The sequence below is a fragment of the Dermacentor variabilis genome, chromosome 2 (assembly GCF_050947875.1).
Source record: "Dermacentor variabilis isolate Ectoservices chromosome 2, ASM5094787v1, whole genome shotgun sequence".
In the NCBI taxonomy this organism is placed as follows: Eukaryota; Metazoa; Arthropoda; class Arachnida; order Ixodida; family Ixodidae; genus Dermacentor; species Dermacentor variabilis.
The window spans coordinates 223546120-223618208 of record NC_134569.1 but is presented as its reverse complement, the minus strand read 5'-3'; the positions used below and the strand labels follow the sequence as shown (position 1 = coordinate 223618208).

Here is a 72089-nt window from a genome sequence, read left to right as displayed (position 1 = left end):
TGTGCCCTAAAGGAGCAGTTCTTAACAAAACTAGGTTGTTTGGCTTGAAACGACCGAAGATACTTAAAAACTGAAATAGTGAAGGAGCACTATCTTTTGTGGAACTGACGGTCTTCAACTCCGTTCTGCATCGTGGGCTTCCTTCCGACTAGCACTAAACTCCCTGCACCACTTTCGGACCAGTTGAAGGGACATACACTTGTCGCCATACACCTCTGTCAACCGATGACGAATATCGACGGGTGGATTCCCTTTGGCGTGCGAAAAGCGAATTACGGGACGAATCTCGCACTTGGCTCGATCAAGAACGGGAACCTCCAATCAAACCTCCACAAACGGCTGCTGAGCGAAGAACGAGCCGCGCAGCGAAGCGCGGCCGGGGGGAATCGAGACGGGGGGAACAGCCGCGCACAGCTCTGCTGCAGGATTTCGCCTCGCGCGTTCCCGTGTAGCGGGCGCTCTTTGGGAACCCTATTTGTGGTTCAACCCTCGTATTATTTATGTGAGAATCCCAACTTAGATTAGTTGAAAATGTTACACGAAGGGTCTTGCGTTCATGAACAATGCCGACTTTCTGTTCTGCACACGTAATATCTTGTTTAATATTGAGTGTCCTGTTTCTAGCTCTGAAAGTTGACACTTTCGTTTTCCCGAGGACAATTCTAAGTTTAAATGAGCCTGAAAACGAGAAGCTACAACAGTAACAACCGTCTCTCCAATTGTCTATCTTGTCTCGTCTTGTTCTCTTTATAGCTATGAAGATGTATGTACAACAAGCCTCGCAACCCGTTTCACTTAAAAAGTCACACGATGCTTACCGATATCTGCTCACCGTCCGCACTACATACGTATCTGCTTTGTATACAGCGAAGTTGCGACTGTGCCTATAGAAGCGGTCAGAAACATTATATGAGTGTTTTGATGGTGTCCCGAAAGAACTACGTCATCCACTAAGTTCATATATAAAGTAAATGCGTGGTGCTGCACCCTAGAGGTTAAATAGAAAGGGATAAATTCTTTTTTTCTACCTGGTCAGAGGCTTTATGCGAAGCACTTAGAGAGTTTTCCTGCTGCCCTGAGAGAGCCGGACCATTTGCAAAGCTTTTATTTGCATGAAGAAAGCTATCTTCCAACCAAACGAGCTTAAGACGGCAAATTTTACCGGATCAATACATGATTGACGTGCGACTTTGTGTTGCTGTATTTAGGATGAAACTTTAAACAGGTTATTTGCTTTATGATTACGTCAGAAATAATAAACCAAAAGTAGCACTTAATTGCGTCAGGAACAACCATATTTAATTCTTATAATCAGCCTACAGTTCACATTCACAGAGCAAAAGCACCTAAAATGTGCGCGGACTCCCAATTAAGCTGGGCAAGAGGCGGTGACATATTATTATTATTATTATTATTATTATTATTATTATTATTATTATTATTATTACTATTATTATTTATTTATTTATTTATTTATTTATTTAGAAAGACCTCACAGGCCTACGAAGAGGCATAAGGTGAGGGGGGCATATGGTACAGTTTATCACAAGATACAATCGGTAAAAAGATATCGACACATAAATGGATCCAAACATTGGCACAAACTGGTAGGAATAGCAGGCGTATGCATCTTCGAACCAAATTTTGCAGTGCGGCAGCGGCACGCAAGAGTGCCAGAAACTGCTTTGGAAGTCGTCAAAGCCATACTAAGATAAAATAGGATCCAAGTTACGGTTGCCGATTAAAAAAAGTTGAAATATGTCGGTTATATACAAGATTTTAAATTGTACAACATTTTGACGTGACACGCGGAAGAGAAACACACACAACGGAGCGCTTCTGTGCGTCCCTTGAAAATCTTGTGAAATCGAAGATCTAGGGCCATATAACCTAAAACTATTCCAATCTGTTTTTGCTCCAATTTCCTGACGCTAAATATAGGCAACTTATGACGCAAGCACCGGGCGATAACCCAGAGCTTGTTTGAAAAGCCCAATCAAAAACGTTTCTCGTTTATAGGATGTGACTTTATTTTGCTTTCAAAGCAAATAGCATTGCTTACATTGAGAAGTTTTTCTTATCTTATTGGCTGAAAAGAGGCGAGCAGCACGCTCAAGCGGAGAGAGTTTTGATGGGGCCGAGCCAGCGCAGTGAAAGTAGATAACCCTATGAGGAGGGTGGTGCCAGCGTCTGCGATTGGTTCACTTCCCTTTGCTTAGCTTGCAATGGCTGGTCGAAAATTGAGGCGGCGTGCCACCGAAGGTTATAAATGCTGGTAAAACGGATCCTTAGCAAAGCAGAGTTGGCAGAACGATGTCATATGCGTTCCGAAAGGTCTCAATAACCTTATACTTACCCGCAAAATCGTTTATTATACGCAAATGCATGCTCCTAGGCAGCTCCGAGTTACTAGTGACACAGCGATCGGCGGGCAGCCATCTTCTATTCCTTTTGGAACGGCGTAGTCTCCGGCTATGCAGAAAAAACTTTCACTTTTTTTCGGCATATTAATGCATCTTTAACGCGTGCACGTCACTTTGACGTGGTGAGTTTTTGTGGTTTTGTGACGTCGCATGACAGACAAGTAAAGTGAGTATAACCGAAAAACGTTTGACCAATAGCAATTCGTCAAACAACGCCCTTTTTCGCTAATGGTGAAAGAAGTGTCGAATCAGAAATCATTATTTTTCATTTGTTCAGTTCACTGAGGCGTAATCAGTGAGCACATATTATATCAAATGGGGCGTTGTCGCGGTTTTTGTGACGTCGCGTGACAAACAAGCGCAGTGGTGGTGGTTCGAAATTTTTTTGACCAATCGCGGAGATTTGATGGCAAAATTTGTATAGAAAGTTTGTAATAGCTTTACGTTAAAGCGCCCCTAGTATAGTATGCCAACACGCCCAGTCTTCAACTTCAGCAGGTTATTAACAGCGTTTGCAGTATAATAATTATAGAAGTAGCCCAGAGTTTTAAAATGGCATTTTATGGAACGCGTAGGAAGTTTGCTGCATGTTCCCTAAGAAGTTGTCGTGCCACAAAAATATCCTTTTAGGAAACAAGGGGCATCAAGTTGGTGGCTTGTGGGCAATCTTTTCAGAATATCAATTTATTATATGTCTTGGAAAATTTTCTTCAGCAAGCGTTCGAAACCGCCATACGACCGCTCAACGCTATTCCCCAGTCTCCAGAGAGAACCGCGTTTACACTCAGTGTAAGTGGGTCATGTGTTAAGGGGAACCTGATGTTTATGGCTTATACCTTTGTGAATGATTACTCAACCTTCAGTTTCTGCCTATGATTTAAATGAAGCTCATGGTAGGCTTCGCCGGTGTCCTCGGAGTACTAAACAAGCCAGGTTTATTATAGTTTGTGAAAATAGGATGCATGGTATGGGTGATGTGTAGGCAAAGTCCTTATTACGTGGGTTGATTATGGCATTTGCAGTGCACTGCATATCGAAATGTTCCGGACGATTGTTAGCGCGTTTCGTTTTGCATTTTTAAAATTCATGCCCGTGCAAAATGAAGCGGTTTGCAGCAGTTCTAACCCAAGCTAACTTGTCTCTCGAAATAGTCCATGCCTTTCTGCGGAAACCGGGGCATGGGAATGTACTTTTTTTTCTTTGAGCCCGTTTTAACCTGAAGGAATCGGTTCATAAAGCTTCACACCGGTTCTAACCGACATGTGTTTCGCTCCGAAGGTGAACCAGAACTGGATCGGAAAGCGTGAACCCGAACCAAACCGGAAAACTTCTAGTTCGAGATTGTGGCTCCGACCTCTGCCGCCGTCTCACAAAGGTACTCAGATCTGCCAAATCACCAGCTGTCTGAGTTGCCAACGGGAGCAGGCACATCCACACGGCAGTTATTGGGATGTGTACTGCTCGCAATACCATTGTTGATCACCTTACGTCTCACCACTTCGCTGTAATCGACCGCTGCTGACTCGGGATCTCATTCTCGGAATTGGCTTTAATGCGTAAGCGTTTTTGGGGAGGTCCCCAGCCTTGTCACGTAAAAAGTGTAACTCCTTGTATCTGCACAAAAATGCGTAATTTACAAAGCTAACACATTTCATCATTATGATAGTGAAAATGTAGATAATTGGTAGCTTTTAAGCGATGAGGAACAATTTAAAGGAAGAACAAAATGAAAAGAGAATACCCATAGGATACGTCGAGCTCCTTAGAAAATTCATGGGGACGCATATAGTGCGGGTTGGCCAAGTGAAGTCTGCGAGTGGATCAACTTGAAATTTGGAGTTGACTGAACTTGACATTTGGAGATGGGACAAATAAAATTTAGGTATAGGCCACATTCAAGTTTGTGCGTGGACCAACATAAGTTTGTGGGTGGGTGAATTTGAAATTTGCAAATGGACCAACTTTAAATATGTAGGGGGGCAACTTGAAATGCAGTATGGGCCAACATAAATTAGGGAGTGAGCCAACTTAAAGTTTGGGGGTGGCCCAGCTTGAAATTTGGAAATGGGCCAACATAAATTTTGGGGTGGGCCAACTTTAAGTTTGAGGGTGGCACAGCCTAAATTAGGTCGTGCGCCAACTTGAGTCTGAGGGTGGGCAAACTTGAAATTTCAACGTCGGTGAACTGAAATTTGCGGGTGGGCCAACTTTAAATTTGAAGGCAACACAAGTTGAATTTACGGTTGAGCAGATCCTAAATTTGAAGATGCACCAAGTTGAAATCTGGGGATGGCACGACCTAATTTAGGAGTGCGCCAACTTAAATTTGCGACGGGGCCAACTTGAAATTTGGACCTCGGCTAACTGAAATTTGGGGGTGGCCGACTTGAAATTTCTTGGAGGGCAACATAAATTTGTGGGTGAGCCAAAGTGAAATTTGGGGTTGGGTGAATTTTGGGGGCAAGCCAACTCGAAATTGGGGGTTCGCCGACTTAGAATTTGCATGTGGGCCAACCTAAATTCAAGGCTGGGTGAACAAGTTTCGGAGTAGGGGTGGCCCCACGGAAATTTGGTGGTGGGCCAACTTGAAATATGGGGTTGGCCCAATTGAAACGTGGGGTTGGGCCAATTTGACATTTCGGCTGGAACTACTTAAATTTGGGGGTGGGCCAACTTGGCGCTTTTGAGTTTCCCAAAGTTTATTTGAACGATGATGAGCGCCGTTCGAGCTATCAACACCTCGCGGCCAAGAGAGCGCGTTTACAATAGGCCTTACCGAGGCGCAGTCAGAACACAGGCGAGAGCTTGCGTGGACAAAGAACGCGCGCAAAACACGCGCTTGCGAGAGCGGCAGGGACGGTGACATGGCACGCGGTGATGCGCTATGCCCTCACGCAACGCCTCACGCGCTACTGCGGTAACTTGTGCTCCCTTTTGACCGCTCTGCCGCATCGAGGTGCGCTCGCGCCTTGTGCCGGCTCAAGGGGTACGATTGCATAGAAGGGGCCGGATGCCGCAAGAAAATCCGACAATTGTCTAACAAAGCATAAGCGTTATTTGCCACTGCAAGGCCCTGGGCAGATGCACATAAGCTAGGAAGGGCAAGTAAGCAATTCTAAGGAATAACGAAGTCACAGGCACGCCAACCAATGCTCACGCTTTCGCAGAGAATTATCAGAATTTCTGTAGCTTTTTGACGCTGCACTCTGCGCTTAGTGACTCTGCATTCGATTTTCGGCGGAACTGCCCCATGGTTGCTGCACGCAAGGTCCCTTAGCAGCGCTCCCTTCAGTGCAGCCCATTATTTCGGCTTCCGTGTGAAGCAGCAACTTTCGCCCCCGTGGTGCCCTTATTTGCTCTTCCACACGGCGACTGCGTTACATATCCGGTTCTTTTGACGTTCTTTTTATTTTATTTATTTCAGAATACTGCAGGTCGTTGCTTGGCCCAAGCGGATGCGTATTTTGACTTGCCGTGTCACGTTGCCCGGTACGATCGTTACATTTCGAAACACCCACCCGTGGCTTGCTGTTCTCAACTTCGAGTCATGGACGCAAGTTCTTCGGTTGGGTATTTCACTGGCTACGCTGTCCTCCTTTGCGGAAATGTATTGTCTCCGCGAAAGCCACTGCTCCTCTGCCTTTACACAGCAGGTGCAGCCCATTGTAAGAGCCTTTATGTAGGTGCATCTTCGGAACGTAATTTCTTCAGCTTTAGCCTGGTGACGAGTAGTTTTGACCGTTTTGGCGACACATTTTGTAACCTCTTTTTGCGGAAAATCGTTCTTTGGAAACTTCAGGCGTTTTAGTGTATCCACCAATCTAGCCTTCTACGTCGGGACGCCGTCATGGCCATTTCCTTAACAGGCATTGGGGGGGGGGGGGGGCAGAACATTTATGCATACATAAACTTAATGATCTATCATGACATCAATGTCATGAGATATTTCTCACGGCATGCATGCCATAAATGGTACGAATTACATGAAGGCGTAGTGATATCATGAGAAGCCAACTAACACTGACACCAAGGACAATATAGGGAAAATTAGTGTTAACCGAGGGGCCCGATTTTTATTTGTTATATCATGAGAAGCCACAAACACTGACACCAAGGACAACACAAGGCAAATTAAACCCCCTTTCTTCTCGTTTATGAAGGCGTAGTGGTACTTTCTTTATTTAAATTATATCATAAGATGGACGTATTCATAATGTGAGATGGATGACATGAAATAAATGTCATGTCGTGAATCGCGTACACTTCATTCATATGTCATGTGCTTCATGACATGAATTACAATACATGCATGCTTATGTCATGTGATGACATCAATGATAGCACATGCTTGTCATGGCATGCACCCATGACATGATATAGTGCCGTGATGGTCGTTTATTAAACTAAATATTTATCTGGATAATAATGACATGACATGCGCGCATGAGCTGACAAGAATGACATGACATAAATAGCATAGCCTCGGCACACGTCTGGTTACATTAACCTCGGCACAACCGGCATACGTCCGGTTACGTTATTGCCGTGAATTGCATGACATGTCACGTACGCCATGCCGTGACTAATGACAAGAAATGTACGAGCATGTTATATAATTATTGTCATATGTCGTGCACGCATGAGTCGCCGCTCAAATTCAGATAAATATCTAGTTAAAGAAACCACCAGGACGCCATCATCTCATGTGGTTTATGTCATTCACTACGATAACATCTTGACATGCATTTCGTGCAATTCATGTTTTGCATATCATCTCATTTCGTTCATGTGAATATTTTGATACACAATATTTAAAAAATGAACTTGACATGAACCACAATCATGTTATGCATGTCATCACATGAATTTCATAAATGAGATCACATTAATGAATTGGATGACGTGACATGTACTGGTTTAGGTGGATCTAGTCTGGTTATGCGTGTCATAACGTGCGAATTTGAGATTAACAAATTATCATAGTATCCAAACCAATCCAAAACACGATTCACATGTGCATCGTGATATGCATGACAGGAATGACATAAATTCATGACATGCGTGCATGCGTGCTTGCATGCATATCATGACATTTTTTTGCGCTTGATTTGCCACGTGGCATAACGTGATACTGGAGCTAAATAAAAGCATGCAGGGCCGTTTCATAGAGATACTGCAACAATGAGTTATAAAATGTCCATAGTCCATTTATCGTAGTTTTCAGCTTCATCGCTGTTCAATGTTACACTTCTGAGCACGCTTTGGTGGATTGTCTTTGTACCTGGGCACTCCAAAGTAAATAGTGGTGATCCACTGCAGACGCAGGAGCGCAACACTTCGGACACTGGACAATGTCTTCGTATGGTTGACCCAAAGCCCAAGTAATGGCTGGTGCCCCGGCCCGAAGTCTCTGGAGAGAGACTTCTTCCACGCAAGAAAGATTGTGGGCAAGGGAGGAGACAAGTGGGGTGATGAGGGCCCACGCTTAAAGCCGGTAGCTGATGGATTTTTGGGCAATAAAAGAGAGGGTGGGTCAGAGGCAAGGGAACGAGGAGTTACGGCTGTCGAGAAAGTGTGCGCAATACGGTGCACAAGTTCATTCTTGTGGTCATGATCATGTGCCTGCACCCACTCGACAGCAATCATAACGCGTGTAAAATTATTAATTTTGTTTATCTGCTCACAAATACGCATGGTTTTCCTTACTTGTTTGATATTCTTAACCGTGCGACACCCGCCATAGTTGCTTAGTGGCTATGGTGCGTAGTGCTTAGCGGGCTGTTAAGCACGAGGTCGCGGGATCAAATCCCGGCCACGGCGGCCGCATTTTCAGAGGAAAGGGCGAAATGCGAAAATACCCTAGTAATTACATTTATGTGCGAGCTAAGGAACCCCAGGCAGTCGAAATTTCCAATGTCTTCCACTACGGCGTGCCTCATAATCAATTCGTGGTTATGGCACGTAAAACCTCCGAATTTATATATGTTTTTAAATTCACCGAGGCTACCAGTATAGTGGTAGGCTTCGTTGATGATAGGCAAGTTGACAAGAGCTTCTACCGCATCGTATATAGCCTGAAGCTGAAGTAATAAGGGGTCTGAGAAGTCCGTTGCATAGCTGCAAGTGGCTTGGATCTCAGGGTGTGTAGGACTTTAAAAGCCTATTGGCCTCCTTTTGAGCTAACCAGCGCGTCAGTTTATACCACACAGCGTCCGTAGGTACGGTCGTCTGAGTTCTTGCAATCGGTTAAACACGCAGACAAAGCTTTGCCGTCTTGTTATTGGTTAGCGATGTATACTTCCATGATGGAAGATTGTCCACGTGCCTAGTCATGTTACAATCCACATATAGATAGAAATGGAGCGCCGCAACTGTTGGTATATGGCCTCTTTCTAGCTTTCTTGCTTGCTGCCGCCGCTTAACGAGGTCAGAAATGGTGTTAAGCTGCGCGTTCTATTGAAGCGTTGTTATAAGTTACCCGCCGTGGTTGCTCAGTGGCTATGGTGTTGTGGCGCTGAGCACGAGGTCGCGGGATCAAATCCCGGCCACAGCGGCCGCATTTCTATGGGGGCGAAATGCGAAAACACCCGGGTGCTTAGATTTAGGTGCACGTTAAAGAACCCCAGGTGGTCCAAATTTCCGGAGTCCTCCACTACGGCGTGCCTCATAATCAGAAAGTGGTTTTGGCACGGAAAACCCCATTATTTAAGTTTTTTTTTGGTTATAAGTGCTAGACGAGGGAGGGCCGTGATTGATCTCATGGCACTTCTGTTGGTAACCTCAAGTTCCACGGTTGAGCCGTCAATCGTAGGAACTCCGTTTGATATATAACGCGAGGCTGCAGTATGGAGCGCACGAGGCAACGGGCCACGTTAGTGCGAGCTCAACCGAGTCCGTGCCGCAATTCTGTAAATCAGGTGAACTGTTTCCGCTGATGTCTTGCTTATCTTCATGAGCCATTTCACGCTAGACCCTGACTGGTGAACTTTCAAGTCAAGAACCCACAGTTATTCAGTGTGATGGTAACAACAATGAGCCAATCTTCAGATGGAAGTTGCTATCGCAAACTGACTTTCTTTCCGGTTTGTTGGCAACGAGTGCCTAGCGAGCTTTCAGTGTCGATATCTGGAACCCAGCGGACTACACTTATTCTTGTAATGCATGAAAACTCCTCTGCTCTGCAGTTGTTTAGATTGTATCTCAAGGTCTCTGTGAGCGAACCACCGTCTGACGTCGTCATTTATAGTGGTTAATTATAATGGTGCTAGAATGCAGCCTTCTGGAACCCCACGCTTAGATGCAAAGGAATCGAATTCCTGCCCGTCTAAACGCATAGAAAACTTTCGACTAGTTTGGAACGATTGTACTAATTTCTTCATTAGAAGAAGCAAACCACAGGTGTCCATTCTTCGTATAATGGTCTCGAGATTTACATTTTCGCACGCTTTGGCTATGCCACTAGCTACCACAGTGCGCAACAAATGACTGTAAGGTGAGACGTGCAGGACTTCATCGGCCAATATAGCTAAAACAGATGCTGAGCCAGTGGAACAAGTTCTTTACGAACTTGTGCCGACGGCTATATTATCGTGTCCGTGAGCCCGTGAAGCTAGTTGCATTGACTTTCCAGCTTCGAAATCTGATTTTTGCCTATCTTTCTCGCGCACCATCAGCACTCCAGCCAGTTCAGGCGTAAGAAGACCCCGGCATCTCGGGCAGCAAAACATGGAGTGGTGGTTGCGTCCGTTCGCACAGTGATTCAAAAACAACTTTACGAGGAGCGTCAATTTCCGAGCGCCGAACAGCACCGCGCCCCGTGCTAGTCCCTCCCGAAGCTCGTACCGGAATTTGACGGTCCTTCTCGTCGTTGGTATAGGCCACCTACAAACTTTCAGACCTGTGCTTTCATGGTCTAAATAGTGTCTGAGTACGACAACGCTACATTGTATTCGACTAAGGCAACGCCACGGCTCGGCCAGACCTGGAGCTGCACATTTCCACTCGTCCGAATAGCTATAAGAGGACAATGGCTTCAGGTTGCACTACAGTATCGCCGTAATGTCCCCCGTTTGTGTCCTCCATGTGATACCACGTGCTGCTGTCAATGAGCACCTAATTTCTGCGTTTTTGACGATCTCTTTCACTTGTTCACATTGGTCGTTCTTAGAAATCATTCTAGCGTCGGTTCTGGGCTCGTCGTCTTACTGTTGTCGTCACACACAAACTCTCGAGTTTATCGACTAGGTTGACGGGCGGCTGAGGCCAGTGGGGCTGTGATTTACAAAGCATATATGGTCAACCGCGTACCCCTTTTTCATAAGCCAAACACTGACACGGCATAGCGAGCTGCCTGCAAAATGACTGGCATGAAGATTATGTTGATTCTTCTGTTTAGTGCTGCTTTGTATTCATGCGAGAAATGTGCATTGGTAACAAAATCTCTATATACGTGTTTTTCTTGCCTAAAGTCGTTCAACTTTATTCTGACAACTTGCAGGGTTTGCTTTTTTATTTACAACCATGTTTTTTAGATGATGTGTCGTCACTTATCGATTTAGGCCCACCGACTTCTGCAGAAAACCTATCTAACGCTACCAGTACTCTTTATATAAAATAAATGCTGTCACGGTTTTCCTGTCTTGTTTAAAGTATGCTAATGGATGGATGGTAAGACGTCGTGTACGTACGATGCTAAGGGCTTTAAATATATAGGAAGATTTGCCGCTGATATACGTATTCACCTCAGCACCCCAAAATCGGTGTCTGGAATAAAGAACTGGTCTCACGGCTCTTCCGCGGTCTGCATGTCCGGTATGCACATTGAGGGCGCTCATTTTTACTGTACATCAATAGCGCCACTATTACGAGAGTTTTGTCGCGTTACACATTGTCGATGCCAATGTTTGTAATTGTCGATGCGATTTCAAGTAGCAGTATTTCACACAGTTTCGTGAGTTGTGACTATGCAATGCAGCAAACGAACTCGTGATTTCCATCTTCTCGAGCCTGTTTTGTTGGTGCTGCTCTTTGTTGATATTATTACTTAGAGCGGGAACGAATCAACAGACGCCAACTAGCTACCTTACTTTGCTGGTACGTTGGCGGTGATGACTGGTTTGGGCGATAGCGTGCGAGATGCACATAAAGGATGTGTCGGAATGCGCTAATGATGTAGCAGCGGAACGGAGATCCCGAAGTTCCACGTCTGAACGCTGGGCCATAGTAATTTCTTTGAGGTCATGTGTGGCCGTGGATATTGCGTCGAAACGGGAGAAGGCATCCGCGGATGCATCGACTGGGCCCTCAATGTATTGCATGCCCACGGTGAACTTGAATATGAAATTAAGGTGCCGTATCTCTCGTGCGGTATAAGTATTCTGATTACCGCGAAAACCGAACGTGAAAGGCTTGTGATCGGTGAGGACGTGAAGGCTTGTTCATTCCAGGAGGTGTAGGAAAAATCCAAAGCCCGAGTATACCGCAAGCATCTGGAGACCGAACGTGCTGTGGCGCGTTTCTGCACGCTTAAGCTCATGGGAGAAAAACCCGAGCGGGCACCAGGAGTTGCGCTGGAGCTGTTGTGAAACGGCGCCGACAGCTGGACTATATCGATCGGTGATAAAGCGTATTGGTGCAACATGTAGAGGGTGCACCAGCAGGGTGGCATCTGCAAATCCGTTTTCGGAAGCTTGGAAGGACTTTTCGACGTTGAACGAGCAAAACAGTGGAGCGGACGGAGCTTTAGGGGTATTGGGAAGCTCTGCCATTGGTATAATAACTCGGGCGATGTTGGGAATAAATCGGCGGTGGAAGTTCAGCAGGCCAAGGAACTCACGGAGTTTTCGCAGTGACCTTGGCCAAGAAAAGTCGCGCAAGGCTTGAGCTTTCTTTTCCACCGGTCGGATTTATTCGGGAGTCACGCGGTGCCCGGGGAACTCATCGTCGTGGACGCAAAAAATACGCTTCGCACGGACATCTACGTCCCTTGATTTGGAAAAACTGGCTCCAACATTAATGTTTGCTGAAGTTACATTGCCTGAATGAGTTCAAGTGTTTTGTAACTTGCCCTTGACAGCCCCTGGTCCTGATGTAATCACCGTTTACATGACGAAAATATTATTCTATCCATCTCCTTCTGTCCCTATGAATGTTATAATCTATTCATTAAACGACGCCTGGATACTATGTGACTCGAAAGTAGCTAAAGTAATCCCGATAACTAGGAAACAAGGAGTAGGTTATAACATACAAAATATCAGACCTATTTCTCTACCTCTAATGCGGTCAAGCTCACAGAGAGAGTAGTACATTCAGAATTACTATCTGGATGGCGGATAATTTAATATTAAGTTCAAAGCAAATAGGCTTCAATGTTGATTGCTCAATTTGGTGTGCCTATGATGATTTAGAAAGCCGCACAGAACTTGCTCGTAAAAGGACACAATATTCTGTTTTAGTGACATTAGATATAGCTGAAGCGCATGACACAGCTAAACATTCAATTTTACTGGATATTCTAGAGCCATAATTTCCAAAATTATAATATTGCGAGATTGGCAGAGTTTATGAGATAAAGATAATTGTATTGCTTAAAAGATGGTTGTTCCTCACGTAAATTCAGACAGACTGGCAGTGTTCCCAAGGAGCAGTCCTGTCTTTATTATATATAATATGACAATGAGCACCATCCCACTTGTCTGGACGTGCAAGTTCATGCCTATGCCGATGACACACCATTATTCGTGGCTGACGGTGACATTTGCGCTCTATGCCAAAATTTGCAAAGATAGATGACTATGCTTGAGGCATGGCTTCAGACAATCTCAATTTCAGTAAATGTAAGTAAAACGCAATCTTAGTGTTCCCGCTCACGGATCCGATTTCCATTTCTATACCTTATAAAAAAGAACCAATTTCCCAGGTTGTATATAAAATATTTCGGAGTCACCTATCTTATAAAACTAAACTGGAGTCTACACATCAAAAATGTATCACACAAGGCACAACCTCCTTTAGGTCTACTGCGCAGGCTGAGTAACCGACAATATGGGCCACGTAGGAATGCTTTGCTAATAATTTACCAAATGCATTTGCACCCAATATTCCAGTTTGCATGTATGTTGTTCTCAGGCGGTCCTGGTTATAAAGCAAAGCCCCTGGTTCTTTGGAGAGTGAAGCTCTGCGCCTGTGTCTAGGACTCTCAGGTTTGTGGCCATGTACCTGTGTTATCTATGAAGAAGCGGGCCTACCAACATTGCCCTGCCGATTTCGCATCCTAGAGAAAAAAACCTTTGTCAAACTTTACAGCTTTCCACTTACCCGATTTGAATGCGCCTTTATTACTGATCCAAATTCCTTCTTCTCTGATAATTGGCCTCATTTTCACTCTCCACAGATTGTGTTTGTAGAACAGCAATTCTATAGCCTAAGTGTGAACATTCGAGATGTGGTTCCATCAACTGAATCAAATCAGCATATTAAGGTAGAATTTGACGACATCTTCACCCGAACCACTAAGTTTCAATCAGTCACGTTCTTAAGTAACCGGTTGCAATATTACCTTGCACACGTACAAACGAATAACATAATAGCTATAGACGCTTTGGTGAACAACCAGCAGGCACGCGCAGGCATTTCCCGGCTTTCGCTTGGCCGGTAGTTATCTTTGAGACTGCCAAATTTCACTCGCGTTTTTGAAGCCGACCTTTTGGCAATGGTTTTAGAACTTCAGAAACTCCCTTCGAACGCAATAAGTGCGGTTATTATAAAAGATTCTCTTTCTTTCTGTACTTCGCTTACAGCTTCAGCCCATTCGCCAACTCTAAAGGCGCTTCTAACATTAGTTCCTCCACAGTCGAATTTTCTAAAACTATTTTGGGTTTCAGGTCACCAGGGAATACATCTAAATGAAATCACACATTCATTCGCGCGAGCATCCCTGAGTGGACGGATATCGGCTCTTCCAGTAATGGCGCACATAACAACGATTACATATCGGAAATATTCAATTCGTAGCGATCTCATTGAACCTATAACAACATGGACAGGGTTTCAAGAGCTAAAATTTCCGTGGAAGATATAGTGGTGTCCATAAAGAGAACCGTAAGTAGTGATCACCAGATTACGCTGCCGTGTCCCCCGTTTAATCCTATGTTTAAGCAGGACTGGTCTGACGTTATCACCTTTGTGTCCATACTGCCAAAAAACAGAATCACAGATTACCATTTTTTTAATGTCGCCGATATAATTTATTGCGAAAAAGACTTCTCAAAATTCCTCTTATTCAACTAGGGTAAATATTATCATCAGAAGTAACACTATCTTTCGGTGCGTCAATTATAGGCTTTAGCCACAGGCACGTGTTTGATGCCATTTGCGGTTGCATACAATTAACTAAACGAAGGAATCTTTAATGTTCTTTCTTTCGAGTTTTTCTGTATGTCTTTTTGTTTTCTTTTGTTTCTTTAATTTAATATGTAATACTTCAAAACAATAAGTATCAGTTTCAGCACACAATTCTTGGCCAATCCCCCATTGTGGGTGTGAGCCATAGTAAGAGGCCATCATCATCTTCAACTCTTCGTTAGGCAAGCAAGATTCGAATCTGCGAACAAGCTACAATTTTCAGAGTCGACGACCGCATTACAGCAGCAGGTATGGCAGTGCGGGGGCGCATCTTGTGAAACGACGCCTCATGAGATACGAACCGCGATATTTAGCTGTCATTCATCTCACGCGTTAATGGCTTCGAACAGCTTTTTTATCCGATTGTACGGCGCGGGGACACATTCAATCTTCTCCCAAAACAGTTGAAACGTGAGCTTTTCGCTGATAATTGAAGTTTTCTTGAAAATGTTTTTTTCCTAATGGTATATGCAACTGACGTGTTGCCCTGGCAGCGTTTCGAGGTTTCAAATGCGATGTCCTTGCTTCAAATGCGCCTGCTGCCAGAAAAAAAAACTTGACAAGATTGCGTGGTTCATTTAGGGGTGTCTATCCCGAATCGGCTCTAACACCCAGCTTTAGATTCCAAATAAAATTGGGAAAGCATGAAGTGAAAGAGAACGCGTGGTTTATCCAGCAACAGTACTCAGAGTTCATGCACTTGAGCTTCTTCTCGTCAATTGGGCATTAGTTGTTACCCTAAACCCGGCACACTTTGCTCTCTACGATGTCTTCGGCGGGCTTTTGCGCATTTGGTGAATTTTACGGGACACAGAGAAGTAAGCGTCACTAGTCTTGCGAGTAATTCTTCCCGTAGTAAAAAGCCGCGAAATGATACGCAAATATATGTTGTACCACGTTTAATAAACGTTTAATTAAAGGTGAATTTCATTATTTTAACTAAAAGCCCGAAAGTGTCTATTCGTGACAAAACCAGATCACGGACAAGAATAAATGAACTATTGAGTTAATCAGGGGCGCAATCTTTCCTTGGTGTCGTGTTTCAGGGCGCGCGGACGTGAACGCCAGCAACGACCAGAATGCCTGTGTCCAGCCGGAAGGCCTCTCGAGTAGTGGAAGCCCAAAAACCCAGCAAACTGCCGTCTCCGCAAGAGCACACGTCACCCAAGAAGGATGCGGTACCCTCGGAGGTCGAGCCTGTGAGAGCCTTTGTTTGCTCATTCTATACTCGTCATATGTTTGCAAACTGCTCTACTTTCAAGTTCCATTGAACAATGTCTTTACTGAAAACGTCCTGATGTAGCTACCGACTGGGAATGCGATAATGAAATCTCTCTAGTAGCCGCGACAATCAATAGTCTGATAACGTTGCGTTATCGCTTGATTACTGCACACACCAACACGATCAATAGAGCCGCGTTACGCAGTGTAAAAGACCGGCATAGCAAAGCCAAACAGGCAGCAGAGACCCGTACGTTGGTTTCACGTTGGCCATTGTCTTCTGTTACTCCCGTCGCGTCAGTGTGGCAAATTATTTGTTTGTCTGCCGCAATGCGATATAGAGGAAAGACTTATTGTCCGAGTCGGCTGGTGTGGTGTTAAGCGTTTGGGACCACAATGACCTGCTTAGCGAGGGCTTACTGGTAGAGCTTTAGCAGTCGCGGTGGTGTAGTGAGCCAATGCATATACGATCGAGGACGAGTGTGAACAAGGATGGCTGCAAGGATTTCAATAATTAAGGCTGAACCGCTGCCGCAGTGAGCTAAGAAATTCGCCGGAATATGTTTAGGCAAGCTTTTGGCATAGTTTGTCGAAAGCCAATATTTAGACCCAGCAACAGCAGGTAAGTCGCCAGCAAATGGACAAGTATAAGTCCTAAAAAATATTTTGCTAATGTCGCACGTTCTTAAAATTTTCAACGGATCAATCGGAACATTATATTACAACAGCGGAAAAGGAAAGAGTGGTTGACAATCATATAACACGATAACAGCACTATAACAGCCTTCTGATACACCGTAACATAATACAAGCCTCTAAGTATTTCTTAAACGTAAAAAAAAATGTATCTTATATGTCTTCACTGAATTTCTTAACCCACCTAACAACATTGCGAAATGATGTGTCTATTGAGAACTACAGTTTTAAGCTTGCTGTTGTGATCTGCAATACACCCTCTGCCTCAAGGGTGTTTTGAGCATCAAATTACCCTTTGACCTATGGAGTATAAGGGCGTCATGAACAATATTTTGTCTCTTACTTTACGGGTGTTATAGTAGGGTATGCTTGAGTAGGTGGGCGTCCACTTCGTTGTACATTTCGAAAGCCTGCCGTCTTGCGCTCAGACGCAATGGCTGTGCTGTGGAGACACCATAGGTATTGTTTCCATTTATACATCGTAACCACATTTAGAGAAAACACGCAATTACAATCACGTACTTTCCTGAAATGGTCATGGTTACCAAAGATACCGAAAGATCGAAGACTTGAAAGTCCAATAATTTTAGTCCTTTGTATAATTTTTGCGCCTTGAACTCATCCTCGTAGATGACGACGAACGTCTCGGCTATGTGATGGCAAAGATGAATCATTTACAAGGCCAAATGTTTGAGAGCACGGGAGCTTCGTTGTGCCTCCTTGTAGCTTGACTCCAATGTCCAAAGACAAACCATCACAGATCTTAGAACTGAGTTTTTCGCGCTGTTTAAACCTCAGTTCTGAGTATGAACCAACTAGCCCTCATCAAGATCTTACCATAACAGATCTAGTCCTTTATTGATGAGTGATCCCACAGGTCATCGGCTTCTTTTCTAGCTACAAAATAAATTGTCGCAGATTGATGTCAAGGCCGCTAAATAAAATTAAATTTTGGGGTTTTACGTGCCAAAACCAGTTTCTGATAATGAGGCACGCCGTACGTAGTGGAGGACTCCGGAAATTTCGGCCACCTGAGGTTCTTTAACGTGCACCTAAATCTAAGTGCACAGGTGTTTTCGCATTTCGCCCCCATCATGAGGCACGCCGTACGCAGTGGAGGACTCCGGAAATTTCGGCCACCTGAGGTTCTTTAACGTGCACCTAAATCTAAGTACACAGGTGTTTTCGCATTTCGCCCCCAAAAGTAATATTTAGGCGCCGTAATACGTTGATTACTACCACATCATAAATATACGAGAGACAGGTGATGAATGATAATAAAAAAACAACTCCACTGGACACTTCCTTTTTTGATCATGGCATGGGACCTCGGACTACAATTACTCATGTTGAGAAATAAACGTTTTCTTTTTCAGGGCAATTAATGCCTTACAAGTGCACCGATTCTTCCTACTATGTGACTCAGTTGAATAAGACTCCTTGTCTTGTGAGGGCAATTTCTTTCTAGACACAAGATTTGCAATAAAGTGACCTATGGACGTACGATTCGCGATGTATCGCAGGGCACACAACAGCAGCTACTGCGTTGATGGGTGCCCATCACTACGCTTATGCGCAAACCAATCTCCCGCGCTTGCGTTGTATTCAAGCTTGAACCTAAGTACTTCTCGCCGAGCAATAAATCTAATGTTGCAATTAGGCGCTCATGTTGATCAGCTTGTGGGTCATACTATGCGTTCCCAAGTGCACTCCTTTAAGAACAATAGTGAGCAACCAAGTATCCCATTAACACGCATTCAGCAAGTACCTTTATATGTTTAGTATTTTGCGATAACTGTAGCGACAGATGACGTAACTGGTGCAGTGAAGCACTCAGCTTATGTCCTAGTATCCTTTTAGAGCTGTCCTTTGTGCACTCAAGATAGTCACCCGCAGGAGCCAGTGTCGGAGGAAGAGTTTCTGACTGAGGGTCCAGGCGTCTGCCGCATCTGCGTCATCGTGGTCGGCATGACGGGCACGCTCGCCATACTCGTCGTCCTCAGTGTACTCGTGTTCCTGGCACCAAAGGACACCGTGCACACCACTCCCCCTCCTTCCCTGTGCACGACGTTCGCGTGCATTGAGCACGCCTACAACCTCAACAAGGCACGTGGCAGCAGGCACTGGCCTCGGTCATATCGTCCTCAGCCTTCGGCACTGTCAATTTCAACCAATAGTTTCGCACTTGAACTGTCCAATCCTCTGGAGGAGCACAATACTAATAATAAAGGGGCACTTAGTTATCTCTACGTGGATGAACGCGAAAGCACGGCGGCTGGGCCAATAAAAGCGCGGCAACATCTGGTGGTGGCACTGGCGCAGTTACGTGACTCGAGCGGCTATGGCTATATCAGTAGAAGCGCCACGATGGGCCAATATAGCGTTCGTCACAAGCTGCGCAATGTACAAGGCTGTGGGTTGGTGGGCCTTAATTTACTCTAGCCTTATTAACTAACCTAAATTGTCTTCGCCTTCATTAACACTAATGGTAGTGGGTTCGACTTCCACCAAAGATCATGGGTTCGGGTGTCCTAATTAACTCTAAATTATTTACATTTACCTTTATTAACATCAAAGGTCGTCATTTCGACTACCACCAAAGGTCGAAGGTTCGTAGCCTTTGGTACCATAGTGTGGTCACGCCGACAACGCCATATTTTCCGCCTCATGAGCCATTTAAAGCTTCCGCATTAATTTGCTGGCAAAACTTCGTCACATCCCGCAGATTGAACAAGCATGATTGGTAGTTAGGCTCATTTTATTAAACATCATCGTAGTAAACCTTATGTAGTCACGACCCGTGTCATGAGAAAGGAGTCTGCAAGCGAATAAAGGCTGAGTGGGGAGCACATATAGTCACAATTCCAGAAAAAACAGCTTGCCAGTATCGTTGAAAGGAAAAGTGTATGAGCACTGCACTCAATTAACACAGTAACCAACTCGAAACTAACTAACTCGAAAGGACACCAAGGACTGCGCTGGGAATGACAGAGCGGAAAATAATCGGCCTAAATTTTAAAAATAGGAATACGACTGTTTTGATTAGGAACGGTAATTATGAAATATAGTTAGGCGTGCAATGTAGTAATTTAAGCAGGTAATTTGACATATAATAACATAAGAGAATTAGTGCCTGCAATACAGCAAAGAAGTTGAGCCTCGCGAGGATTAGATGTGCTGATGAGAGTAGAAAGTCTGTACGTTGCGAATAGCTTCGGGGGATGCCGGAAATACGAAACTGCGGATCTCCGAAAAATAAGAGTAAAAGAAACGCTAACCTTGCCGTCTACATATTGTAGGCGGGCAGTAGAAGCTGGCTGCTTGCTGATTTCTTTGCGTCGTTTTGTTTTGTTTTTGCATCACACAGAATGTAGCGGATGCAGATTCATGGTTACTAAGATTATAATTCACACGAATCTAAGCACGGTAGAGTGGATGTATGCTGGAGCAGAAGCACCTCATTCCCCACGGTAGACCGCATGACAAGGCATCGAGTTATTTACAAAATTTCCTAGAGGGAGATTTGCCGCTGCGATCATTCATCTACAATGAGAATGATGCTTAGTACGTGCATTTGGCTATTATCCGTGCTTATAGCTTCAAACGTACTCGTTACTTATTACTATTAATCTAAAATCGCTCCTTTTGCCCACCGCTCATCGTTTTACATACACCACAAAGTAGCTAGTCTATGCGCACATTCGTACTTATTGTCAATTCTTACTAATGCGAAAGGTATAAATGGATCCTCAGGCGGAAAGTCCCACGTTGTACGAAAGACCAATAATGCACCCTGAAGGCTACTAACCCTCGACCTTTGGTGGCAGTGGAACCTACGACCTTGGGGCTTAACCAAGACGAAGTTAAGTCATAGTTAATTAAGATGTAGTTAATTGAGCCACTAGAACCCTAGCCACTAGAACTGTGGGAATCCAATCTACAACGATTGATGGGATTCGAACGCGCGACCTATCGGGTTAATAAGACGACTGTAATTAAAGAAGAGTTCATTACTGTGAATTAAGGCGAATGTAATTACGGAAGAGTTAAGCTTAAGTTAGACGCTCGAACCTATGAGCTTTGCTGTTAAATAAGGCGCAGATAATTAAGACACAGCACAACAAGTAGAGTTAATTCACGCAATAGAACCCATACCTTTTGATGGGAATCGAGCCCTGGACCTTTGGTGGGAGTCGACCGCAAGACCTTGCGTTGCGGCATAATGCCTGAGCATCGCACCGTGATTGCAAAGCTTTCGCATTCATCGACGTAGGGATAACAAAGTGGCCCTCAATTCCTTGAGAGCGCCGTTCTTAGGCGCCCGTTTCTGAGGCGAGCGTCGGCATCGTACCTCGTAAAGGCCGCTGTACATGGAGCGCTTTTGTCGGCTAATTTCGCACAGCAGAAGACGCCGCAGCGGCGTCACGCCCAACTTCCGCTGGCTGGGGATACATGGAGCGAAAAAGCGGCGGGTGCCGCCTCAGTGTGGCCAGACAAGGCGAGAGTGTTTTATTCAACATGAAATGCAGAAATAATGTTTAATGACCTTTCTTATTTCTTTACAAAGACAAAATACAAAAGAAAAACCCTAAATCTGTCTCTAAAGCTCATTCAGTTGCTTTTCATATTGTATCAGTATATTTTGTGCCTGCTTAGCAGAGAGATTGCGTTTGAAATAAGCGGTGTGTCCACGCTGTGAGTCACCCGCCGTGGTTGCTCAGTGGCTATGGTGCTAGGCTGCTGAGCACGAGGTCGCGGGATCGAATCCCGGCCACGGCGGCCGCATTTCGATGGGGGCGAAAATACCCGTGTACTTAGATTTAGGTGCACGTTAAAGAACCCCAGGTGGTCGAAATTTCCGGAGTCCTCCACTACGGCGTGCCTCATAATCAGAAAGTGGTTTTGGCACGTAAAACCATAATTTAATTTTTTACTTTTAGCGCTGTGAGTAATCGGAAAATATTGACGTAAAGACGTACATCCGTCGTTATAATCTTTATAATCCACCCTTCCACTATCGCACAATATGGGACGCTTCTGCATCGCGCAGATAAGCTTATCCTTAAATTCCACGTCAGCTGCCTTTCAATTCATGACCGTGTTGCTAACACAAAGCGCCAAGCCCGCGAACAGTGAAGCGCGTGCGCGAAAAGCACGTGCTTGCGAGGAAAACGGAAGTGGCGGAGTTGTCGACCAGTGAGCCATGATTGACTGCCCTTGCTAGCCGCTTCCGGCAGCGTCTGACGGCGCTTGTCAAACGTCTGGCGGGTCCTTATCGAGGTGGCGGACGTTTTTTTGACGCCGGGCGTCGAATGCAAGCCGCAGGGCGAAAACCGCAGGCTTGCCGCCGTAAATGCGCTCCATGTATCCCGGCCTTAACGGAGCGAACGAGCACAGCGAAATATCATAGAAAACGCGGTGCGCAGCAGTCGATAAAGGCCGGCGAGTGCGATGATAGCGGTAAGAAATCGGACGAGGATGGTGCAGCGCAACAATGATGCGGAGAACGGAAGAGGAGGGTATGGCGAAAGCGTGACCAGAAAAGCGTCATGGCGCGCAAGACGAACTATGGCTTCGATGGCTTCGAGACGGCACCTGAATAGCCCGCATCCTAAAGCCCCTTGATAATTTGAAAGTAGCAACACTCTCTTCCCTGTGGCGCTTTCCTCCTCGATTCTCCTCGCCCGCCGGCTGCGCGCGGCACGCTTTTTGTCCTGGGCTCCCGCGGACGGGCCGCAGCATTTTATGGAGGCGTGTTATTTTGGGCAAGTTGCGCGCCCCAGTGCTGTAGAAAATTTTGAGTAAGGCTGATAGCAGCATCGATAATGCTGAACGCAACGTCTATGAAGAGGCTGGTTTTTCTTAAAGCCGTATGAAAGGGGAAACGAGATGTAAAAGGAGCTTTGAGGTTAGTTCTATGCCCCAGACAATTTTTCTGCCACATGATGAGATGCTTTACTTTGTGCGTTTGATCTAGTATTGCTTGTGGCACATCCCTTTCTGTGTGGCTTACTAAGTGAGAGCCTTAGATCTCTGTTTTAAGGTCACGTTATGAGCTGCAGAAAACATCACGTGACCGAAGGAAGGCCGGAAGTGAACCGTAGCACGTGCCGCCGTGTATAAGAAATGATTATTCATTAGCAAAGTAACAATTCATCAGTGGTTGGATTAAAAATAAGTAAGGAGGATAAAGGTGTGAAGGAGAATTAAGGTGGATTTAAAGTCGATGAAGGTAGATTAGGGTGAATTACGGTGCATTAAGTTGCACTAGGGAGGATAACAATGGATTAAAGCGAATAACGAAGGATTAGGGGGATTAAGGAGGGTTAAGGAGGATTAGGGTGGATTAAGGTCGAATAAAGTCGATGGCGGTGGATTAGTGTGCATTAATGAGGATTATCGTGGATGATCAGGGTGGATAAAAGTGAATGAATAAGAATTCGAGGAAATGAGGTAGGATTAACGTGCGATGAATATTAGAGTGGATTAGGAGGCTTAAGGTGCATTAAAGACAATTAGAGGGGATTACGGTTGATGAAGGAGTATGAATGTCTTCTCCCTCCCGTTGTCAGTCTCGTTCGCCCCCGTCACGCTGTGGTCCTTCTCCGACCTACTCGCCGCACCCCCAACCGGAAAACTAGACAGTGCAGCTTCTGGAGGTGAAGCTGGAATGACGACATTAGCACGAAATCCTCGCTTCACATTACCCACGAACAAGAATCCTTTGGACGTGCTCGTCGACAATGTTCCTGTGTGCGCGTTGATTGACACCGGAGCGCATGTGTCCATTATGAGTGCTGCTCTTCGCCTTCGGCTCAAGAAAGTTCTGACGCCCGCCCCGAACCGAGTTGTACAAGACGCCGAAGGAGGGACTGTCGCTACTGTTGGCATGTGCTCTGCCCGACTCACCATTGCTGAGAGACACACCGTCGTTCTCTTCACCGTCATCGATCATTGCCCTCACGAACTCATTCTCGGTCTGGATTTCCTTGCCAATCATTCTGCCCTCATTGACTGTTTGGCCGGCTCACTTCGCCTTGACTTGCCTCTTCTTGCCTGCCCTATCGACCCGCCTCCAAGCCGTTTGAGCTGCATGGATTTTATTCACCTAGCGCCTCAATCTGTGACGCACATCGGCTTGTTGTCCTCACCAGCTGAACCTGACGATAATTACGTGGTCGCACCAATTCCGGCAGTTATACTTACACATGGTGTTACCGTGCCGCACACTGTGCTAAAATTACTGGCAACCGCACCTGCCTTCCCCTTGTCAATTTCGCGCTAACCACGCAAGTTCTACCTCTGGGGATTTCATTGGCTATAATTAGCGCTTTGCAGGATGATGAGATCGAGCCATTCACAGTGGAAGATCGTCACAACTCAGCCCATACCGTGACGTCATCGCACGGTACTGACGTCGACATTGAGAAGATGGTTTCCTCTGACCTTACACCTGCTCAAGCTGAAGCTCTTTGCCGCGTTCTTGAAGGCTATCGCGACATTTTTGACTTTGACAATCGACCCTTAGGTCAAACGTCCGCCGTGACCCATGGCATAAACACTGGCGATGCGAACCCTATTCACCGACGTCCATATCGTGTTTCTGCGGCAGAACGAGCTGTTATCTAACAGGAAGTCAAAAAGATGCTTGCAAAGGACATTATCGAGCCTTCCTGTAGTCCCTGGGCTTCTCCCGTCGTACTTCTCAAAAAGAAGGAAGGAACGTGGCGTTTTTGTGTAGATTATCGCCACCTGAACAAAATCACAAAAAAGGACGTGTACCCTTTGCCACATATTGATGAGGCTCTAGACTGCCTGTACGGAGCCCCCTATTTTTCTTCTATCGACTTACGGTGCGGCTACTGGCAGAATAACGTCGACGACATGGACAGAGAGAAGACTGTATTTGTTACCCCTGACGGCCTTTATCAGTTCAAGGTGATGCCTTTCGGTCTCTGTAACGCGCCCGCCACCTTCGAAAGAATGCTGGCCTCTTTGCTTGTTTTAGAGGTTCAAGTGGTCCACCTGTTCGTGCTATCCGGACGACCGTCATCGTTTATTCGCCCACATTTGACACGCATCTAGACCGTCTTTCAGCGATTGTTGACGTGTTCCGCCGTTCCTGTCTCCAGTTGAACTCGTCAAAATGTCACTTCGCTCGCCGCCAAATCACCGTCTTTGGACACCTCGTGGACGCCAGAGGCGTGAGACCTGATCCGGACAAAATTCGCGCCGTTAAGAACTTTCCTGTTCCGAAGTCTACAAAGGACGTTCGTAGTTTCGTAGGGCTATGCTCTTATTTCCGACGCTTTGTGAAGGATTTTGCGACCATCGCACGTCCCCTTACCGACCTCTTGCAGAAAGACGCCCCATTTTCTTGGGGACCTCACCATGCCGAATCGTTTTCGCAGCTCACTACTCTCCTTACCACGCCTCCAATTCTGGCCCACTTTGACCCGTCTGCCTCAACGGAAGTTCGAACTGATGCCAGTGGTCACGGCATACGATCAGTGCTAGCACAGCGCCAGCGTGGACATGATCGCGCTATAGCCTATGCCAGCCGACTTGTATCACCCGCCGAGCGCAATTATTCAATCACAGAGCGCGAGTGCCTCGCTCTTGTGTGGGCTGCTGCGAAGTTTCGTCCATACTTGTAGGGACGCCCCTTCTGTGTCATCACTGATCACCACGCGCTCTGTTGGCTTTCCTCGCTTAAGGACCCCACGGGACGACTCGCTCGCTGGGCGTTACGCCTGCAAGAATATACGTTCTCCGTGGTATATAAGACGGGACGCTTGCACCAGGATGCCGATTGTTTGTCCCACTACCCCGTCGACAAACAATTCATGCGGACGTCATCGCTTGCGTTTTCTCTGTGTCCCAGTTGCTTGAAATCGGCAACGAGCAACGCAGCGATCCTTCATTACGAGTCCTCATCGACCATCTGGAGTCAACGCCTGGCGACGCCTCTCTCCGCATGTTTCTCCTTAAGGAGGGGACATTAAAGGATAAGAGCAGATTGGGTGAGGGAACAAACGCGAGTTAATGACATCTTAGTTGAAATCAAGAAAAAGAAATGGGGGCATGGGCAGGACATGTAATGAGGAGAGAAAATAACCGATGGTCATTAGGAGTTACGGACTGGATTCCAAGGGAAGGGAAGCGTAGCAGGAGGCGGCAGAAAGTTAGGTGGGCGGATGAGATTAAGAAGTTTGCCGGGACGACATGGCCACAATCAGTACATGACCGGGGTTGTTGTAGAAGTATGGGAGAGGCCTTTGCCCTGCAGTGGGCGTAACCAGGCTGATGATGATTATACCGCCGCAATCTCGATCCACACGGCCTTGACCTTCTGCTCGTAATTACATCGCACCTGCGTTCGGCTGTCCTCCAACAACTTTATGACGCTCCCTTGGCTAGACACTTGGGCGGCTCGCGCACATACCACTGCGTACGACGTCGATTCATTTGGCCGGGTCTCGCACGCTCCGTGCGGCGCTACATTGCCGCTTGTGAGCCCTGTCAGTGCCGGAAGAAGCCCTCCACACCTCCAGCTGGATGTCTCCAGCTGATCGACATCCCTCCGGAACCCTTTTTCCGTGTTGGCCTAGACCTGCTTGGACCGTTTCCTCTCTCGGGCTCCGGAAATAAATGGCTCGCCACGCGGTACGCAATCACCAGAGCCCTCCCGACAAGTTGTGCTACTGACGTTGCTGACTTTCGGCTCTATGACATAATTTTAGTGCACGGTGCTCCGCGCCAATTACTCGCTAACCGTGGCCGCAGCTTTCTGTCGGCAGTCGTCGAGGGCATCCTCCGCTCCTGCTCGACAAAGCACAAGTTCAGTACGTCCTACCACCCACAGACCAACGGCCTCACGGAGCGCCTCAACCAGACCATCACCGTCATGCTTGCGAAGTGCGTCGCCACCGACCACCACGACTGGGATCTTCACTTACCATATGTGACGTTCGCGTATAATTCATCGCGTCACGACACCACCGGCTATTCACCATTCTATCTCCTAATGGCCGAGAACCCGCGTTGCCCTTAGACACTTTGTTGCCCTCGGCCAAACGTTCAGCCACTGAATACGCCTGCGACGCGACCTCACACGCCGACCACGCGCGCCAGCTCGCCCGCACCCATCTCGAGGCTTCACAGGAGCATCAGAGACGCCTCTATGATTGCCATCATCGCGACGGGCACTTTACTCCGTGTTCTCTGGTGCTTCTCTCGTCACCCATTCGACGTGTGGTCCTTTCCGAAAAGCTGATGTCGTGCTACACAGGCCAATACCGTGTGGTGCGACAAGTGACCGATGTCACGTATGAAGTCATCCCCGACGACCTCTCAGCGTCATCATCGGCTGCAAGTGACATCGTTCACGTGGCGAGACTAAAGCCACACCACACACCTTTAACCGCGGATGTGTCGATTAAGCACCGGGACGGTGCTTCTACTGCGGGGGGTGATGCTATGAAACAGCCGCCACAGTATGGCTGCACTGAAGAGGAAGAAGACGACGTGGGCCCGCTTGATATAGCGCCGCCATTTTGGCCTTCCGTTAGGGTCCCTGTAAATAAATTGTATATAGCATTGGGCTTCAGCTACACGTAACATTATTATGGTGAATTAAGACGGATTAAGGTACATAAGCAAGATTAAGGCCGACTAAGGTGGATGAAGGAGTAGTATGGATTAAGGTTTATTACAGTAGGCTGTCCAACTTTAATTCTCCTACATACACCTTAATCCTCCTTCATACGCCTTAGTCCTTATTCATGCGCCTTAATCCACCTTAATCCTAATTATTACACCCTAATCTATTCTGGTCGGTCTTAATCCTCTTTTATCAACCCTAATCGACTTTAACCCTCGTGAATCCACCTTAATCCTCTCTAATCCTTCTTCTTTACCCTAGTCCACCCTAATTGGTCTTAATACTCATTCATCAACGCTAATTCACCTTAATCCATCCTAATCCTCCTTCATCCACCTTAATCCTCTTTCATACACCTTAATCCTTACTCATGTTCCTTAATCCTCCTTAGTACACTGTAATCCTCCTTAATCATCTTTAATATGCTCTAATCCACTTCTATCCTCCCTAATCCATCTTAGTTCAATCACTAATGCATCATTAAATAACTTTGGTAATCATTCTCTTATACAGGGATTGACATGCTTTGGGTCGCCTCTGGCTTTCCTTAGGTCACGTGATATCTTCTGTTCACAACGCGACCTTGAAACAGTGATCTAAAGGCTTCCGCCTTAAAGCTAAAAAAAACGCTATGTGGGTCAGCTAGCGCTCTGCATCTGCAATAATGCGGGTATACTTGCCACTAATTTTTTCAGGGCTTGCATTCATTGTGAATGACTGACGCACAGATTGCTGTAAGCTAGAAATAATAGCTCGTCTACAAGCCGCTATTTCAATTCTCAGTATAACAAGCAACGGATCCTAACAGTCACTAAATGTACTTCCCAGAGGCTACATCTGCCCACATAATTATTCACAGTGGAACGCAGAATCTATAGTGCTGCGTTTCCGACTGAATAACACTTGGCGACATGCGAGGTGATGGAGCCGCCGCTGAATATCAAGCTTAATGAGAGCAATCGCATTCTTATGCAGCGTAGAAATTGCCTCAACAAAAACGCTTGTGAGCAGGCCGGAAGAACGAAAAAAATGCAGCATTACGGGATGCCCTGGTACAAGCAATAAGACGCTTCACCTCGCAAACAACGCTATCCTTCGTCGGAACAAAGTTCTTTCGACCAATGTTATGCAGCCCCTTCTTCCTGCACAAGCAGTCACGCTTTATTTGTGGTATCATAAAAACGGCATAACCATCTTCAGGCTTCTTGCTCCAGCTATATGCGCAACAGCACGGCACAGCGCTAGCAAGCAGAGCAGGAAAGACAGCGTACAACGTTCGCTACGCCGAGCTAGAGCACCGAGCCAGCCGAACAGAGGAGAAAAACGGCGCTAACAAAAAACACAAGCAAAACGAAAGATCCGCGCGTTTCCAAGGGAAACGGCGGGTAGACCAATCGTCGTGCAGAAAAATTGGAGGACTTAAGCTTCGCCTTCAAGAGTGGAACGCGATAGCGTTATCGCACCCCGTTCGCACCGACCACTCATTCGCTCGGCATGCTCTTGAGTCACACAAACACGAAACGTGCGCCTGAGCAAGCGTAACGAACCAAAGAACTCGGTGTCTCGGAGGGAGAAACGATCTACACGAGCCAAACGTCGTGATCAGCAGGGACAGCCGGGCCACGACGCGCCATGAAGGCGGACACGATCACGGGGCTGGCACCTCGATGGGATCGTCCTCTATCTCGCTTGACAGCACCACGCAGACGCATGTCTTCTCGCCAGCAGCACGGCACACACCGCAGGGGATGCTTTCCCACCAGACACGCTACGGCGCGGCGATCACGTCAGAGGCGTCCCGCATCGGACGCGGCACCTAGGAATCGCGCTGTGAGCGGAAAGAGGAGCCGCGTCGCCTAAACACGAGGGTTCGAGTGACGCACGCTGGAAGTTGGAAGAGGAGAGAGCGAGAAAACTTATGAAACGCAAGGGTATTAGGGCATCCTTGCACCGGTCCCCACACGACACCAATGCGCTCAAACTAGGCGCAGGGAAGAAGCGGGCGAGAGGCGCACCATCTGTGGGGGCAGCGCCATAAATAGCGAGGAGGGCGCCTTCTGTGTTTGCCGCAAGATGGCTCTGCGTGCGCGCCAAGCGCAGAAGAAATGTAGCGGAAACGTACTTCGCTACGCGTTTAAATGCGACTTCTGTAACGTACATGCTCATAATTACCGATATACACCGCAGTATAACTTTCTACGGGACGTTTCTAAGGCAACACCGCATTCACTAGAGGCGCTTTTGTCTGACTTTGGAGCATCGAACACATGGCTGAGTGGTAGCGTCTCCGTCTCACACTCCGGAGACCCTGGTTCGATTCCCAACCAGCGCATCTTGCGAGTCGTTTTTAATTTGTGAATTGACTTCCGCCATTTTGGCTCACGGCCAACGCCGCCAACGCCAGCTTTTCTGCGATACGAGTTAACGCTCTCACGTTACAAACGGGGACAAAGCCGGCTGCCGCGGGGCGACGCGCAGACAATAAGCAGGAAGCGAGAAGGTTGCCAAGTTCAGCTAAGTTCAAAGAGTGACGGTACTTTCAAAATTATCAAGAGACTTTCATTATCATCAGCCTGTTTACTCCCACTGCAGGGCAAAGGCCTCTCCCATACTTCTTCAACTACCCTGGTCATGTACTAATTGTGGCCATGTTGTTGTCCCTGCAAACTTCCTAATCTCATCCGCCCACCTAACTTTCTGCCCCCCCTGCTACGCTTCCCTTCCCTTGGAATCCAGCCCGTAACCCTTAATGACCACCGGTTATCTTAACTCCTCATTACATGTCCTGCCCCTGCGCATTTGTTTTCCTTGATTTCAACTAAGGTGTCATTACCTCGCGTTTGTTCCCTCACCCAATCTGCTCTTTTCTTATCCCTTAACCATAGAGTTGCTCACGATAACAGCTAGAGGAAAATGGAGTGCCGCCGCCTATGGGAGTTCTTTAAGGGGGCACCGTGCCGTCATGGAAATGACGGTATGTGTGTCTGCGAGGCTCGTGCTGGCTGGTGTTGTAAGAGGCTTCGTCTAAAACGTGGATATGGCTATACAAATAACGCGTTCTCAAAGTAAGATCTTCATAAAATGTTTCCATTCACGCATATTACATCTTTACTCACCTAGAATGCATGACCAAGTGAAGAAAAGCAAGAACAGACGACAAACTGTTACAAAGCGAGCGCAAACCTTGTCGTCTGTCCTCAAACTTTAGCGGCCGACTAATACTTTAATATATAGATAACATGTATACGTGCACGCAATTAGAAGTTCTCATAGTTAAACAAAGCATGTTTTGTGTAATAATAAAGGCAAAACAGCTTTTCACGTGCTGTTTTAGAAGAAAATGAATCATTGTGACAGACGGAACCGTACTTGCCAAGCGCGTCTTCAAGGTGTCCTGTCTGTCAGAGAACGATGCCAATTCGAAGTCACATTATACCGACATTCCCATGCATACCACAGCGCAGCAGCGCCAGATTTGCCTCTAATTAATTACCTCAATTTAAGTAGAACCCATTTCCTTAGCTTTCAGGGTTCTACCCCGTACGTGAGTACTGGTAAGAAGCAGCTGTCATACACTTTCCTCTTGAGGGATGGTGGCAATCTGCTGTTCATCATCTCAGAATGCCTGCCAAATGCACCTAAGCCAATTGTTATTCTTCTGATTACTTGAGTCTCATGATCCGGATCCGCGGTCACTACCTCCCCTACGTAGATGTATTCCCTTACCACTTCGAGCGCCTCGCTACCTATCGTACACTGCTGTTCTCTTTCGAGACTGTAAAACATTACTTTAGTTTCCTGCAGATTAATTTTTAGACCCACCCTACAGCTTTGTGTCTCCAGGTCAGTGAGCATGCATTGCAATTTGTCCCCTGAGTTACTAAGCAAGGCAATATCATCTGCGAATCGCAGGTTACTGAGGTATTCTCCATTAACTCTTCTCCCGAATTCTTCCCAATCCAGGTCTCTGACGACTTCCTGTAAACACGCTGTGAATAGATTGGAGAGATCGTATCTCTCTGCCTGACGACTTTCCTTATTGGGATTTTGTTGCTTTCTTTATGGAGGACAACGGTGGCTGCGGAGGTGCTATAGATATCTTTCAGTATTTTCACATACGGCTTGTCTACACCTGATTCCGTAATGCCTCCATAACTGCTTAGGTTTCGACTGAAGCTAACGCTTTCACGTAATCAATGAAAGCTATATATAATGGTTCGTTAAATTCCGCACATTACTCAATGACCTGATTGATAGTGTGAATATGGCCTATTGTTGAGTAGCCTTTGCGGAATCCTGCCTGGTCCTTTGGTTGACAGAAGTCTAAGGTGTTCCTGATTCTTAGTAAGTACATTGTAGGCAATAAACAGTAAGCTGATCGGTCTATAATTTTTCAATTCTTTGGCGTCCCATTTCGTATGGATTAGGATTATGCTAGCATTCTTCCAAGATTGCGGTACGCTCGAAGTCATGAGGCATTGTGTATACAGGGTGGCCAGTTTTTCTAGAACAATCTGCCCACCATCCTTCAACAAATCTGCTCTTACCTGATCCTCCGCAGCTGCCTTCTCCCTTTGCATAGCTCCCAAGGCTTTCTTTACTTCTTCCGGCGTTACTTGTGGAATTTCAAATTCCTCTAGACTATTCTCTCTTCCATGATCGTCGTGGGTGCCACAGTTACTGTATAGATCTCTACAGAACTCCTCAGCCACTTGAACTATCTCACCCATATTAGTAATGGCATTGCCGCCTTTGTCTCTTAACGCATACATCTGATTCTTGCCTATTCCTAGTTTCTTCTTCACTGCGTTAGGCTTCCTCCGTTCATCAGAGCATGTCCAAGTCTATCCATACTATTGGCGGCGAGGAGTTACGGAGTCGCCATCTATCGGAAGCGCGTCTCTGGCGTAGTATGAGGGATCACGCGCGCGCTCCTCATAGGTTTTGCTGTCAGCGCTCACTGAAAACACCACGCGCGAGCTCTCCCGGGCATTTCTGTAAGTACTTTCGAAACGAGAGAAGTTTCTTACTGTTTAAGTAATAATCTTGGGCAAACTGAAAGAACACAATCGTTTACAGACGCTATCTATTTACCGAATATGTACAGTGAACGCCACTGCGCGCGGGCGCCGCGATCGAGTCTCCCGAACCGGCTTCTTGCGTGAAAGGTAGGTAAACGCTGAGAGCAAATTATGTGAAATATGTTCTTATGGTGTTTGTACAACTAAATGGAGCGTAATAGAAAGAAGCCTCAATGCAGCGATCGCGCAGATTCGCAGCGACCGACTGCGCGCCTGCATGCTTGTCCGAGCACTGTTTCGCTTTCTCCGCGCGCGCGTTCTCGCACCATGCCATTAGATTTAGGCCGCAGAATATGAGCATTTGACAGTATACAAGCAACCATTGTTGCGTGCGAGCTATCAGAGCTGTACAAAAATAATTTCATTGTAGAGACTTCAACGCCTACAGGGACTGTGGCGTCGCGACGATTCAATCTTTTTCGTCTTCTAAATTCTTTGACCTTTCAATATTATTTCTCGAGTTGCGTCGCACTGTATGTTTATCGGTGTTCTCAGCGTTCAATTTCCTGCTGCTCCTTTTTTTGTAATCCAGTGCATTAATTCATAACACAAACATGACCATGTGCCATGCTTTCTTTAAATGTGCTTCTTACCGCTGCCTTTCCATTCCACTGAACTTGCCAGTATCTGTAGCATCGACAAGTTGATAGACCAAACCGTCATGACATTAGTCGTGCAGCAGACTTGAGCGAGCGTCTCAGTGCGCGTCTTCAGAACATCGCAGACCGGGCGCCGTAGCAGAAATCTTCCTCGCATCTGTGCTTGCTGCATACCCAAGTTGTAGCCGATGACTGTTTGCCGGTTTTATGTTTCGCGAGCCATGCTTCACGCAGCTTCTTGTCCTGCGGCTACGTGTGAATAAGGCTGACACCGGCCTCCGTTACGTGCGTCCGGCCCTGCGGCACCAAGCAGTAGCCTACCATGTTGCGCGCCTTCAAAGGCAGCCACTACCTATTGTAGTGCTTTGAAGCGTTGTAAAGGAGACACTAGAAGCGGGAAAACTTCGCCACTAAATGAGGACCGCAGCGTACGAGGGAATTCAAGCTCGTTTGCAGCTCGCTTCGGCGCTCCCGAAGCAGCCGACGCGGCCGCTATGTCCACGTGATCCCTCCTAGCACGTCACGCCGACGGTGGCGCCAGCTTTCCCAGTGGTGAGGCTCGAGGCCAATACTTCCTTATGTCAACTGCCTTACGCTTGTTGATTAGCTAGGAAAGTTCTGTTCGTTCTGTTCTAGCTGTAGGATTAGAGGCTTTCATACATAGTGGTTTCTCGATCAGATCTTTCGTCTCCTGCGATAGCTTACGGGTATCCAGTCTAACGGAGTTACCACCGACTTCTATTGCACACTCCTTAATGATGGCCATAAGATTGTCGTTCATTGCTTCAACACTTAGGTCCTCTTCCCGAGTTAAAGCCGAATACCTGTTCTGTAGCTTGATCCGGAATTTCTTTATTTTCACTCTTACCGCAAACTGATTGATCAGCTTCTTACACACCAGTGTCTTGCGTTCTCTTCTCAAGTCTAGACTAATTCGAGTTTTTACCATCCTATGGTCACTGCAGCGCTCCTTGTGGAGCACGTCCACATCTTGTATGATGCTACGGTTAGCGCAGAGTATAAAGTCTACTTCATCTCTAGTCTCGCCATGCGGGCTCCTCCACGTCCACTTTTGGCTATCCCGCTTGCGGAAGAAGGTATTTATTACCCGCATATTATTCTGTTCTGCAAAGTCTACTAATAACTCTCCCCTGCTATTCCTTCAGCCTGGGCTATATTCCCACACTGACTTGTCTCCAGCCGGCTTCTTGCCTACCCTGGCATTGAAGTCGCCCATCAGTTTAGTGTAGTTTGTTTTGACTTTACCCATCGCCGATTCCATGTGTTCATAGAAGCTTTCGACTTCCTGGTCATCATGACTGGATGTAGGGGCCTAGACCGGTACGACCTTCAATTTGTACCTATTATTAAGTTTCACAACAAGATCTGCCACGCTCCCATTAATGCTTTAGAGTTCCTGTATGTAACCTGATATATCTTTATTAATCAGGAATCCGACTCCTAGTTCTCGTATATCCGCTAAGCCCCAGTAGCACAGGACGTGCCCACTTTTTAGCACTGTATATGCTTCTGTTGTCCTCTCAGTTCCACTGAGCTAAGACTGATCTCTCCACTGCTCTCTAATTCCTCCAATAGCACTGCTCCACTCACCTCACTAGATAACGTTTTAACGTTAAACATGGCCATCTTCAGATTCCAATGACGGCCTGTCTGCCCCAGGGATTCCTCGCACCCTCTAGTGCGTCACAGGTCTGACCGCCGCCGTAGTCAGTTGCTTCGCAGCTGCTGGGGATGGAGGGCCGGGGTTTGATTGTTGTATTCATATAGGAGGTTGTGTCCAAGTACTGCACCAGGGTGGCCAATCCTGCTCTGGTGAGGGAGTGCGTTACCGGTCTGGCCACCGGGATCAGGCCGCACTGCAGGCCTGTTTATGCAATTTTATCCACACGCGGATTTTTTTTAATCCGCTCGAAAGTTGCGCGGCCCCGGGATTAAGAAGAAGTGAGGAGGTTGCGCGGTGGCGGCAGAGTTCAAAGAGTGGAGGTACTTTAAATTTTCGAGGGACTTTAGCGCATCCTAGAACCCCACAATCTCCCGAAGTAGCGCCAACAACTTCCTTCCTCCACTGTTCCACTCGCGCGCTAGGCGCGGTCTCGATCGCGGCGCCGCCTATGCTAGCCCTGCCGTAGCAAAAGACGGCTAATGAGCTGCCGAACGAAATCCACGGAAAAGTTTGTTCGTTCCCCGCAGAGCAGTTTTTGAGGCGAGGGTTTGCAGCGTCAGTTAATATCTGGCCTTAATGATGTCGTGTTGGAATCGCGCAAAAACAAAGAAGAAAATGACAATTATTTAAAGCGTAAAACGCCGGCACGTTGAGTGTTCGTGTTGCTGAAACACGACGCATTCACACGGTGTGCTCAAACACGCACATAATTACCTCAGTTCCACGTTTTGACTGCGTGAAAATGTACGTTGTTTCGTAGGTTCATTTACGTACCTACCGTATACTTTTGCTCGGCCGGTGTGTGAGATTCCAACTGTCTGGGGCCACCAATACCTAGCAACAGGACCACTTCTGTTTCGCGCTTTTTACAGATGCGTGTAGCTCATGCACGGGTTGTGGCGGCCATGAGGAAGGTTTTTACACGTAGACAGTATAGATAATTTAACTACGTACCAGCACATGGAATAGTTTTTTATTTATTTATTACAGTGCAAGTGGTTGGAATTTTATAGGAAGAACGAACTTGACGAGACACAACTGAACAGTGGTTCCATCAGAAATCCCCCCCCTCATAAGCACCAGTAACACTTTCGTTCAAGTGCTTATTTAATATCTGTATGGTAGTGCGTCTGTATTTTGCGTTATAAGTTTTCGCAGGGAAGCAGTGTTGCCTTAACAGGAACACTCAAGGCATACAAGACAGAGACAAAAAAATTATTCTTGGGTTTTACGTTCCAGAATCACGATCTGATTATGGGTACGCCGTAATGGGGGACTCCAAATTAATTTTGACCAACTGGGGTTCTTTAACGTGCCCCCAATGGACGGGACACGGGCGTATTTGCATATGGCCTCCATCGAAAAGCGGCCGCCGCGGCCGCAATTAGATCCTGCGACCTCCCGCGAACAATCTGTCTGCGCGCACTTTCGTCGCACTGAGCCAGCAATGACGGTCGGAGCACGCTGGAAACAAAAAATATCCAAAAGCGCGACGAGTGCTTCTACGTGACACAGATTGGCCAATGGAGGAGCGAATGACGCCCGGGCGACAGGAGGCGTGGAGGACGAAACGCCAGGGAAAGCGGGTAGCGGAAAGATCTCAGGATGGCGCTACTTTTGGAAAATTGAGGGCTTTTAGCGCATACTTAGGGTGTCTCCATGCGCTGCCTGGCCTCCGCTCCATTCGCGGTGGCGCGCGTATCGAGCGAGACACTCATTGGGTCGTCTGTTCACCAAAGTGCTGCATGGGCACATGTCAGTTTGCGGTGGCTGCTTTGAAAGGTGCCCGTCACGTGGTGCCTATCGTGCTCTCCCGGTTAGCGAGGAAGTCGCGCCGCACTGCGCCCCGTTTGGAACGTACCGCACGAGGCAGATTGACCACGCCAGCCAATATGTAGCGAAATGAAAACACGTATAGAGCTGGGCTAAAATTTCGCATTAGGGAGTATCGTAATGGTAGGTGCATATTTTTAAACACTATGTTGTATAAAATTATCAAGTTGTGTAGCCACAAAGTCATTTGAAGCCTCAGCTACGGGGTTAACCAAATCTATAAACTGCTTACCACTCACACCTTGATAAACAGCATACCTGCATCTCCTGCAGACCGGAAACGCCAGAGTTATCATCTGTTATTTAAGCAGGAATGCGTGTCGTGAAGCTTACGGCCTCGTACCGATGTTCTTTTGATGGGTCTGACCGTCGGGCAGGCTCGTGAACGGGACGCTGCCGCTATGGTGAGAGCGAACGCGGATGTTTGCGCTCTTGCCACTTCACTAATAGAGCGTGATCATCTAGCCGTCAAGGGACCAGTCTTTTGTGAGCTGGTGTACCTGGGGTACCAGACTGGCTACTCTTTCATGTCTAATATTATTTTTTGCGGACATATTTTTGAAACAGTTTCAGGGCAAATACGTAGCAGTTCCTGACCTGCTTGAGGTTGTTTAGGAAAAGGGATTGGTCTATTAGACTTTCGTCTCCTATTATATCGCCTCGGCAGCAATGATCGGGCGTTATCTCAGCAGTTTTTTTTTTCAATTTTGAAATTCGACACGTCCCATCTAGAGAAATTTAGTCAACAGTAAGAACGGAGACACCATTAGGCTCCTGCGGTCCGTTTACCTCGCAGCCTACCAAGCGGCAGATATAAAGTGCACAAACTATCAAGATTTCTTTCACCCTCCACCTTATGTCGGAGACCATCACTGCAGTTTTGCTTTCCTTCTGTCCTTGTGTCTCGTTGCGTCCATCATCGAATTATGGGGTAGTTTCGTGCTGCTGATTGCGCAGATGTTTACATTTGGCGATACTGATATTATTTTATCACATTTTCGCAAATCGTTAGTAGAATCTGGGACATAATTGAATTGAAATGAGCGCTAGATCGCCCGACGTTCGCCCAAATTTAGCGACGTAGGTAAACTAATGATTTAAAATAATTTAAGCGCCGACAATCTGCCCGAACACGCGACGAGATACTGTCTGGAGCTGCGCTCTTAGTAGGTCGTTATCCTGTCGTGCCCCGGTGTAACCGTAGACGGCGCGTGTACCGCATAACGCATAAAGCAGTGAAACTTATGAAGCAGCGAGTTCGAGTTTGGGTGACGATTGCAGCTGTTTTATGTGTGTTTCATGCTGGAAGAATGCACATCAATAACAGTGCTATAATTTGGGTGGGGGGGGGGGGGGCGCCGTGCAAATGCAAATTTGTACTTCTTTAGTCTTTTTTTATTGCGATAGCAATTATAGAGACACTGTGGGCGCATTTCCAACGACGTCATAAGCGTGATGTTCCATCAAGTCCAAGAGCGATAAAATTGTGGCCGCGCGCCGTATGTTGCATGTGCGAATGAAAGTGTACGAAAGTGCGCCGACGACTGTAGCTTGATGTGGCGCGCGCAAGATAGGAAAGTGGAGGAAGCGTGCAAGGCACCTAGAAGGTAGGGGGAGGTTCTACTCCGGCAGGCTCTATCTTAAAAGCGATCGGCGATGGACACACACTAGTCCTAATATCGCGTCAGGGAGTTCATGCGTAAAACTTAGCAAAACATAGGCCAAGGGCTCGTTTTAATGCATTAACTTCCTGCGTCACGATCCTGCAGTTCTTAGATTTAAAGTTGTCTTTTGGTGTTAAAGTCTCCTGGACTCATCTACGCCGAGCCTTGACACAATTACTGCCTCATGATTCCGCTCATTGTAAGGTGATGAAGCGAATGGTAGGCTGTCTGTGCTTCGAATCAGCTCTGCGAAACTCGTAGAGGCACCAAATGCCGTCTAGTTTTGGCAGCTGGCTTCCCTTTGACGGTCGTGAACGCTGTAGCAGAGTCTGGGCTGCCAAAAGTGAAGCTTGGAGCACGAAGGGCAGCAGCAAAGGTCCAGCGACCGAAGGTGATACCGGAGGTTATACCCTACGTGCGCAGTGTGTCACACAACCTTAAAAAGACGCTAAGCGTCATGGTATTCCTCTTGTTCTTTCGGTGCCCAACAAGCTTTCGAAGCTGCGCTCTCGAATGTGCTGCGAGACTAGGCGGGGCTGCCACACTAGGCACGAGGGGCCTTTTAAGTGCTTCAGAGTGGTTGTATATGCCATCCTTGCACACTTGTCGGCAGCTGTACATCGGTCAAACCGGACGTTGCGTGAACGACCGTTAGAAAGAACATGCGCAAAAAAATAAACAAAAAGTAGGATAAGGGCGCACATATGGTAGTTCATGTCACCGCGTGTGGGTGTGTCGCTCGCTTTTCTGAGACTACCATTCTGGGCAAGAACAGTAACGCCGCCTTCTTTATCAAGAATAACTGAGATTGGTGTACAAGAGCACTTTCTATCACTATACGATGCTCAATTTGACTTCTTACGAAACCGCCTTTGATGTACATGTGCCCAGTCTTATTGCTCGGTATGCGCATGCGTGACAAGAGGATATATATATATCTACAATTCTTCCGTTAAACAGCGCTGAGTAGCGCTCGTCTTTGTCGAGCGTTCTTGTGTCTGTCGTTTTTACTGTGCTAAGTTGCTTGTTCAGTTACAATTACTTCGTATAGTTGTCGAATAATTTGCTGTCGCAATCAATGCTTCGCCTTTCGGGCGAAACTGCGATATTTTTTTTCAATGGCTTTATGCTTCGTGCTTTGGTGCCCGCGGTGTTTGCTAAGGAAGCATTAAACGTGCGTAGACCACATCGACAGGACTTGCCGCTTGCCGCATTGCCGTGAAATAATACACCGATGACCCATCGCAGAAGTTAGTCGTGGTCTGGTGGTTAGTCATGGACAAGAAAACAACGGCTTACGGTACATTATCTGCTTCAGCACTACAGTCAGCACATCGCAGCCACCCCTTTCTAACAACCCCCTCCCCCCACTCCACGTTGCCCCGCATAGGCGGCGACAGCTGTCCAACGGCTCGACCCGTGCCGCAAGAACAATGCAGCCCACAACAACATCGCAGTCCACATGCGACCGCACAAAAGCAACCACATCACATCGGCACTGTGAAGACTTGCGTGTTTCTTTGTGTGTCCGGGTCTCACGTGCTGTGACGTATATGCCCCGAAAATATTTGCATTATTGACACAAGGTTCAGCATTTTTTGAGTTTTTCCCATTTTTAAAGGATAATACCAATGCACATAGAGCATTTATTACCTGTAGTGATGTTTCTATTTGGAGCCGCACTGCGGCTTTTCTAATTTCAGAGGTGCATTATGCCTGCAATCTTTCGATGGCAGGCATAATGTTTAATGTGCCGGGAATGTGCAGTAAATATTCGTTGGATTTGTATTCAATAAGCACTTTTTTTCGGCCATGTTTATTGGGAGCCTCAACAATGTTTGATTTCCGGTAGTGCTGCTGACCATGTGCACTGTATTGAACTGCATCTAAACTCTGTCCTATGTAATGTGGAACATTGAGCAGCGTTAGCTAACGAAGCATCTTTTTCGGACTCCCTATTTGTTAGCGCTACAACATGCATCCCTTTTTCGCAAAAGTAATAGCAAAGTCTTGCTTTTATTCTGCTAAGACACCAGCAACAACAATTGCAGTGCAGCCATTTCTTGGTATAGCCAGAAGTCATGTTGCGACTTGCGTAATCGGACGCATGACAGAGTGCCTGCCGCCACAACAATCGCTGGTTAAAAAACTCCTCTTCATACTGAGAAGCCCAACGCGGAGACGGCAACGGTAATGTGTGGGGAAATGCCACTTTCGCCCCGTGTTTTATTGTACCTGCAGTAGTGTCGTATTGCGTGGTGAGGTTTAATTCATCGCGTGCAGTCGATGCTACGGTCAGTCAGTCCGTGCGACAACTTCTACCAGTTCGTGTGCGGATCCTGGACGGCACCTCGACGCCGGCAGACATCGGTTGGCCAGAGCATGCACGACACCATCGCAGGTGCCATACAGGTAAGTGAGCGAAGATTAAAAGTTTCTGCAAAGTAATCAATGATATTGATGGCTGCGTTCGCCTCTCACTTTAAGATATTAATTTATTTCATAACGGCCGTAGCGCGGTAATCATGTTAGCTTATTTCGCTTCAGAGATAGTGTGCGGCAACGAGCTTCGCCGTGCTTAAACGAAGCTTGCATTAAATGCAGACATTAGAAATAAAAGCAATTCCAGATAAACATTATACCACAAGGTTTTACACAAAAGGTGTCCCACAGAGAGAGCCATTACAGATTTCTAGATAAAATTAAATTAAAGGCATAGGCTTACCTGCATTTTTGCAGTATAAGTTAGATAACTGCCGAATAAAAAATACGGTAAGCAATGTACGAACGTAAAAGTGATATTTCATATACCTTAGAAGATTTTAAAGAAATACAAACATGCTCTATATAAATAAAAATACAATCAACAGCTATAGAGATCTATGTTCCGTGCCTGACAACAATACAACTAGAGATAACAAATGATTATTATAAACAGGTACTGAGTGGACGTTTCAGAGTATTTTGGGGTCAGTCATGCATCGACCTTTTGTCTTTCTACTAGGATCACTGTACATCAATAAAAAAAATATTCATCCAAGGTGCTGGGATTGCTTCACCATAAAAAGTGCAATAGTTGAGAACGTTTTAAACAGATTCAAATAACCCAGTCTCACGTACAGCAGCTTAACTTCAGATATTGTGAATATTCACGGTGGTTAGCGTTCGCGCTTTTCAAGGCCTTCGCAAAAGATTGAGGCGAGTAGTTACATAGAAAGCAGTAATTTCACCGGCAAGTGGGTGCCTCGAGTGGGACACCCGACCGCAACTTCCCGCTTTTTTTTCTGATGAGTTCAATAACGTCCATGCATCACATTTTCGTGATGAAGCTCCCAAGTAGTGAAATACCTTGTGAAAAGGTTGGCACAATCTGTAAAGAGATTGCCAGACGGGGTACAGAAAGGCTCCCTTGTCCCGCAGCTAGATGTGTGTTATCATCTGCGCTCAGCTAGCGAACATATTCTTTCTTGGTTAGTAGAATATCGCGACCAGTGTTGGCATTTTATTTTCAGAACAAACTTCCTAGTCACATAGCCGCAAATGTACAAAAGAAATGAGCCTTTCATCATTTTTTCGAGACAGGCGCTCGGCGTGATCCGGTTCTGCACTGGACTGGTTGCCTCCTCCTATCGGCCTTTCGATCAGGCCACATTTTCTGCTTTTGCACCACCTGCGTCATACTGAAATCATCACTGGATCTGAATTGATGCAGTAATGCAATGCCTAGCAATGCGGAGGAGCAATGCAGAAGAAATAGTTTTTCTCTTTAGTGTCCTTTTAAACAACCTATAATTTAACAAAAACCCATATACATTTCGTATTCATTTTCGCGTAAGTCGATTTCCGTTCCAGTATTCAGCCTCATATTTGCAGATGCAGCATGTGTCGCCCTAAACATATGTAAGTTCACGTGCGTGGAAATTTTGAATTAAAAAGCAGCTCAAACGGCACATTTATAGACCCGGTGATATTGCTTACTCACACACAATTATGCAATAAACGAGGCGCGCCCTCTGGACAAGCACGGACAAAGGCCGCTCAATGCGAATGCAGACACCTTTTCCGATAGCTCTACAGGCCCGAATTAGGGTATATGTGAAGCCTGAACGCGCCAATAAAGAGAATGAGGTGGGTTCTAATATCCTTGCACATCGTAATTCAGTGCCTCCAAGACACTATACCTTAACCTAAACTTCCCAGCCAATTTCGTTGATTGCCACCAGATTGTATGGTAGTGCGTTCAAAACGCTAGCGCATCATGTTTGAAAGCGTTTTATACGCATGCAACACTTCACGTGACTCGTGTTTATACTTTAAACTTAAACGGTACTTTAAATCTAATGCATTTTATAAAATAGGGAAAGCGGAGCCACTAAATAAGAACACGGTATTGCCAGCGTATTGGAAGTCGTAAAGGTACCCCAATTAACTAACTATGACAGACATCGTCTTAATGATTAAGTTTTATTGCTGTTAAACGCACCAGGCGAAAAAATATTTTAGTTTGTAGCGATGAAGATGGACTGAATGTCCGCCCATTTCTGCCACGTCAAGGCATGCTAAAGGGTGCCGAGATCTCGTTCGGGCGCCTTCATCTTCAATGACCTAGGGCGCCAGAAGAGCACTCGCGGTGACACCACTTCTTCCTTCGGTGACACCACTTTCCTTCCTGGAGCGCTGGTGTGGCTCGCGGTTCCTTCCGCTGCGCCTGGTCCCTCTTCGAAATTACTACCCCAGTGTGAAGGGTCCTACCATTTCGTCAAACGCCCATCCCCCGTCAACTACGTGATCGAGCCCGTTGACTCGTCTTCGTACATGTGCCGTCATGGACGAGACATCGTCAACGTCGAGCACCTCAAGCCTACTATGATCCACTTATAGAGAGGTGCTGATAGGTCGCGGGACGGCTCTCTTTTCCTCCCGGGGGTAATTGTAGCGAAGAAGAGGGACGCTGTCCTCGCCAGCGCTTTCGAGTGGGTCAGTCTCCCCAGCGCTTTTGCTCAGGGAACGCCGCTCGTGCTGGGAGTCCGTGCCCTGCTCTAACCGTTGTTCCCAAACGCCGGTGACTAATAAACTCCTCTACAAGTTCAATATTTGAGTCAGAAGTTCCCAGGAAATCATTATGCAAAGCTAAACATATATTTTGCTTAGAGATGTTATCTCTAATTATGGGCGCTGTAACGTAAAGGTATTTCAAACTTTTCTGGTCTAATTCAGCAATCAGCGCTCCGCAATTGGTCAAATACTTTTTGGACTACCCCCACTTCACCTGTCTGTCACGCGGCGTCACGAAAACCACGATAGCCCCCAATCTGATATGACGCGTACACACTGAATATGCATGATTGATCTGAACAAAAGAAAAATAATTATTTATGATTCGACGCCTTCTCGCCATTAACCCTCTGCTATTGGTCAAAATATTTCAAGCTGCGCCCACATCACCTGTCTGCCACTCGACGTCACAAAAGTTTGGAGGACGCTTAAGCTTCGCCTTCAAGAGTGGAATGCGATAGCGTTATTGCACCCCGTTCGCGCCGCCTACTCAAACTATTTACGCCAGCCAAACATCGCGATCAGCACCGATAGCCGGGCCGCGACGCGCCATGAAGGCGGACGCGATCATGGGGCTAGTGGCGCGCCACGTGTCGGGGCAGCGCCGTACATCGCGAGGAGGGGGTCTTCTGTGCTTGCCGCAAGATGGCTCTGCGTGTGCGCACAGAACAGAAGAAATGTAGCGGAAACGTACTTCGCTACTCATAAAACTGCAACTTCTGTAAGCTGCATGGTCATAATTGCCGATATACACCGCAGTAGGACTTTCTACGGCAAGTTTCTAAGGCAACACAGCATTCACTACGGGCGATTTTGTCCCGCTTTGAACGAACGAACTCGGGGCTGAGTGGTAGCGTCTCCGTCTGACACTCCGGAGATCCTGGTTCGATTCCCACCAGCCCATCTTGCATGATATTTTTATTTATGAAGTGCCTTCTGGGATTTATCGCTCACGGCCAACGCCGCCGATGCCGACACCGACGACACCGGCTTTTCTGCGACACGAGCTCCTTAACGCTGTCGCGTTAAAACGGCGAAAACTCTTTGTGACAAAGTGACCTGTACGCGTTAAAGATGCATTAATATGCCGAACAAAACACAATTTATTTCAGAATAGCCGGAGACTGCCCCATTTCAAAAACAATAGAAGATGGCTGCCGCTAATCGCTCAGACACTGGCTACTCACACCTGCCGGAGAGCATGGGTTTATTGGCGCACAAAAATGTTTTTGCGTGGCCGTGTAACGGTATCAAGAACTTTTGACACTTTTACGACATTTCTCTGCCCACTCATCCTTGCCGAGAATCCCTTTCATTGGCGTTTTTAACTGACCGTTGCACGCCGCCGCGATTTTAGACAACCCACTACAACCAAAGTAAGGGAAAGTGGACCAGCCGCAGACGCCGGCACTACCCTCGTTATCCCTTTATCTATTTTCAGTGCTGAGATGTAACTCCGGAAGTTTTATGCAAGTATGGGAGCAGTTCAAACGTGATACTAAAATAGCCGCTATTGATAGATCATGTGCGCTTCGGCGAAAAGAAAAACGACGAGTTAAAGAGCTGCAGAGTGCCCTAGATTTTATGCTAAGTACGGAGTGCTACGAGCCGGGATTGTTCACAAAAGAAATAAAGAGACTAAAACTAAGCTCGAGGCAATAGACGAAGAAATGTACCGGGGGGCAGTGATAAGGGCGCGTAACGAAAAACTGTGGTCCGGAGGGACGCCTACCAAACGCGCGCTCTGTGATGAAAAAAGGCACGCCCTGTCGAAAGAGATAACGGAAATATGCTATCAAAACGAAATCACAAATCGAAGAGAAATAATCAAGCAGGCATTCGTCGAACATTACACAGATATATTCAGCCTTAATACTCCGAACACTGACTACTTCAGAACAGAATTCCTATCGCTGATGCCGAGATTAGAGGATGACCTTGCGCATGCTCTAGAAGCCAGTATTACGGCTGAGGAAATTGAATCAGCGATTCTGGAGCTTAGTTCAAACAAGTCGCCTGGGCCAGACGGTCTCGGCGCATCACTATATAAAGCCTTTAGAACAGAAGTGGCAGTCGCACTTGAAAGGCTGATTAGCGAATTCTATGAAACGAAAGCAAGCCCTCCGTCCTTCCGAGCGTCCCACGTAGTACTAATTCCTAAAACGAATGATCCGATTAAGTTACAGTCTGTTGAATCATACCGTCCCATCAGTCTAACAAACGTGGACTATATTCATCAAGATTTTAGCTCGACGCCTTCAAAGTGTCATTAGGTCACTTGTAGGGCCACATCAGACATGCGGCATAAAAGGCAGGTCAATCTTTACCAATGTTCACACAGCTAGAACTGTCCTTGAATGGTGTGCCGGAATGTGTGGGCGCGTGGCCATGTTGCAATTAGATCTGCACAAGGCGTTCGATAAATTCGTACACGAAGTTCTGTTCTCGATCCTAGACCATATCAATGTTGCAACTGGTATTACAGAAGGTGTTAAAATGTTGTACAATGGTTGTATAGCGAAGCTGATAATTAATAGGCAGTTAAGTGGTGGTATTCCTGTGCAGTCGTCTGTGAGACAAGGCTGCCCTTTATCCCCCCTGCTTTTCGCTCTCTACCTCGAGCCCTTTTGTTTGCGGCTGCTGAAGAGCCCAAACATCCGGGGTTACACTTTTCATAAAACTGAAGTTCGAGTTTTAGCATATGCTGATGATGTAGCAGTGTTTTGTTCGGACCATGACAGTGTTAAAGCAGTTGTACAAGAGGCTGTAAAATTTTGTACTGCAAGTGGAAGTGCTATTAGCTGGAACAAGTGTCGTGGTTTTTGGCATGGGAATTGGCAGTACAAGCCTGAGACTTTTTGTAACATGCAATGGACGGTAACTCCAGGCACCTACCTAGGTGTCCCCCTCGAACATTATAGAAATAGCAAAGAATATTGGGACAATGAAGTAGTGCGAATGAAAACCCAGACCGGCAAATGGGGAGGGCATAATTTTTCGATGTTTGCAAGAGCCACCGTGTGTAATTTGTTTTTAGTCGCTAAAATCTTTTATGTGATGCAAGCGTTACGTCTGAAGAGGATGTCTGTGCAAAAGCTGCATAGAGTATTTGCGATGTTTATTTGGGCCTCAACATGGGAACGTACAAGTCGTAGTAATCGGTTCCATAGAGTGTTGAATGGGGGGCTGGGGTTGCCACATTTGTTCCTCAAACAGATTGTAAGCAGGGTTCTTTTTTTGCGTGAACAAAAGGATGCTTTTCTGAGAACAATTATTCAAGCTAGACTGCGCGATTCTTTGCCTGATTATGTAGTGTCGTCCATGTATACGGGGCCAATGCCTTTAAGTGCTTTTTTGCGTGAAGTGGTCGTGTCTTTCCGAATCCTAAAAGCAAGATTTTCTCGTGAATATCTGGCAGCTGTTACTAGTAAGAAGTTGTACAAAGATCTTGTTGATGTATTCTTGCCTGTACCGTTGTATCGTACAGTATTTGTTTTATGTTCAGAACGAGATGTTCTTAAGAGAGTTCAACGAATGCCGGTAAGAGCTTCTGTTAAATCTTTCTTTTTTCAACTACATACAGACACTCTCCCAGTGAAACCGTGGCTGCAAAGCAAAGGCAATTTTGTACCTTGGTCTCTGAATTGCTTTATATGCAAAAAACCGGAGACGCTTGAGCATATCTTTTTAGATTGTCATGACGCAGTGGTTTTGTGGGATATTCTAAAACGTAACCTTAAAAAGGAATTGCCGTTAAGTGCTTTCGGAATACGCTTCCTGCCATGCGCGGAACCAGAGGGAGCGCCTGTCGATCTGTTAATGCTTCTGTGCATGCACAGTGTGTGGCGAAGGCGTATGGATATAAGGCATGAGCGCATTGTGCAGACCCCTGCACATCAACACTGCATTGAAAGTGAGTTATATATACACGAATTTTTCTGTGCACACAGTGATCCTCCTGATTGGCTAAGTGTTTTGGACAAAGTGACTAGCCTACATCATTCTTATCTCACCACACTGATCCGGCATTGACTAGTTGTATTTTATGGCCCTGTAATACTCACATTGTATTTTCTTTTGCTAAGCCGGTAATAAAAAAAAGAAAACTCGCGGCTGAGTGATAGCCTCTCCGTCTCACACTTCGGAGATCCTGGTTCGATTCCCACCAGCCCATCTTGCATGATATTTTTATTTATGAAGTGCCTTCTGGGAATTATCGCTCACGGCCAACGCCGCCGATGCCGACGACACCGACTTTTCTGCGACACGAGCTCCTTAACGCTGTCGCGTTAAAACTGCGATAACTCTTTGTGTCAAAGTGACGTGTACGCGTTAAAGATGCATTAATATGCCGAACAAAACACGATTTATTACAGAATTGCCGTCGACTGCCCCATTCCGAAAGCAATAGAAGATGGCTGCCGCTAATCGCTCAGTCACTGGCTATTCGCACCTGCCGGAGAGCATGGGTTTATTTGCGCACAATAAAAGTTTTTGCGTGGCCTTGTAACGGTATCAAAAACTTTTGACACCTTTACGACATTTCTCTGCCCACTCATCCTTGCCGAGAATCCCTTTCAGCGGCGTTTTTAACTGACCGTTGCACGCCGCCGCGATTTTAGACAACCCACTACAACCAAAGTAAGGGAAAGTGGACCAGCCGCAAACGCCGGCACCACCCTCGTTATCCCTTTATCTATTTTCAGCGCGCTTGCTCGGTCCCATCGAAACCCTCTCCACTTGAGTGAGTTCTTCGCGTCTTGTCAGCCAATTATATAAGAAAAACTGCTCAATGTCGGCAATGTTATTCGTTTGGAAACAAACAAGTGACCTCCTATAAACGAGGAGAGTGTTTGATTCGGCTGTTCAGGCAACGCTGCGGATTTTGGCCCGATGCTTGCATCGGCGGTTACTTAAATTTGGCGTTTTATGTTATGAGGCCCTAGGCGTTTACCTTGATGAAATGTATAACCGTTTGTGTTGTTGTGACCCCTTCCAATGAGGCAGCAGGCTCGACAAGCGGCGGCAGGGCAGCTGTTATTATCCGCTCCTCTGTCTGTTTGTGAAATAGACGAAATAAAAATGATCGATTGATCGATTATTACCTTTTATATTTGCACAATATAGTGTTTTGTAGTGTCGAATATCTTTGTGCAGAATTAAATTTACAGTGTGCGTATCCACAGCGTTGTTATTTTTCGCAGAAGTTTGTTATGAATTTTGTTATTCGTCAGGGGCTGGCCACTATGTGCATTAATTACATGTTACACCAATAATTTCAGTCAACGAAACTGTGTTGCACGTAATGTTTAGTTTGTGCACAATGTAAAATTGAAGTATCTGGCACAAGAGCCCTTCTCAGGCTTTCTGTATTTAACTAATGCTCCAATTTCTTTCGTAATTAACGGAAAGCATGAACCTTACCAGGTAAAAAATACACATATAGATGTTTTCCCATTGAATTTCGCGTAAAAGAAGCAGACTCCTAATTCCTGCAAAGGGGGACCCCACTGGCAGTACTTCTGTAATGGCAGTATTCAAATTTCATTAGTTTATTACTGTGATATTTGTGCATGCTGCAGAAAATTCGAAGTCCGTTCACGTCCTTTATAACGAACGACTCTAATGCCTCACCAAAAGACATCTTATGTCAAAAGCGCAAGATGCAGCTTTCAGTGTCAATGACATCAGGACATGTTGTCGACGCAGGGATGTCGGGTAATGAATAGCCAATGGATTGAACAATATTTCAGCCTTGCTAGCCATTATCCCTGCAACTGCGGAGTCTCGTTGAACAGATTGCGAGCGGGACGTGCAGGCGACCGCCAACCACCACCCGCCGGAGAGTCGTGTGAAGGGCACGCGCAAGGCTTTCGACATGTACATCTCGTGCGTCGACGCGCACGACGCCGCCTACGCTACCGACAACGTGAGAAGGCTCAAGCGCTTCATGTACGAGCACAAGTTGTCCATCTCGGCGGAAAACGTGGAAGGTGTGGAACCATTAGACCAGCTGGTCGACCTCAGCGTCAACTGGAATCTGCACTTCATTTTCGAGATGGCACCGCACAAGCCAGAGGTATTTCCATCATCCCTTTTTGCATTACCCCACCACGGGAGCTGAGCACAAGCAGGGGTCACAATTACACCGGAACCCTGCACCACAGCCTCCTTCTCCACGAGTTAACTTAGTACTTTGAAGCATGTTTTCTTACAGTTACCAGAGGGAACTATGGTGCTGCGATCGTTCTGCCACCATGGGAATAATGGCTAGCAGATGGATTTGTCTGGTCTTCGTGCTTGGGCTTCCTGCATTCTTGTAGCTTCGTTTATGACCCTTTATCTAGGCCTAAACTGCACTAAATTTGAAAGCAATTGATACTTCTTAATGCTGAAGGTAACAAGACTCTGCAAACACTCGTAATCGCTCCTGATTGCAGTGATTCCACTTCTGTATAGGTCCGTGATGTAAAGGCTTCGATATCACACTTCTGTGCTAGAGGTCCCGAGTTCGAATCCGCAGTCGAACAATTTGAATGTTCATTTGCGTATCTATAACGCCCTACTTTTTAAAATATGGTCCGTTTGCAAAGTAACGAAGCCATTTAAAGCCAAAAGGACGAAGTTTCGGCACATCCACGTACTGCCTATCACTCCCAGGCTGGTGGAACTACCCTGCTTGCAGCTCCCGTAGACACTAGCACCAGGTTCTCTATAGTAATTGTGTGAAACTCTATGCTTTGAATCCACAAATCCTTCAACGTTTACGTAGATGACATTATCTAGCTGCGGCACAAGCATGTGAATAAATGGCGCGGGAGAACCACTAATTGGGCAATTAGAAAGGAAACCAGGCGCCTTGTAGGTACTGTCACGTGGTGGTGACGTTAAGAACACAGTAACAATACTGTGAAAGGCAAAACTAGATTTTATTGGGCGAACCTGTGCCCACAAAACAGGCTACACTTATAGCACAACGAGAGCGGCGAACACAGTCGGCGATCGTTGAAAAATCTGATCAGCGGGTCAAGCGCGTCGTCTTTTATAGCTCAGTCGTCGAATGTTCCAGATTAACCGATGGGGCCCGCGTGTCTTCCACAAAGTTCTACACTATTCGCGTCGCGCACAGATGCAATCAAATTACGCAAGTTGCGGTGAAAGACAGTGTACGGAACCATCGATAACATTCCAGAAACTTCTTTTACATGCAAGCGCGTCCTGTGCTGCGCGACAACATTTCTTATTTGTTAGGCGGCCAAACGTGGTCGCCCGATAAAGATAAGCACACGTGTCAATACTGTCACGTGCTGGTGACGTTGAAGAACACAGTAGAAATACTGTGAAAGACAAAACTAACTTTTATTGGGCGAACCTGTGCCCACAAAAACAGGCTATAATAGCCCAGCGATAGCGGCGAACACGGTCGGTGATCGTCGAAAATCTGATCAACGGGTCAAGCGCGTCTGATTTTATGCATCAAGCGTCGAATGTTCCAGACTAATCGTTGGGACCCGCGTTCCCTCCACAAAGTTCTGCACCATTCGCGTCACGCGATGAAATCAGATAACATAAGGCTCGGCGACAACAGACAGTGAATAGAAGCATCGATAACTTTCCAGAAACTTCGGATGCATGCAGGCGTGTCCCGCGCTGTGCGATAACATTTGTTAGGTGGCGAAACGTGGTCGCCCGATAAAGATAAGTATACTTGTCAATACGCACGTGCTACAAATTGTTGCATCTGTCGCGGCGATTCTTTTTCAACTAGGGCGTTGTTTAATGTGCTACTTTTGTAATACTATTATTTAAGAAATTTCAGTTCATATAAGCACACATTCGATAGTGCACGTTACCTAGATTCTCCCATACGTGTTTATGCCTGAATTGAACAGTGGGGTCAAGATGTGGCTGCACTCATCTGGAAAACATATATGCGCTCACTATTCGCGGTATGGTACACGCGGTATTTATGTATGATTTATTCGTTTTTTGTTTTCAGTTTCTTGCCTGAATTGTTACCCAGCATTTCTGCATGCGACATTGTGGGTAACACCAAAATTTATTGTGATGACCGAATTCCAAGAAAGAAATTGGGAAGAAATAATGGAGCGGCACTAATTATTTACCAGCCAACGTTTTATTTGCACGTCCCGTTATTTCCGTCGTGAAGCGATCCGCCTTCCATAGAGCTTCTGCAGATGCCTGCTAGAGGTTGTCGAAATGTTGCCCTTGACATGGAATGGCTTCTTCGGTTGGATTTACCGAGACAGGACGGCCTCGCGAGCTGAATCATGACGGTTAAACTGCAGCGCACAAGAATACGACCAAGCAAGATGTTTTACCGTTTCATACGCTAAACAGTACCGAAAACCGCGGAAGAATACATCATAAATGGACAACGGCGCGCAATGATGTATGGCGTGTGTTCTTCTATTGTTGTAAGTTGTACTCGGCGTATTGCACGATGAATGGCCTTCAAGTAGCCAAATTTTTCGCTACTCTCAAAAGAATGTACGCAAGAAAAGATGAGGCGTTCAGCACTGTGGTTTTGTGCGAGTGCTAATGGAAAAAAATAAGTTATGTCGTTTTACTAGCCAAAACGACAATGTGAATATAAGGCACGTCGTAGTGGGACATTTCGGATTAACTTTGATCACCTGCGAACACTCAAAGCGCGTCCAACGGACGGCACATGGGCGTCCTTTACCCGCGGTCGTGGCGTAGTGACATTGGCGTTGCGCCGCCAACGATGAGGTCGAGAGATGAAATCCCGGCCGCGGTGGCCGCATTTCGATGCTGATGAAATGCAAAAACGGCCATGTGCCCTACATTAGGTGCACTTTAAAGAACCACGAATGATCAAAATAATTCAGGAGTCTCCCACTACGGCGTGCCACGTAATCATATCATGGTTTTGGCACGAAAACCTCTAAATTACTTTTTCACAGGCGTTTTCGTATTTCCCCTTTTCAAATACGGCCGCCGCGGCAAGTTTTTGATTCAGCGACTTGGTGCGAAGCTGAGCAATGTTCTAGGCGTTGAGCCACCGCGGGGAGGAGAACGCCAATGTAAGACGCCTTTCTGGAGAGTGCCGGAAGATTTCGTACAAGAATGCCGGAATCTTCCTGGAAAGACCGCGGTCAACCTGTTGCTCTTTGCTGTTACTCTCGCGCAAGCTTAACACGAAATGTCTGCTCTCCTTGTCGCGCATGGTGCGAAATGGACGTTTCTACACGACACACTAAGCGAATCACTGTTCTGTCAAGCAGTACTAACATGACAATTTTGACTTTTTTTTTGCCTCAGACAATATCATAACGCGTTAAAACATTGAAATAAATCCTGGAAAGCGTGCGAGCGCACTGAGTAATGTATTAGTATTACTTATATAGAAAACGCTTTACATCCTGGTACGAAGGAGGAACATGTGCGATGACAACGTTATACACTGGCTTCTTCCGTTCCCGGATCCATGTTAGCTAACCAAGAGGGCGCTCATAAGAGGACAGAAAGTAGACAGAGTGCTGTCTTCCAAAATATTTTTACTTGCAGACAAGCAGCATACCATGTGCCAAAATTTAAAAATATTTAAATAATACGTAGGTGTACAGAACGAAGGTAATGTCGTAACTTCGCTTGGAGCAAGACAGTGTATTTATTGCACTGAACCTAAATACATAATTACTTATTATTTCAAAGCGAATTTTCTTTGTCTCTTCCTTCGACTTTCCCACTGGTCCTGCTGCTGCCTGGCACACCGCGTCGAGGGGAACTTCAGGCAGGTACAGACATGGAAGGAGCGTGACAAAAAAAAGAGACACGAGAAACTCGTCTGAACCGTACCGTGTCAGATGTGCACAATGCGCTCTGGAGCTTCCTGGGTGTCGCTACGTTGGCCTCTTGACAGCTGTAACTATGCGTGACCCCCCGCAAGCGCTTACCTTTCTACTAACGCGCAAGTCCAGGGGAAGCTATATAGAATGGAAAAGAGGAGGGGCAGAGGTTGCAGAGAATGGGTTGAACCGAGGCAGTCACGAAACGAGTGAACCGCGAGTGAAGATGAGGGGGGGGGGGGATAGGGATAGGGAACAGTTGACGTGAGAAGGCAAGGAAACGCTACTTATACAGACACCACATCGGTTGCGAGAAAACAGCATATACTTAAGTTCTAGATACGGCACGGTGCGTTCCTGCTATTTCTTAAGTATAAAGACATGCAAATATGTCTTGCACACAACTTACGCAGAGTGCGCAGAAGCATAACCGCCTTAATTAAAGTGCACTGCTGGGTCTGGGCGACACAACTGAAGCGGTCGTATGTCAAATCAACAATGTTGTGCGCGCCACGGTGGCTTTGCGGCTATGGCATTACTCGATGTCGGGGGTTTGATCTCGACCGTGGCAGCCGCATTTTGACTGTGGCGACATCAAAAAAAAAAGGTTGTGCACTTAGTTCAGGGACACGTTAAAGAACACCACGGTGTCAAAATTAATCCGGAGTTAATCCTGAGACTACGGCCTGCCTTAGAAACCGATTGTGTTCTGGCACACAAAGCCCCGTATTTCAATTAAAGCTAAATGTTTCTGACACCATGCGATGTGCCATGTGAAGCAATGCATATTCTCAACCCTCTCACAGGTTATGAAGTATGGCGCACGACAACGCCTCAAGCAAATACCTTCCTCTTTGTGATCCCTGTAAAACGCAGAAAAACAGCAGTGGTGCACTCCAAGCACCATTTAACACTCACTATTCACGTGTTGGACAAAACGTTGAAGAAATTAAACATTAGCCGTCAACATCGCCACCAATTATCCTTAATCAAAGCGAACAGCACAGAATGCCTCGCTTATATCGATTGCCACAGTGCATTGGATCTGCATAATTCTTATTCAACTTCTCAAACATTATTTTCAGAGCACAGGTTTCAATGTGAAAATTGTTAACCATTCAGAGAAAAATTGCCAACCACGCGGAACTCTTTCTTGTTTCCCAGGCTTCCTTCATGCTTGTAAAAAACTCATATGTAGCACGCATTGATTACCGTAAATATAGATCGCCCATTTTTGCAGGATGGTCTCAAGTTTTCTCATTCAGGCTGTTGTTCGGAATTTATTAGTTAAAAATTTGATTGTTGATAATATCTGAATATGTTTTTAGGCGAAAGAAAACAAATATTATGACTCGCTTAGGTCCATGGCAAACAACATTACCTTGCTTCTGTCCAGCTACGTGGCACTTGCATACTTTAATATTCTGGCGCAAATTATGGCATGGCATATACATATGCTCTTTTGTCTGGCCTTCTAAACAGAAAGAAACGGATACACTAAAAACTAAAACTAACTCTGTGTCGTAGCACATGCCAAAAACAAAATCCAATCCCCCCTCCCCACCACGTAACCAGGACAGAAACTTGAGCTCAAGGGTGCTGTCAAGGGTGCTGATTCCATGTTTACACAATTATCGTGGTTTTCGTACGTAAAGCCCCATAACTTAATTTTATTTTTAATTTATTGCCCAGCGCTTTCCTGAAATTTTTGGGTTTACAAAGACACGAAGCCGTTTTAAGCCGCAAGGACGAAGTTTAGGCAAAACTATGTAATTCCGACGCTGGCTGAACAGCGCCGACTGCAGCTTCCGTAGACACTAGTGCCAGAGTTCCCTCTAGTAATTATTGTATGGAAGTCTATGCGTTATACCATATTAGCACGCATTGTACTGGTGAGCCTTGATAGTTTTGCATGAAATCAGAGCAGTGGGTTCACCCAGATTTCGAACCAAGTACCATAAGCATGTGGCCTTATTACCAGCACGCATCTGTTGTTTCAGTGCTAAGACCAACAATACATGGAAATAATTCACAAAAACCAAACCTAATTCATCACTAACACAACGCGCGTGCCGCCTGTAGTTCCTCACTTGCACTAAAACAATAATAATATTTAGTGAAAAGGAAGTAAAAGTAATGTTTCAGATCGAATCTTCTCAGGTTAATAATATGCAAAGCGGGTTGGTCACACAGTCAGAACGATGAACAAGCAGGTCTGTTGGTCGAGTGTCAGGCACCGAATGCGCGAAGCATTGACGATACCCCCCCACCCCACCATTGGGGATCTTCTTCACTACAACTTCCCCAGGAGAAGAGCGCGCCATGCTGGCGACTCAAGGGGAGGAGAGGACGACCCGGACGTAGTACGGTTTCAGTCGCTGTACATGCACCGTCTCGCGTTCGTGCGCCTGAAGTCACTGGATGGTGTGAGCGACTCGACGAAGTAATTAACAAGGGACTTATGTTACACGATACAATAGGGACCGTGGTACTTGGGGACGAATTTAGAGGGAAGACCAGGAGTAGTCGATGGTATAAAGATCCAGACTAAACAGTTGGGCTGATACGCGCTAGTTCGTCGGTCGTCATCATGACGGAACTCTTGCTGCCGTTGGTCTTAAGTCGTAAAAGAGGGGGCGAGCTGGCGGCATTCCTCGGCTTATCTGAAAGCCTTCTGGCCTATCTGGAAGCAAGCTTGGCAAGGGAGAATCGTGTCGAGGGTACAGCAAGGTTCGCGGCGATATACGAGGAAGAATGGGGAAAAGCCCGTCGTGGCCTGTGAGGTGGTGTTGTAGGCGCAAGTCACACATGGTAGAACGAGGTTCCAGTTGGTGTGGTCGGACACATTGTATATGGATAAAATATCACCCAAACCTTTTTTAAATCGCTCCCTCTTGCCGCTAGTCTGAGGGTAATACGCAGTAGTGGGTCGATGGATAGTACTAGATGCCGTAAGGAGCGCGTTCACTACTTCGGAAAGGAATACACGGCCTGTGTCACTCAGAAGTTCCCGGGGCGCACCATGGCGAAGTATAAAGTGTTGCAAGAGGAAGGACGTAACGGGGTGGGCTGTGGCGGTTGGTAGAGTAGCTGTTTTTGCATAACGCGTGCGGTTATCTACGGCAACAAAAACCGAGCGATTCCTAGCAGGTGTGCAGGGTAAAGAGCCGTAGAGGCGTATGCTGACGCTGTCGAATGGCTGAGAGGGGCAAGGAGGCACGGAATCGGTTGCAAGGATCTAAATGGATGGTGAGCAGGAGACTTGCGGCGTTAGAATGCTTAAAATGAGCGGATGTCTGACTGGAGAAAAGTATATCCTACGCCAATATGAGCGCAAGCGTAGCCCGGAGCATGTTTTGAAGACGCCAGCGTATGCGGACTGCGGGTCTGCATGGAAAGCCGAGCATACATCTGCACCGAAGTGGCGAGGGGTGACGAAGAACTACTTGCGACCATTAGAAGCACAGTTGCGACGATAGAGCAGTCCATCCCGTGTCGCAAGTGGGAAGCTTGACCGCGGAGAGCACGGGAAGGGCGAGTCGATAGGAAGTCAGAGACGCAGGCCAAAAGAGCAGCAATCCACGGATGTTTGCTATGCTCCGCAGCCATATCGATGAGAGCTGGTGATCAAAAAATCGAGTCGATGGCGGAAAGGCATGTCCATTGATATCGGCGAGTGAAGAAGAGCGTCCGCGTTCTTGTGTTTACGGCCAGACCGGCAGAAAATGCGCATGTTGAAGTCCTGTAAGCAGAGGGCCCAGCGGTCAAGGTGGCCTGTTGGCTTTTTCAATGTCGACAACCAACATAGGGCGTGACGGTCGGTAACGATATCACAGGGTTGCCGTAGGGTTATGATCGAAATTTTCCAAGGACCCAAATCACAGTGGGCACTCCTTTTCTCGGACGGAGTAATTCGACTCGGCTTGGTTAGTGTCTTGCTAGATTAGGCTACTATATATTCGACGTATCAACTTTTGCGCAGAGCGACCACCGCACCAAGTTCTACGCCGCTCGGGTCGGTATTAACTGCTGTGGGAGCCATGAGTTCGAAATGTCATAGCACGACTGCCGATGTGAGCGAACGATGCAATGTTGTAAGCACGTCGTCGCAAGCTGACAACCAGGTAGAAAGACCAGTAGGGCCTCGTAGGAGTACAGTTAACGGAGCTATGATAGTAGCGAAATTCCTCATAAAATGACGAAAGCATGAGCAGCGCCCAATGAACCTTCGAAGTTCCCTCGGGTACGTGGGTTGTGGGAACTCGGTGATGGCGCGAAGTTTTGAAGTGTTGGGTAAACGTCGTTTAGAGAAAGAACGCGGCCGGGTATCGTTAATAGCTTGGCTCCAAAGCCCCATTTCTTTATATTAACTTGGAGGGCAGCACTACTTGAGCATTGCAAGACCTGCTGGAAATTACACAGACGGGCAGTGGAATCGGAATTAAAACAATCGCCTCATCAACGTAACTTAAGCACGTCTTCCATTTTAGCCCATGGAGGAGGTTATTCATCATCCCTTCAAAAGTAGCAGCGGCATCTCAAAGGCCAAACGGCATAATGCGAAAATCCCACACGACATCTGGTGTTACAAAAGCTGTTTTGTGGCGATTGGCCGCAGCGATGGGTACGTGACAAAAGCCGGAACGTAAGTCGAGAGAGGGAAAGTGCTCCGCGCCTTGGGATGAATCATGAGCGTCGTCGATGCGCGTGAAGGGATACACGTGTGTAGGCGTTATCTTGTTAAGACGTCTGTAGTCCACGAAAACCGGATGCACCCATTTTTTTTTCTTTGCAAGTTCTACAGGGGACTTCCAGGGACGTTTAGGCGGTTGAGAAACTCCGCGCTGACGCATATCGCTGATTTGGTCTTCAATAATACGGGGCTCCGTGGGTTATACGGGATAAGGTCGCTGGCGGGGCGGAGCGTAGGTGCCCATGTCGATCTCGTGATAGAGCGTCGATGCGCGGCCAACAGAAGGGCCCACACCCCAGCAGAAGGGCCATCGACCTCCGGGCTTGTGGTCTCGAAGGTCTCGTCCGAAATGTCGAGGCCTTCACATCGAGCACTGCGTTCGCAAGAACGCGGGTCCAGCTCTTCACAAGAGGCCATGGCCACAACCAACAGCCAGACGGCTCCGCCAACGCCTAAGAAAAAGCGAGATTCTCGCGATCGCTCAAAAAAAAAATCCGCATCACAAAGCCAGACAAGAGCTTTCTAGTACTTAAATTCCCTAAACACACAGCAAAAATCTTTTTCAATATGGACACGCAAATACTGCGACGAAACTTTAGTAGACTTCTCCATAACCTCGACGTTAAAGAGCTCCTTCATAAATATAGTCCGAGGGTGCTGTGCGTCCAGGAGACGCACCTAAAATTAACGTAAAGAAACTTACTGAGGCAATACACCATTTTTACAAAGGACAGGGACGATGGACTTGCCTTGTCGGATGGCGTTGCAATTATAGTGGACAAATGTGCTGCTTGTCAGAAGTTACCTCTCCGAAATAATCATAAGGAATGCATCATGTAACCGCACAAAAACAAGGGACAAAGAAGGAACACACAAGACAGCGCCTGTCTTGTGTGTTCCTTCTGTGTCCCTTGTTTTTGTGCGGTTACATGATGCATTCCAATAAAGACCACCAACTAGCCCGCTTATCCCTGGTAAATATGTTACTAATCATAAGGCAGTTGCCGTAAGAGCGGTGCTGTTCGAGAAGGTAATCACGCTCTGTTCTGCGTACATCCCTTCTGGTCATCAACTTCGTAAAACCCAATTTCAAAGCTTCATCAATGAATTTTCTGAGCTATAAAATGTCGTTGGTGATGTGAACGCTCTTAACCCCCTATGGTACGGCTCTCGTTGCGATGCTCGAGGGCGCCGTATAAAATTCTGTTTTCTTCAGTTGCATCTATAATTAATAAGAATGAACCAATAGAACAGAGTCTCACACACAAAACATATTTCTCTATAGGCGTAAGCATAGTGTCGACTTCACATACACCATACCTCGAGTGGAGCGTTATTAGGAATACTCGTGGAAGCGATCACTTCCCTCTAGTTCTTAATCTATCAAATTGCCATGTTCACTCCCCGTATTTCCCCAGATGGAAATTCGACTCAGCCAACTGGGATCTTTACCGAGAGATCACATACTTAAGCCCAGAAAATATGGCTGATTCTGGCATAGACGATCCTTTGATATTTTTCACAAATTTTATTATTGACCCTTCAACAAAGTATATTAAGGAAACTAACGCACACAATTATAAACGTCACATCCCTTGGTTGAACGACGAATGTCAGACTGCACGGAAAAATGAAAACACAGCTTGGGGAATTGCTTCGTAATTCTTCAACTGCTGAAAAGCTAATCAATTTTAACCGAACTAAATGACAGGCCAAGAAAACACGTCGACGTGCAAAACGATACAGTAAGGTAAAGTGTATGTCCAGCATACACGGTTACATGGAGGAAACGAAAGTATTAAACATGGTAGCTAAATCAAAAAGTCGGTTCCTCACACCCTCTGCCCTTGGTAAATACACAAGGCTATAGCTTGGAAGAGTAGGCAGATTTTCTTGGTGAAGACTTTGAACAAATGTCCAGTGCATCGCACTACACGAAATCTTTCCTGAGGTTCAAAGAACTTGCAGAGCGACAGCGCCTCAAACGCAGATGAACGCAGAACAGAGACCCAATTGCCCATTTAGTCCAGCTGAACTGCAGGCATCTCTCAAATGCTGCAACAGCTCGGCACCAGGTGCTCACCGGATCATGTATGAAATGACTAAGCACTTACACTCTGAAACACAAAATACACTCTTAGCACTTCTCGATAACGTGGGCCGCTGGGTGCATTCGATCTTTTTCGAAATAAGCTATCGAAATCCGTATAATTAAACAAGGCAAGGACCCTTCTTTAGCGAGCAGCTACAAACCTATAGCTTTGACAAGCTGTCTGTCGAAGCTCTTCAAAAAGATGATGAACCAGCGCGTAATCTGTGAAATAGAAATCAATAGAACACTAGATCGTTATGAATATGCCTTCCGAGTAGGTAGTTCGACCACAGACCACCTTGTCCGTATGGACAAAAATATTAGGGATGCGTTCATACACATTTCTTTTCTGACTGTGTTTCTCGACTTGGAGAAAGCTTATGGCACCACGTGGCGCTTCGGTATTATCCGAGACCTTTACGCCAAGGGTGTCCACAAGAATACGTTAACTACAATGCATAGTTACCTTTCTAACAGCACCTTTCGTGTTGGGGTCGCCCAGGCGTTGTGAAGATCTTTCACCTAGGAAACTTCTATTCCGCAAGGCAGTGTGCTTAGATGTACACTGTTTGTTGTTCAAATGAATTCTCAGCGCAAGGCTGTCCCATGAACAGTGTTGTACTCTGTATACGTAGATGATGTGCAGATTAGTTATAAATCGTGCAACCTTGCTATCCGCGAACGACATGTCCAGCATGGCTTAAATATAATGGCTAAATGGGCTGAGGAAAACGGATTTTGTTTGAGCCCACAAAAATGTATGTGTGCCCTTTTCAAGAATAAGAGAGGAATAGTACCTAGCATGCGATTGATCTACCTGGCAGTACATTACCTATAAGCACAGAGCACAAGTTTCTCTGTATGATATCGACCTCGAAACGGACAGTCATGCCGCATATCGAATACTTCAAGGCTAAATGTCTGATAACAATGAATTTATTACTGCTTCTATGAGGCACAGCATGGGGCAGTGACAAGAAATGCCTTTTGAACTTGTATAGGTGCCTTGTCAGCTCACGTCTTGGATACGGCGCGATAGTTTACAAGTATGCTTCACTCAGTGCTTTCAAGGTGCTAGATCCTGTTCTCTATTTATGAATCCCCCTCGCCACCGGTGCCTTCGGAAAAAGCCCCGTACAAAGCCATTATGTAGAAGCAAACGTGTGGTTACTCCTTCTTCAGTGGTCATAGGAAATCTTTACATATTTCCTGAAAATAAATTCGAACTGTCAACATCCTTCCTATTCCGCCACAAACGACGCTATAGTATACGTGTCGCAGACGTTTCACTAACCGACCTACCGCAAAGAAACCCTTTTCACTACATGTGAGAAATCCCAGTGAACAAATGGGTACTCCACTACTTGAACATCGCCGACTGTATCCATTGAAACTGCTACTGCGTTGCAATGGCCGCTATTAAAATGCGAGACAAGATTTATTGAAGTTGCTAGACATGCGCCGTATGCACACATTCAACTGCACTTTTAGAACTAAATTCCGAGTACTCTTGCGCTGAATTTTACACGGATGCGTCAATGTCACTTGCTGGTGTTTCTAAGCGGCAGTCGGTCCGTCCCTCTTGGAATACAATTTACTCCATGTTCAAACAAGCTTCTTTACAGCCGAGGCCTATGCAGTACTATAAGCGGTGGAACGCATCGACAGACTGAAAATCCAAAAGTCTGTGATATTTCCCGACTTTTCAGTATTGTTAAAGCTTTAATAATGCCGCGCAAACACAAAAAACCTGTAAATTACAACCTCTGTTCACTAATATTCTCCGTGTATGCACTAAACCAGTGATAATATGCTGGGTGCCTGGGCATAGAGGTATCGATCATAGTGTTCTTGCTGGCAATATTGTCACGTCTGTAACAAAGTAAGCTGGCACCTCTCCTCTCCCGTAACTATCCGTGCCAGAAACTTGACGCCTTGCATACGGAAGAAAGTGAGCAGTTATTTGTAAAGTATATGGGACAGCGAACCACTCAATAAATTCCACGTCATCAAGCCTCACTTAGCAAATTGGCAGCCTCTAACGAATATACAATGGACGCAGGTTACTTTCTGTCGTCTTGAAATAGGCCGCAAGTGTGGTACACGCTTGACTGGTGATGAGCCATCTATCTGTGGTTATTGTGGCGTGATGTCAGCCGTTCTCCACGTGTTGCGCGAATGTCGTGCACTAGAGCCTCAAAGAAAACACTCGTTTTTATTAATGCGCCATGAACAAGTCCCACTTCATCCAGCAATGTTCGCAGGTAATGACAGTAAATTGGTCTTAGCGTTTGTAAACGATTTGGGTGTACTACATATTATGCTCCCAAGCGATCCGTAGCACAGCCTCTTATGAGAGGCTGTCGCTGCAATACGAGCGGGAGCTACTGTCGCTAGAGCTTCCCGGTTCTTGCGCTTAAGGGCCCGGGCGAGGCATTAGTGCTACCTTGCATATTTTTACATTTTTATCTGATGATTAAAGTACGTTTTATGGTGATAGCACACATGAACTGTCACTATCATGGTTTTAATACATATGTAGCGAAACCACTCATACAGCGACTGATTTTAGGCCCCATTGCAGCCATGTTACATCCTTAACATCACGTGCCATTGTCAACCCAGTTCACCATGTGCTCGGTGCTCTCTGGACAGAACTAGTCCTCGTGCCATTAAACCCCATTCGTCACCATCATCACCAAGTCGATAGGCTAAAGGCGCCCAGGGCACTCAACGCGACGCAAATTGAGGCGTGAGGCACGATCGTTGGAGGCGAGCATACGAGTGAAGCCCTGTTTACATTGATGACAGCGGAGGGAAGCGAACATCGTCAATGAAGAAAAATACGTGACGGTGTGAAAAGGTCAGTTACATCTTTAGCACAGTTGGAACAGGCAGTCGTAATCACAGATGAGTGCGGAGGTATCGTAGTGTCATCAGCAACGAGCAGTGTTTCGCCGGAATCATCAGGGTCATATAATTGGGCGTCAGGAGGTGGCGAAAATTCGACTTCTGTGCGAGAACAGTCAATAACGGCCTTGCATTGGTAAAGGAAGTGCAGCCGCATGATTATGTCGTATGAACATGCGATAGAACAATAAATTCGACTGTGATAGTGGGTCCATGAATGGTGATGCGACCAGTGCATGCAGTAGCAGGGGTAATGTGCTCTGCACTTAATGTGCGGAACGATAGTGGAGACACGGTGTAATTATTTTTTGAGTGAGGGCCAAGTTTTTCGCTAATTACAGAAACGGCGGCTCCTGTGTCGACTAGTGCAAGCACATCGATTCCGTCTGCATATACTTCGATAACGTTAGTCGGGGAAAAGGAAGGCCCTATGTTCGACACGGACGCAGTGTTGCAGGTATCCAGGGTTGGAGAAAGCCTAGCAACCTCCACCAAATATGTAACGCGGCTTAATTGCAGAGCCAGAAGGACAAACAGGCACATCAGTTGGTCGAGCGTCAGGCACCCAGCGCATGATCTCTATCCTCGCATGAGGCGTTGACGATGTGCCCTGGCTTCGTTACAACTACACTATTGCCATTATTTTTATGGCTATGCATTAGAGAGTTGTGACGACAGCATAGTGTTAAATACAGTAATACAATCTCAGCATCTCTCAGCACGCAGTGCTGCAAGCAAACTTCAGAAAGCCTGTACTGTTTTGTACTCATAATTATTCGCGGATGGAAAGAAAAAGCTTGTTACTTCCGATCTTCCTATTCTAATGACAATGTCTATACCTTTTTCAAATAATCCCATTGGTGACGTATTGCAAGCATAATTTTCATCAACTAGTGTTTCGCCCCGATATATGCAGTCGCACTTGAATCGCACTTCAATTGATGTCGCTACTCCTGTATTTGGAACCGCATTTCAGTTTCGCCTTCGCGACCGCGTGAATTGACCTTGGCTTATACTTTGTGCGTGATGTGTTCTCACCGCACAGCTTGCGTTGAATTGATAGACCACACGAAGGTCCATTCGCCCCCTGCTGCTGCCGTGCTTAGTCACCCCGGAGTTCTGACAGCTAGTGTCCGCGGACATCCAGTGAGATGTGTTGATATTTGCATGTGCGCGCTGACTCCATGCTTGTCAATTTAGTTAGTAAGTGAATGTTTCCAACTTAATACGGCCGATAACACTACTATCCTTTTATAGCTGTCTACTAATATGTTATCTCAATCGATGCTTCGCATTACGGTTGAAACTGCGACTTAGGGCCAAACAATAAAACCTTCCTTACCTCAGTAAGCAAGACTTCAATGGGGTGAGGCCGCCTTCTGTCAGTCTGAAAGCTTCCTTACTGAGGCACCCGGAGGCCCAAACAATGAAATATTATTTAGGTCAGTGAGGAAACCTTTGTTGCGTTGAGGCCGCCTTGTGTCACTTTGAAAGCTTCATTGCTGAGGGGACATCAGTGAAGGCTTCCTTCGTGCTTCATCAGCATAACGTATCCTTCGAACGAAGCTACCTTCATGCGTACTTAAGCCGCTCCTGGCTTTGAATGAGTGCTTCACCTCTTCGCCTGCCCACGTAACGTTTAGTTACGCATGAGCGCTGTTACCTTCCTGCGGGGAAGCGCGCGCACTGTACCTTTTGCCAGGCATGTTCATTTCAGTCGCATGTTCGGAATGAACGGCGTTGCTAGGCGTTGCACGACGCCGGTGTGACAGTGTTGCTGGAAGACATGAAGTTTCGCACTAGAAAATGGTACTTTTTCGCGTTTAGTAAACAAAACAAGAAGAAAGCGTCCACGCGGCTTTTTATTAGAACTTCAGTTTAGAAATTGCGCGACGATACTATTCATTGGATCATGCTGTTACCGTAAAGCTCTTAAGAGATGCTCTCGAACCCAGGCGTGCGCCAACCGTTCCTTACGTGAGGATGGTAGAAAGGAGCTTTCAGAGTACGGTGGCTTCCTCCGTCGGTCCTTCGCTGTAAGTAGGACTCACGTAAGGTTGGGAAGTGGTCGAAGGAAAGTAAGCTTTCCTTCTTTGGGCCTTATTTCTGTCAAGGGTAATACACATTTCAGTGCCATATATCCTTGAAAACCTATTTCCGACTAGTTTCGCTGTTACTATTCCTAGGCACTCGATGATTTCAACTTGTGTTGTAATCTATTATGGATCGGAAATAAAATATCGCAAAATTTTCGAAAGCTTTCTTCTGTTCCGTGATTGTTACTGAGGTGGTTCATCAGCAGTTGTGGGGTATGCGAATACAGGTAGCGGTCGTCATTAACATCAGCCGTTTTGCTTGCGCATAGCAGCACGAGCCGCACCCATTGCTGGTTTTCAAGCAAAAGGCAGGCAAGATTGCTAATATTTAGTTCTGATAACACTTTAGAAAATCAGATTGTAGTACCTTTTTGCACCGCGGCCATTGACTCACTGCCGCCGCATGTATTTAAACGCTGTAGTTGCAAAACAATGAGACATCTAAGCACGAGTGAGACATACCAAAGACGAGCAAGATTATCATCAATTAGCAGCCTTGTTACTCTAACCATGGATTGTGTTGGGTAATATTCTGGAGACATTGTCCCCTCTAGCAAAAGAAAAGAAAATGAAGTTGTCAACAATACTGCTGAGGTACATTCTTTCCTGTTTGCCTTGTGTGCGACAGGGGCAGAAGGAGTGGATGCTGCTGCTATACCCCGGTTCGCTGGTGCAGTACTTCAGCCGTTCCGAGCAGACGGGGCCAGCATTCTCCGAGTACCTGCGGCACCATCTGGCCAAGGGGTTCGGAAATGCCACCGACGTGATTGCCGCATTTCCCACCTTCCGTGATGAGATAGTCCGACAAATGGCGCCTCTCAACGAGCCCCTGAGCACGAACAAATACCCGTGGCTTAAGTTCGCTTTCTCGGAAATTCAAACTTATGCGCCGAACATCGAAGCCTCCCACTGGCGCTCGACCGTGAACAAGCACTTCGCTTCTTACAACATCTCCTTTGGCAGTAGGTCGACGGTGTTCGTTACGGACAGGCGGGTGCTAGACGTGCTGAACAGGCTCCTTGACAGAACTCAAAACTTGTTCAGGCTGCCCGTCACCTCGTTTATCGCCTGGAAGTTCGTCGAACTGTTTGGCTGGACACTCGACGACAAGATAGCGGAGATGAGCTTCGGCGAGACGGAAAGACAGGAGCTGCATGAAGCGCGCCGCGTGGCCTGCGCCAACTTGGTGGAGCGCACGTACGCCTTCGCCATGAGCGGCCGCTATCTCTTCGAGATTGTCGACGTGAACACCAGGGGCGCTGTGAGCTCTTTCCTCACCTCCATCCAGGTGAGCGACACCTTGCTTTTTTTTTTACAGAATGAGAATGTTTATTAGGTTCATTGAAAAGGTACAACAAGGTAGCGCAGTAACAAATAGATAAGTGTCCCATAGTCAACGGCTCCATTGAGACCCTCGGTTAGCTATTAAAACAGTCAAAAATATAAAGTAGCAATGAACACAGGAAAACGTAAAAGGAGTGCACAAACATACAATTAGAAGAGCAATCTAGACAGTGTAACCCTACACCTCAAGAAAAAGACAACACTGAAATTTAGCAAGAGTGGTAAATACTCGCAAATGCCCAGTCGCAATACAAATACGCTGCCCACGGCTCCGGGCGCAGGAGCGACTGCGGGGCCACAACACGGCGCTGCTATCTTCATCGGGCGTCTGCTTTGAGGGTGCACCGAGTGGCGCCCTCACTCTCGTGCGGCCAAGCCACGCGCGTAATAAATTTCAAGGGCTGCGTTCGGCTGTTTTGCAGCCTATGGTCAGTGCACAGGAGGGTGCTTCCATTACTGTTCGCAAAATAATCACACCCTATTGCTCGGCGGCGACTTTAATATTAATCTAAACGAAGTGAACGCTGATTCAGTAGAATATCTTACGGTCATTGAATCCAATGGGTTCAACGACACCATCACATCTCCAACGAGAATCACGGGCTCTTCGTCAGGCATTATTGACTTGTTTATTGTTAATATAGATATCATGGTGAAATCTTCGGGTACACTGTCTTGTGATCTAAGCGATCATTGTCCTATTTTTATAGCAATAGAGAAGCATCAACCTGCACCTGTTCGAAGCAGACCGGTAACCTTTCGGGCAATTACTGATAACAAACTACAATCATTCAGGCGACTGATAAGTGAGATACCATGGAAACAATGTCTCAACTATCGTTCAGTGGATGAGGCTTATAATGCGTTCATTGATAAATTTGAAGTGCTTTATGACTTAAGCCTCCCATTAAAAACGAAACAAGCACCAAGAAATATAAGAAACCATGGGTTTCACGTAGCCTTTTCAAAATTATTTAAAAGAATATCGCCTGTACCACAGTTTTTTGGTAACCAGAAATCGTAATGATTACGTTTTGTTTAAGAAGTTTAGGAAAAAATTAAATAATGACTTGCGCAAAGCCAAGCGTGACTATTACTCGGTAATTTTCGCTGGAAGCAAGCATAACTCAAAGCTAATTTGGCGTGCAATAAATGAGGTAATTAACCATAGAAATGTATCGAATGACATTGGCGAATTGATTATCAACGGGTATTTAATATCAGGCGTACTATTAGCCGATTGCTTTAACAACTTCTTCACCGAGCAAGCAACAGCAAAATACAACTCAGATGCGTGTTCTGTTATTTCAAATAAAACAACCAGCTCAGTATTTCCTAGCCCAACAGATCCGTCAAAAGTATTTACCGTTCTACATGAGAGCTGGAATTATTTCTTAAGGACATGAGAAGGCCTCACAATTAAACCAGTAAAGCTTGTTGCTGACTTTCTTGCACTACCTCTGTGTCATAATATAAACATTTCACTAGAATCGTGCGTTTTCCCTGCAAGAATGAAACTGGCCAAGGTTACAGTCATTTTCAAGTCAGGTTCGGAAAACGTCATGAGTAATTATCGCCCCATCTCTTTTTTACCCCTTTTTTCGAAAGTGCTAGAAAAAATTCTGCTCAAACGTTTGCAGAACTTCTTTGATGCTAATCCGTTAATATCACACTCTCAATTCGGCTTCCGTAAAGGTTTTTCTCCAGAATCAGCTTCATTAGTCCAAAAAGAAATTATTTTACAGAATATTGAAAACAAACTCTTAACACTAGGAATCTTTGCGGATTTCAGTAAGGCCTTCGATTGTCTAGACCATAATATTCTCTTAGATAAGTTAAACAAGTACGGCGTTAGGGGAAGGACGCTTCAAATGTTTAGTACATATCTTAAAGGCCGTTAACAAATAGTGAACATAGACGGTTTTTGTGTATCCAAACGGTATCTGAAATGCGGCGTCGCTCAGGGCAGCATATTAGGACCTTTTCTTTTCAATGTTTATATAAACGATGTGATAACAATTTCGGCAGTAGCTGATTTTGTAATTTATGCTTACGACGCTTCCCTATTATTTCTGGTCTTTCGGCTGCAGGAATAATTTCAAAAGCAAACAATACCCTAAACAGCCTTTTAAATTGGTCTAAATTGAACACTCTCAAAATAAATACAACTAAGTCAAAAGCTGTTATTTTCCGCGCTATAAATCGTCACATAGGGACTAACTTAACGATTAACCTAGGCAATAATATTATTGGGGTCGTTAGCCATCACAAAACACTGGGTGTTGTATTTGATGAGCACCTTCGATGGACTGAGCACACTAATTACGTATCCCTAACTTCATCGAAAGCTGTTGGAGCACTTTCGCCGTGTCGTGGCATTCTTCCAGTGCACATAAAAAACAGATATATATTTCATTATTTCAATCACCCATTGCATATTGTCATCTTGTTTGGCGTACGGAATCACCGGCTAACATGAATAAAATTATGAGCCTGCAAAAGAAAGCGATTCATGTCATTGCAGACAAAGAGTACTGCGCACACTCCAAACCGCTTTTAATTCGGTTAAAAATTCGGCCCATCAGTGTGATGCTACCGCACATTATTCTTTCTGTATTGACCACTAAAACCACGTTTCGTACCAACTTCCTTATCAGAATATCAGCGCTCAAGGAACGCGTACCGACAGCCAACACTCGACAATTAGAAAAGTGGCGTCTTCCCAAACAAAACTCGAACGAAATGCGGTCAACAAATGTTAAATTATATAACATCTTACACCCTGAACGATTGATGGCCCCGCAATAAATACAGGTGCTTTAATTGAATACTTTTAAACAGAATTGCTTAATCGGCAACAGATTTATATCATGTAGTTTACAGTCGGCGTTGTGCTTTCTTTTGTGTGCATTAGTTTGGAATGATCTTGCAGGCATTGTTTATTTTCACTTCTCTTTTCTCGCTCTCCGTTTTTGTAACAGTTCATTCTTCATAAAATATTTAACTTGAAGTTATACATGTGTGCACTTGAATAGTGTGTGTATAGATGCCATGTGCGCGTGTGTATGTGAATGTATAAGTAGGTGTACATATATGTATAAGTAGGTGTACATATATGTATATGTAGGGGCGTAAGCGCGCCAGTTCTACGGATGTTTGCGTGTGTACGTGTGAATATAACATCTCAGTGTATAATATTAGTTTGTTATTGGTGTATGTGTATGTAAATATTTTTTCTCGTTCTTCACAGCTTGGTGCGAACAGTTTCTTTCTTTTTTGTTTGTTTGTTTCTCGAGTTGCTTTTTTTTTTCTTGTATGGGTGTATGACATACACTGCTCTTTTGCTGCTGTTGCCACTGCCTGTAGGGCCTCAGGCCTCGTCAAGCTGCTCAATGAGCAGCTTTTTGTCTGGGGTCCATTTTTCCTTTCCTTGAAGAAAATAAAACGGATTCTGATTCTGATTTTTATTCGTTTGGCGTGCTGCCGCAGCTCTTTGCACGGCGGCGGCGCACGGCTTCCGGACGCGGCTGGCACGTTCGTACGGTCTCTGCAATGTGCGCTTAGTAACGATTTCGCCTTACACGAGAATGGCACAATAGTCAGGACCGGCGTTGACACCAACAAAGTGGTGGCTCTTTGCTTTGCTACTCAAGCATCAATGCCTTGCCTTGGCGTCTTTTGTTGAGAGCCTGCATGCACGTGCGCCGTTTGTTCAAACGCCAAGCGGGGTAGCACGGCACACACAGACGCGAGGTGCACGTAAACGTGAAACCAAATCGGACACTGCCAGGCACAGGTCCCGTGCAATTAAGCCTCAACCAGACTTACGCGCTGGTACGCGGCCGCACGCGCAGCGCCGCGTCTGAACGCGTACGGCGTCAGGCGCGGAGGCTTCACCGCATGTCGATCCGCGGCGGCGTGGAGACCTTGCACTGCTAGGTTTCGTGCGCCCGCACCGGAAGCTGCCGCTCACGTCACCCACCCGACGCGCCTCACGTGACGACGGCGAACCAACATCACTTCCGGAACGATCCTTCGCGCGGCGTGCAGGCAAGCCCGGGCAGTGTTTTTAGAATTGCTAGTTGGTAGGCGGGGCGTGGAACTTTTGACGGAGCTCGACGTTTCAGCGCAGGCGCGAGTAAGAGCGGGCGCGAGAGAGAAAATCTGGGGGCTTTTGCTCCTGAATATATGACTCAGCATAGGCAGAACGAAGGAGGTTTCTTAGAGCGCGTTGTATTCGTTTGTCCGCTAGACATGCCGGCATTGCGGAGTGCGGTCCGAGTTGGTTTATCGCTCCGCCGCTGGCTGCCCGCGCGGTGAGGCAGTGGGCGCGGACGCCGCTTGGTGATCGCTGTGTCTGAAGGGCCAATGTTCTGACTGGTGTTGTATAAGTCGCGGGTCGCTTTTTCCGTCGCGACGATAGATAGGATTTTTTACGAGCACTGCTCCAGGAGGGCACATGTAACCGGCAAACGGAGGCCTCAGGAGAGCACCTGAGGTTATATTAAAGCAGGCGGCGCAGGATCTCCGGGGCACCCAAGCGGTAGCGGGGGGATCGAAGCTGGAAGCAGGGCGGCACGCAGGCCTCTGCGAGCCCCAACCCACGGACCAGTCCGGCTTCTAGCTTTGATGTCCCCGCTACCGCTTGGGTGTCATGGAGGCGCCGACAATAACGGGAAATAATGACAGGTTGTTTTCATTAGTAAAAACATGATAAGATAAATATGATTGCGTCGAGTCGCCAACCTGCGATGCTAAGTTCCGCACTACTACGCCCCGCAACTTTAGTCGGTACGCCTAGGGACAAGCGCATACAACGCGCGCCAAGAAACACCTCCGTAGTACCTAGGCAGAGTCGTATTTTCAAGGAGCAAAACTCCCCACATTTCATCTCTCGCACCCGCTCTTACTCGCGCATGCGCGCAAACATCCGTCGTCTCAGCAAGTGCCACGCCCCGCTCTACCTACAAGCAGTTGGAAATACGCATGATGATAAAGCAACATTTACTGGGCTCAAAATAAATAAGTGGTGCACGCAGGCACCAGACGGCGCGTTCTCTAGTTACGGGACCCATACGTTCCTAGCAGCTCCTGGCCCTTATCTGTCAGTGCAAGCTATATCGGTAGGGCGGGGCTAGATAACAAGGTCTCCCATCGCTAAAGGGGTTGGGGATTGGGGGTGTTGGTGGGAAGGGGAGGAGGGAGGTCTTGAGTTCTGTGCATTCTGCCAAAAGACGTGCGGCAGGGTGCCCTTTCCTCTTCTGCAAAAAGGACAGAGCATATCGTATTCCGCAGGGTACATGCGGTTCATGAGTACGGGATGCGCAAGCGATCCCGCCTGCGTTCGACGCAGGATCGTCTGTTGCTGCCTGGTGAGTTTGGGGTGCGGTTCTGGCAGTCTGCACCTTTCCTCTCGGTACATGCGGGTAATGTCCCGAAAGCTGGTAACCGGGTTCGGTAGCTCTTCCGGCTCTTGCTTGGCCCGGATTGACATTTCTCGGGCATGGTAGTCGGCGATGGTGTTGCCTGCTACCTGCGAGTGAGCCGGCACCCACCCGAGCTCTATGGCTCTTCCCGGAGTCTTGTGCTTCGCTAGAATGCCTCGGGCCGCGGAGGAGATTACCCCCCTGTGGAAGCTTTTGTAGGCTGTCTTTGAGTCGGTGACTATGGTGTCCACGCTCGGCTGTGCGAGTGCGAGGGCCACGGCCGCTTGTTCGGCAACTGCGGGGTCTGTTGTCTTCAGGGACGCGCTGACGATCAGCCTGTCTTTTGATGTAACCACCACCGCTGCACAGTC

The 72089-nt window shown here is 46.5% G+C and overlaps 1 protein-coding gene across 1 annotated transcript; it reads left to right on the top strand.

Moving 5' to 3' along the window:
- Window positions 1-40555: 40555 nt before the first annotated feature.
- Window positions 40556-69891, top strand: LOC142570705 (uncharacterized). Its single transcript, XM_075679053.1, has 5 exons — window positions 40556-40681; window positions 49143-49403; window positions 65577-66236; window positions 66574-66676; window positions 69782-69891. The coding sequence occupies exons 1-5, from the start codon at window positions 40556-40558 to the stop codon at window positions 69889-69891; spliced, it is 1260 nt and encodes a 419-aa protein (XP_075535168.1).
- Window positions 69892-72089: the final 2198 nt, after the last annotated feature.

What these genes read in the sequence shown, in the direction of transcription:
- LOC142570705 (XM_075679053.1), top strand. Translation starts at nt 40,556, where the DNA reads ATGCTACGGTCAGTCAGTCCGTGCGACAACTTCTACCAGTTCGTGTGC. An exon ending in CCATCGCAGGTGCCATACAG is followed by an intron (nt 40,682 to 49,142) that starts GTAAGTGAGCGA and finishes CGGGACGTGCAG; the next exon opens with GCGACCGCCAACCACCACCC. An exon ending in TGGCACCGCACAAGCCAGAG is followed by an intron (nt 49,404 to 65,576) that starts GTATTTCCATCA and finishes TGTGTGCGACAG; the next exon opens with GGGCAGAAGGAGTGGATGCT.